General features: G+C 25.5%; 2 protein-coding genes across 2 annotated transcripts; one reads left to right on the top strand and one right to left on the bottom strand.

The window, feature by feature from the left end:
• Positions 1-32,359: 32,359 nt before the first annotated feature.
• LOC145843107 (adipocyte plasma membrane-associated protein-like) lies at positions 32,360-40,304 on the bottom strand. Its single transcript, XM_082950569.1, has 6 exons — positions 40,000-40,304; positions 39,699-39,898; positions 34,947-35,171; positions 34,201-34,398; positions 33,402-33,480; positions 32,360-32,537 (listed from the first exon to the last, which is right to left on the bottom strand). Exons 1-6 carry the CDS (start codon positions 40,302-40,304, stop codon positions 32,360-32,362), a joined length of 1,185 nt encoding a protein of 394 aa, XP_082806695.1.
• A 9,686-nt stretch (positions 40,305-49,990) lies between these two features.
• Positions 49,991-52,019, top strand: LOC145843105 (uncharacterized). Its single transcript, XM_082950568.1, has 4 exons — positions 49,991-50,144; positions 50,556-50,795; positions 50,995-51,234; positions 51,811-52,019. Exons 1-4 carry the CDS (start codon positions 49,991-49,993, stop codon positions 52,017-52,019), a joined length of 843 nt encoding a protein of 280 aa, XP_082806694.1.
• The last annotated feature ends 20,070 nt before the right edge of the window (positions 52,020-72,089 follow it).

The raw sequence follows: 72,089 nt of genomic DNA, 5'->3' as shown, positions 1-72,089 counted from the left end.
GTATCCAACAGATCTGAAACTTTTTAATATATAGTTAATACAAAAAGAAACTAAAACTTTTGGTAAACTGTTTGTATTATAAATTAATATGTGTAGTTTCTCCAACAATAATTTTCTGGTGTTTTCTTTTTTTGGTGGTAGATTATTTTTTTTTGGAAATTACTTAAAGTTCTTTAATTGAATTACCACAAATTTATAATACGTAGACATTTTTAGACCTATTTTGTATAAAACCTTTTATTCATCAAATAAAAATATCAGAAAAACATTATATTTTAGTTAGTTAAAAGTTAGCAACGTTTGACTTGTTACTAGAAGATATCTACAAAAGTTTCATATATTTAAAAAAAAATTAGTTCATAAAAAAATAGACACTATAGAATTTATTAATTCTTGTTTTTTTAGTTGCGTTTTTTCAATAGCATAAAGAAACTATAGGTACTAAAAAACTACAAGGTTTTAAAGAATTATTTTTTTAAAACGAACTTTTCTTTATTTTGTCAATAGATTACTTTGTACTCACTAAATAAATATGTTTTAGCTTTTGAACTTTTTACGTAAGTAAAACATATCACTTATAATACTAAGTCTGAATATTTACAGCACTTTAATGTTTATCATATTGTAATAATTCAACCTAAAGTTATCATTTATCATTTTTATTTTCAAACTTTGTGACAGTAAAAGTTTAAACGATATTGTTAATAATTAATCATGTTTGTTTGTTTCAAATAAACTTAATAAAAATGATTTATTAACAGTGTTGAGTTTTACGAATAATTTTTATTTTTGCTTTTGAAAACACACAAGCAGCATTTATATTATTCGAAAAATAAATAGATTACTTTAAAAATAACTTTTTATACCATTTGTATAAATGTCTTATACTTTTTTTTAATTTTATTTTTACTTTTAAACACTATTTACCTTGCTTTCAACGAACACATTTTAGGATATCATGTTTAAAAATCTGAAAACAAAATCAATAAATTAACAGTCTTTTACTAATGAAAAAACAGTCGCAATATTTGTAAATTTGGTCTATAATGTCAAAAAACACATAGCATTATGCCATAACAGACTTAACATAAATCAGATAAAACTAGTTTGTAGCTTTACTGTTGTGTTAATAAATAGAATTTCTTCAAAAGAAACAAAATCAGATAAGGTACAGATATCAATCCTGTTGACAAGGAGGTATAATAACAACATATGATATTCGCTGTATACTTTATTTTGATAACACTAACATTTTCTGGTTCATTTATGTATCAATTGTTTACGTTTCTGTCCACCTGTCTTACTTGAGAAGCATAGTTATTAAACCAAAGTTCAGCAAAAACTATTTTCAATGTTTAAGCTTAATAAATGTGTATAAAGGTAATGTAAAACTGAAACATTTTATTTCTTAAAAAATACTAAAGCAAGTAGTGTATGAGCCATATCATACAAACTTTTATTGAGCGCATTTTAGAAACATGTATTTTTTTATAAATCAAAACTATAAAAACAGATAAAATCAAAAACTGTATTTTTGTTTTCATAATTAACTAATTAATGTTAAGTATTATTTTCAGTTTATATATGAAAAGCCTCTAAAGAAGAAGAAATTATATAACTTTAGTAAATGTCTATCAAAAATATATTCAAGTATTTTAAAAATCTAAATTATAGAATCAAATGATTCATTTTAAGCTAACAAAATCATAGTTAAAAAAAATATTATTTTACAATTTTTATTTATTTTTTGGTAAAAAAATAACTTTTACTACTAACTTTTTTTTTGTTTGTAAAAGGTGTAATTGTGTTAGGAAAATGTTATTATTGATTCTTTTTTAATCGCTAAGTTGTATCAAAAACAAAATTAAAACTAACTAAAATACGTTGAATAGTCAACAGTATGTTTTAAAGATTAAATTAATTACAAAGTCTAAGCATTAAAAATACTTTTCAATTATCACATGAGTTATTGATGTTGTTTTAGGCATTAAACTTAAGATTTTGTTTTTATTGACAATTTATACTTCAAACAAGCCTTATATAAATTACATAAGGTTTATATTTACTAAACCGCTTAGCTTTTAATGATAATACTAAACCATAACCGTAAAAGACTATTTTTAAAATTACTCAAAAATTTTAATAAATATTAGAATAAAAAATTTAAATCTAATACAGCTGTGTTCGATATTTATAGATCTTACTTTGTTGCAAAATTCGTAGGAGCAATTATCGTTAGACCAAAAGTTCAAATAGTATCATGAACTTAAAAATAGAAATAATAAATATCATCTATAATAAAGCATACAAAACGTTATAATTCACACTGCTCCAATTAGTCTTACTCTTTTTAAACTGGATCTATTTAATTTTTATTTAATTTACACTATATGTTATTTTGTTTTGTCTTAAATTTAAACACATAATAATTAAAGAGTTAAATTTTTATTAAAAATAGATTTCCAACATTCTATTATTTATGAAGTATCTAATTTTCTAAATAACTAAAATGTCAACATACGGGTTATTTCAAAAAATTTAAATCTTGTTTTCTCATAAACATAAAAACTAGCTTTCCGTCAATCACAACGACGATCGCCTTCTTCGTGCAGTCTCGCAAGAACCGGTGAGATTTCGTCAAGTCCTTCACAATTGCCTTTTCCACGGCGTGTCCCACGTACGCCGTGAAACCGTGCGGCCGTATCTGGTCCATCGAGTCCTTGAAAAAATATTTATGGTCAACATGCCTTTTAATTCATGTTACTTAATTTAAAACAATGTTTACTCGTTGAATACCGTCTTGGTTAAACACTTTAAACTGTTAGATATAATATTGTTGAAAACATGTTTGTTATAATTAATAAAGGTTATAAACAGTTTTAATTAACATATAGTGGAAAAGTCTATCAAAGTGAGGAACATTTGTTTTAACAACGATTAATAGTCAATGTATCTAAATAGCTTTTTGACACATTTTTCAAAAGCATTCTAATGTAAGGTCTTACTTTAAGAGCTTAAGTAATTAAAAGTAAAATTTTTACTTTATTTAAAGAAACATCTGGTTTCGAGGTTAACCTAACAAACGTAAAAGTTTTAAGAATTTAAACTAATACACTTGTCAATATACTTACATAGAATAACCTTTGAAAGCTTAAAAGTAAACAGTATGTGGAAAACAAGCTTGTAAGTTACTAACAGAAAACTCCTGAAAGTTTTGAGGTTGACCCAATGGTATGTGTGTTTCGAAAAACGTTTGATCTGCCGACGTCATTGACCTTTGAAAGTTTTTTTAGTTAGTTTAGTTTCATTTAAATTTAATGATCAGACTTAGTATATCTGAGCACTTTTTTTTTTTAAGGAATTTTTTTTTTGTTCAAATAAAGTTTATGCTAGTTAACCTTTCCAAGCGCACTTGCACAGGTAAATATAACTATTATTCAAAATTATAAACTTTTAGAGTTATGTTATGAAAAAAATTTGTAAAAGTTTTTTTCATAGTGTTTCTTGTTCAATAACTTTTTAGCTCGCTTTAATAGTGTTTAGTAAAAATCATTTGTTTAGTTGTAGAAAAGTTTTGATACGTTTATTTTAAAGGATAGTATAAGTAAATCGTAAAGCTGTTACCTTTTATATTAAACTTTGTTAGATTATGTACATAAGTTTTTTTTGATTAGTTTATTTACTAAATAAAAAACTTGAAAAAAGCACTTAATTTTAAATCTAATTTTAAACCGTTTTATTTTTTAACAATCTATACAAAATTAGTTTAAAGCTTTACTTAAATAAAAATTACCACAGAACATTAATAAACACGAACTACTTTCTAATTTTCTTAATAATGTACAATTTACATTACTGAAATACCTCCATTTAAACCAGTGGGAATACTGCATGACACCGATTTGATGCTTGGCGAAGTCGAGTTGCAAAGTGCTCTTCTTCACGAACTCCTTCTGCAAGTTGAACTCCGACTCCGTGAGCGACCCGGATCCGTCCAACAGGAACATCAAGTCCAAGTTGTACCCGCTGCACCCTTTATTTAAGTTTATTACATTAAGAGTTTTATTGGTTAATTGAAACTAGGTCAATCTATGAAAATAGCTTAACACAAAACAACAGAGTTAATAGTTCATCTCAATATTAAAAAAACTGTAAGTTTGTTTTGATTATACATTTTTTAATGAAACTGAGCTAGTTAGACCTACTACGGTACACATTTACAAAGTATAAACAAAAGGATTTTTACAGTCTTTATTTTGAAAATTTGTATTTATGTAAATTATGTATGTTTACTTTTTCTGCGATCTACTTTTGTGAGAATAATTATCAATTTGACAAGTAATTAAGTTAAAAAAACTAAATGTAAAAAATTCAAATAAAATACAAATAATTTAGTAATAGTAACATTATAAAAAACTAAACTTGCACTTTTGCTAAACATAGGGAGATTTTATACAATTAACAAAAACTTTAGATTTTTTTTTAAATTACTGTAAAAAAAAAGTACAACTAAAATAAAAACAAAACATTGGTAACATTGAGTTAATCTTATACATTTGAAATAAAATTTCAACAAACTCCTTTAGACTATAAAAGTACGAATATATACCACAGAATATTTGCTCTTTTTTCTAACCGAAACTCACCGTTTTCAGTTTTTGCTGTTTGTTTCGAGTTGCAAAGCTCCCCGGAGCAGCATGAAATTTCGCACTTTGCGGACGAGCTGCTTTCAAACAAATAATTTCCGATGCTCAAAGTTGGTAAGAACTTATTACATGACAGATCATTACAAACGTCCGCACTTATGCAACCGCCGTAAGCTAATCTTCCTATTGTTTATGGTTTTGTTTTTTAATATAGTTAAACTACTAAAATAAATAGACTAAATTTAATAATAATTGTAAAATAATACTAACGATAATTAATTCCCGTCCCATTGAGGTTGGACTGTTAAAATTTTTTATTTATTATAATATCTTCTTTAGTTTTTTATCTTCAAACAGTTTTTATCATGTGTTGGTATACTATAAAAGGGTATGTTTTATAAACTTGTTCAAGTTTTTTTTATACAAGTTTTTGAATTAACACAACAGTAACATGTCTGTATAAAAATGCTGATCATTTAAATAACTCAAACTAATGTTTTAAACAATCTTCTTTTATCATAATTCTTTTTTTAATAAAATGTTAATAATTATTTCTATTCCGTAGGTAAAAAACATTTTTTGTTAAACAAAAGCAATTTTCAGAGCGAAGTATGAAAAACAATCAAAAACGACTCAAAAAAGAAGTCAAGAGACTTAAACACATCTTTAAGCAAAAGTTTTATATTAGTTACCCGATTGGAAGTATGATTTGAACCCCCTTCCACCAATCGACCTGTCAGAATACAACCTGACGTTCATCGTGTTGGTGGTGGATCTGAAGGTCATCGTTTTGTTCACAAGCTTCATCTGCCTCACCGTTTCCATCAGCCTCCTTTCTTTGCCGTCCGTGACCTGAGGAATATTGTGCACGAAGCACTCATACTTGAAACTAAGATTAAGTTTTTGTGTAAAATGTAGAAGTAAATATAACAACAATGTTTTTTTTTAATTGTACAGCCTTTGAAATTGTTAAATTTTGATTCATTTGTTTATTTGTAAAGATATAAATTATAAAAAAAAATTAACAAAATGAAATTTAAAAAACAAAACAAGTATTTAAAAAAATATTCGGGGTCAACATTTTTACTTCAGTTAAGCTCCATTTTGTTAAAACATATAATCTAAAATGTTATTGAAATTTGCAGGGACGTGTTTTGATTGGTTTCATGTTTCCTGTGCAACTCTGAAAATCAGGAAAAAACGTAATAAAATGTGGTTGAATATTGTTTTATTCTAAAATAGTTTACCATAAACTCATAATTTTGTATTAACTTTTTGTTATAAAGTTGTTTCGTTTCTATAACATTTTTAAGTAATAATGTTAAGCTCGGCAAAAATAATGCAGTTTTATAACTTTTTTCTGTAGAAAAAAAGTGAAAATCATATAAAAGTTTTAAAAACGGTTAAATGACAAATCAAATTAGGACAACTTTGACAATTCAACACTCGGTTTTTTTTTTAATCAGACAGTATACAGGTTTAATGTGCTATACTTACATAATTAAAAAAAATTCTTCAAAAAATAAACATACTATTATATTTAAATGTCTAAAGCAATATTGTTTTAAAAATGCTTACTGAAAACAGCCTGCTTGAATGTATTTGAGAAAACCTTTTTTTATTAGCTAATAAATATACTTGAGTATTGAAAGTAAGCACATAAGTAAAATCATGTTTGTTGAACAGAAAAGTATCGCATTCCTTATAAATAAAGAATCAATCTATTTCTAATTTATGCTGCATTATGATGATTTTTTTCCCTAGTTATTATCTTTATGCAAACTATTATCAATTTATTAAATTAGCTGATGATAAACGTTGAACGAGCTGCGAAACCTTTAACGTTTTTTTTATGTATTTCAATCACATCTTGTATAATGCTTATATAAAGAAGATGTGTATTTCATATGTTATAGCTTATACAATAAAATATTTCCTTTAAAGTAAATTATTAATTAACACAAAGCAATGAGACTTTAGAATTCTTGACTTTTACAAGATAAAAGTATGTTGTCTAAAATAACCTACTTTGTTTATAATATGCTACGAAAATCAAAATAATTTAAACGAAAGAAAATAAGCAGTAACGTAAAATGTTTTTCTGTGTTTAAATACAATTATTACCTGTTTTGAGCGAAATTAGGAAAAGCAGTTAAATAAAATACAACACTTAAAATTTAATTAAAATAAAAACGTTTAATGTCCGAATCAACTTGTAGCTTAAAAAATAGCAAGTAGATTTAAAATAAATGTTTTTAAAAGAAACAAAACAATAACTGATAGGTAAAACAAGTTTTTTTTTTCTTGGTCTGTTCAAAATTCAAGCCGAAGATTATTTTTTAAACTAAATTATAATTTCACTAAAAGAATTTAAGTTCAACATTGTGTTGCTAAAATGTATTATGTTTCAATAAAAACAAGCGCAAAAGTTGATATGTTTCTAATTGTTAAAAGCTTTTGGTAAAATAAACAAACACGGTTTTGTAACAGGTGTAAACTACAATTAACTTCAAAATTACACTTAAAAAAACTTTATAAACCTAATGTAGTTGTAGGTTAGCCATCATGACGAATCTGTTTTTTACTTTAGTTTTTATTTGAAATTATTCTGTATAAAGCACTTTTTTCTGCAACTTAAATTCACAAATCTTATTTGTTAATTCAAAGCGAACAGCACTGATGCTTATTTTATTGTGATTTATATTGTTAGAAATTTTACAATTATACACGAAGCTTGAGAAAAAATTGGTTTTAATGCAGCCGTTACTAAAAACAATAGTATCTTACAAAAACATTTCACAAAAAAAATAACTCTTTTATGTCATTTAGACCTGTAGAATCGTTAATATACATTATACGAAAAGTTTTTATGTCTGAAGCCCATTAAACTACCACCGCTACTGAGAACTTGGCTGTTTGAAATATTTTAAAAGTGTTTGTGTTCCAATGTTTATTTTATCGGAAGTCTGATTGTAACGGTTGTTTAAACATTTATGTTTGTTTAAACTTAAGTTTATCTTTTAATTTAAATTTAAACAAACATTTGAGCTCGAGCTGCAAATAGTCCAATTAATTAAAACTGTAAGCACCACAAACAAACGGCCGATTATTTTAATAATATATAGGTTACACGTACACTCAGTAAACTGGTGCAAACCTGCGGCAATTAAACATTGTTTGCGATCAATTTATTTTTTTATAACGCTGGTTCAATCTTTTACATAATCCAAGTTTAAAAGTGTTTAATACTTTTCAGTATTAAAGCTTATAGTTTAGTTATAACTTAAATTTTAACACAGTTTTACAAGGCAAAATTTGTAATAGTACATAATTTTTTTATTGAATTTAATGAAGTACACTACTCTTTCCTTTAATTCGCACACCGAACAACATCTAAAAGTACTACCTCATAGGAAAGTGAAAAGTAAAATAATTATAACCAACTTATTTTGAAAAATGGTTAAATTAAATATCTTAAATGCAAATAACTTTATGAAATTATATAACACCCATTAAAACAAAAAAAAAAACTTTTTAAATAACATTCTTTGTATTGAAGTTGTTAAATACGTTTAGTTACTAACCTAAATATACATATTTTAAATTATAAAGCAATTTTTTATACAATTTGTACATTTTAAACTAAAGTTAGTTAGTTAATACTTTCATTTAAAAGATAGTTTTTAAACGTTGACAAATTTTATATTCATACTTAAACTATAAACGAAGCTTATGTAAATTACGCAGTATGCTTTTTTAATGTTTAAGTATTTTTTATAAGCTTTTTATTTATTTTTTGTTTAAATGTGACCATGAGATTTTTAGATGTAAAATTTTTTTTTTCCTTTTTTTAAAGTTGACTGTATTTTTCTAGGTACCTATGTATGATTTATATATTTTTTCAGTTTTTTAAATATAAAAGTTTTGAATCAAATTTGCTTTCTATAAATTTTATAAACCGGGTAAAAACTGCAAACTAAAAGGGAAATGCGAACTTTACAGAGGCGAACTCAAAAAATTCCACAGTACAAACATCGAGGTCCTTTTAATTTCTAAAGAGACAAAACTTTTATGTTTTCTTTTATTTCTTTTGTAAACAAAACGATTTGTTGTTTTTTTTTCTTATTAAAATTGTTTTTAAGCTAATTTTTATTCCCATATTCAAAACTGATTAAAACTAAAAGTTTTTAAGGTAGAATTCGTCTGCTAACTTAAAAATTTCATCACGTCGTGTAATGCTTAGTGACAGATTGCGATATTGTTCAAACAATGCAAACAATATTTGTTTGTTAACAAACGTTCAAACTGGGATCCAACACAGCATTTAATAATTAGGTCAATTGCAGCTTGGTTAGCTTAATGTATATTTAAATTGGTCTGTTTTTATAATAAATTTTTTTTTTTGTTTTCTGCATTTTTTCAACGCATATGATTGGACAAATTAAGTAAATAATATTTCTTACATGCGTGTTGTAGAATAAAAAAATGTTGCTAGCTGAGAGTATATAAGAGCAGATGATAGTATATAAATTACAAAACCTTTGTTGCAAATAAAAGAAACGATCTTAGTTAGAATTCAAATCAGTAAAATTAAAATTATCTTTAAGTTTACGTAAATGGTTTTTTAATGTAAATAATGCAACAAGCAGTTATAGTAAATTATGAACAAATATTAGTAATTCAAAGTAATGTATATGCACAACCTTCAAAAGAATTACAAATCTTTTGCATCAAGGTTTAGCAAACAACAATGGTCATTTTAGTATAATGATATAAATGCAAACATTTATTCAGTGCAAGCTATAAAAGAATGAATTCTTATGCTTTTTCACTAAATGGTAGAAACCTTTAGCCAAAAGCTTTAGTTTATTAAAAAGTTTAATTTAATAAAACTAATGTTTCGTAAAATAACTTATTACATGTCTTAATTTAAAAACTTTTATTTTTAAATTCCCTAAGCAGCTTCATAAAGATAGTTTAATAAAGAAATAATAGCAATTTGTTTTGCATGACATATAAGTTATTACAAAGTATGTTTAAAGTTCATAAAATTAGCATACATATCATGTTACAAGAGACTTATGTAAAATTTAAATAAGTATTTTCAACTTAAGTAAACTGCAAAGTACTAAAGCTATATTTTCAGCTTTCAATTTTTTATGACTAAAATTAATTAAGTTTCGTTTGTCTGTAGTAACGGCTAAAACTTTAAATACTTTAATTAAAATTAGTATTTTGAAAGCTAAATTTAGTTACAGTTTTATCAGTTTCAATTAACAAAAAGGTTTACAAAAACAGCTTTAGCACTCTAGTAAGCATTAAAAAAAATTACGCAATGGCTGGAAACAATGTAAGAAAACGTAACAACGCAAAAAAATCAAAACAAGAAGAAAAACAAGTCAAGAAAATTGTTGATGAGACAAAAGATGTTAAAAGCTCCAAAGACTCTAAAGGCAAAAGCAATAGCGTCTATTTTTACGTCATTTGCGCAATAACCGTGTTCGTGCTTAGCTCCTTCAGCAGCAACATAACCAAAAGTTTCAAAAACTTCCAAATGGGTTTTTTTGAGGGCGGCCACAAAGTCGATGAAGTACACACTGGCAACGAGTTACTTGACGACCAATTTATTTTAGAAAAAAGGTACTTATATTTTGTTTTGCGTTTTATAATTATTTTTTATGTTTTAAAGTATTAACGGTTTATAAAAATAGTACATCAAAAAGATATCATTTAATTTTCATGCTTTTGTACTATAAGTACAACCTACTCACTCACTAATTCAAAAAAACAGCTTGGATTTCGCCGGAGCAGACGGGGTTGTGGAAGATGACAACTTCAACATTTACACGGGACTCAGATCAGGAGAGATCGTGAAGATCCACCCGAGCGTGGATGGAGAGGTCGGCGAAGGAAAGCAGGAGATTTTCTTCCAACCAAAGTTTCAGAATCTGGCAAAAACCGACTCCAACGCTAAGTACGGCAGACCTCTAGGTTGGTGTTTTTTAAACTTTAACTTGCTTTAAATATACGTTTTTATTCATATATTACAAAGATCGGCAAACAGCGGTCCACGGGCTAATTAAATCTTAATCTGCGGTCTGCGAGGTACGTTTCAGCGAAAATATATTTAGTTTTTGTTACAAAAGGATTTAAAAATTGGCTCCTTAAAAATATTACTTGCCCCTTTCAAGTGCTCTAACACTGCTTTTTATGTTTCAATATAGTTAAGTTTGTTTATAACCCTAAAGCAAGCAGACGCAAGTAAATTTTATATTTTAGCTAATATATATTACAATTTATATTGCAATTACTAGCATACTGATTTTAATTACTACTTAAAACAAGGCTTTAGAAATAATGAAAAAAAATTCTGACTATTTGTTTTACTGTATTGAAACTAAAAACATCAATTTGTGATTTTATCAGGCTATAAGTTTAAAACTTATTTTTTTTAGTATTATACTTATAAAAATTTCGACTTTAAACTAGTTTTATAGTTAATTGATATAAAATTTTTTAGTTAAAATTAAATTGAAGCCGATTATAGTTAACTTGTTTAAATTATAGATATTTTTTGCTCAAAACTTTACAACTTTATAACTTTGTTAATAGACGTTTAGCTTAAAAAATATTCTAAGTATGTATACTAGAATTTAAAACTTTTTATAAAATTTAAGAGATAAAAGTAGGATAAGTCAAAACAACAGAAGTCTAAACAAAACCTTTCTTATGATAATCAGAGTTGTTGAATCATTAAACATTTTTTTATATATTTTTTAGTCATAATTGCATAAGCACACTTTGTTTAAGTTTATGAACGAAGTAAGATTAACTATACAGTAAACGAAGGTAAGTTAATCTTATATTTAAATAAATTGTTTAGTATTAAAATAATTTATCTTTGAAAAATTTTTGTGTATCACACTAGTTTTAAGTTTTTTATTTATATTCTCACTTTTAGTAACTTATATCAATACTTTTCATTCGTTTTAAAAACATAAAAACTAAAAAACTAATCAACCCTGACATCTGTACCTTTTAAAAGTATATTGACTCAAATTTATACTTCAAAAGTATGTTTACAAAATATTAGATTTCTTATATGTTTATTAATGTGTACTGAATAAAAAAAGTGTTTCATTATATTAGCAACAGTTTACGAGGCACTTGCTGTATTAAAACAAACGCACGTTAATCTGATTTAAAACAGGTAAAACTATTATAAAAGTAAAACTTTATGAGGAATTGGTTAAGTGTTTTTATTTGGAATAAATCCAATATTTAAACGGTAATAAATAACATTATAAAAGTAGTGGCTTTGAAAAAATCAAAAAAATTGAGAATTTAATTGTATTTTAAAAGTTAAAAGTTTTCTACTACTTACTTGTACAATAAATTTATTAAAAAGAGCCATTATGACACTGTTAGTTTTAGTTTTTAGAATAAAGTTTAACTTTTATAGTAGCAACCATCTGGCTTTATAGAGGTTTACCTAAACAAAAAGTAATGGGTTAAATCTAAATAAACAACATCAACTAATTGTTTAATCTTATTTAAAGCTGCTGCTAAATAAAATGTTTAGAAAAGTATTGTTGAATTTAAACGTACTAGTGAACATATTTGTTTGTCTATGTCTGCGTGCGAGCTAATACTTAATTTACATACGATTTTGTTTATCATCATGTTTTCTTTTGTTTGCAAATACGTATTTACTACTGCATAGAGTAAATAAACTGCAAATATAGCAAATAAACTGTTAACTCAAATATATTGTTTGCCATTTGCACGTAGTTTTGTAATAAAAGTGCTTTTTCATCGAAATCTTGTTTAAAATTTAACAATTTAAGTAAAAAGTTTGATAAAACAGTTATTTAAACTTGTTTTGTACTAGTCAAGCTTTTGTAGAGTCGTTAAAAAATAAGTTAAAATAAGACAATAATGAATATAATAAATAGATAAAAGTACAATAATTTCAACAATTAAAATAAAATAATACAAAATGATAATATACTAAAAATATATAACAGAATACATTTCATTTTCTTTAAATTTATTTAAGTACTTTCAAAGTAGGACTCATCAGAAATAGTTTCCTACTGAATTGGAATGAATACAAAATGAAATAAAATTATACTGAAGTTTAAAGTTTTAAGATATAAAATTACGTAATAATCAAATGTTAAAATTAAATAAGTGCTAATGCTGAACAAATTTGGTATACTAATAAAACCCGGTAGAATTAAAACAATCTAAATAAAGAAGCGATAAAAATTTTAAATTAAAACTATGCTTAAAAATAATGTTTAACAAGAAACTAATTACTTTAAAATTACTAATATAAGGATTTAAAAAGTCTAGTTTGGTAAACGAACTTTTTCTGCTTACATAAACTAATAATGATAATAAAAATACATAGTAAAAACATATACTAATTCAAATTATTATTTCAAATGTATAACTTCTTTACATATGACTTAAAACAAATCAACAAAAAAAAATGAGGGTAGTAGTTAACGTTAAAAGAAAATCTTGAGAGTTTAGTGTTTAAAGTTACCTGCATACCTTTTGAAACAATCTATAAAAATTAAAATATTCAACAACAGGAATGAGAATAGTGAACAACGTTCTGTACGTAGCCGATGCAATTTACGGAGTGTACAAAATAGACCTTGACACGAAAAAAGCAACTCCGCTGGTGAAAATTGACCAGGCAATTCCCAAGATGTCCCTTCCAAACGACCTCGATGTCACTTCTGAGGGCGAAATATTTTTCACCGATTCCAGCTCGAAACACCACTTGAACGACTTGCAATTATCTGAAGATAAAAGTTTGTTTTGAATTTATTTTCAATATTTATCTTAAATGAGTGTTATCTTGATTTAGAATTTACAGGTTAACAAGTAGATAGAGGTTTTATTTATTAAAAATAATATAATTTTAAGTTGTTATAGTTAAGTAAGTAAGAGTTTAAAATCTTAAATATACTAACTGTTGTTATATAAAACAAATGTACATTAATTCTAATGGTTATGAAAGAAAACTTCGGTTTTATATCACATAATGATATAGTCAACGACAAGTTTAAAGTTGAGTGTTTTTTTAAGCAGAAACATTTTCATAGATTTTTAATTTTTTGATCCCTCGAAAATCCGATAGACTCAAATAAAATAAAACTGGCGAATTTTTCTTTTAACATTAAACTGCGAATTTTTAGGAAATAATAAATAGATGTAGCTTCATAAATTTAACTTAAAAGTATAAAAATAAACATTGAAATACAAAACAAATACATACACTACATTTTCTAGTTTTCGATGATTTTACGTTTCAAAACTTTAAACATCTAAAAAATCTTTAAGTTTAAAGCTTTACTAATCACTTCCGATCTCAATTATTTAGGTTCTTGCGTTGGAAGGTTGTTCAAATACAGCGAGAAGACGAACAAGTTAGAAGTTGTCAAAGACAAGTTGTGTTTTGCAAACGGAGTGCAGCTCAACTATTATGAAAATCTGGTGGTGGTAGCTGAAATGATGGCTAAAAGGGTTTTTTTTATCGACACCAAAACTTTCAGAGTTGTCAGGTCACTCAAAGTGAACGGTGGGTTGTGATAGCTTTTTTTTTTTTATGTATAAAGCTTCAAACTTTAAGTATTTTAAAAACTAAGTTTATTTATGAAGCTTTATCTTAATTTATAAAAGTTAAATTTTTAAAGCTAAATAAAAGTTAGTCGTACATGACAGGCATATATGTGCTTATGTATGTAAAATTATTATAAATATTCTCTTAATACTTAATAGGTTCGTTAAACTTAAAGTTTACAAATCAAGACGTGAATTTAGATACAGTAACCTAAACAAATTATACTTACTTAGTTTCTGTATTTCTTTGCGCATAGACACAGAAAAAAAACTAACAAAAAGTTAATAAAATAATTTATCAAAAAATCTTTACTTTTATAATGTCTTTTTCTCTCTTTAATCTTTTGAAACGATATTATATAAATATATTATTATAGGCTGTTTTAGTTCAAAAACAATAAGAGAAATCTAAATTAATTTTTACATCTAAAAACCTAAGATATTTAAGTTATTTCTTTAAAAAATTAAATAGAATTTAGTGTTGTTATATAATTCAGTTACTACTTAAAGTTTTAAATAACTTTAAAGATTTTATAAAATATATTTTAAAGCTTGTAAATTGTAAAGTAAATTAGCACAGGAAGTCTTGACTTAAAAAACAAAGTAACAAAAACTATTTTAGAGTGTATAGTTATATTTTATTACCAATATATTATTCTTAAAAGTTAATTTTTGTTAAGTAGTTTATCAAAATTACTTTTATTTTATTTTTTAAATTTGTAGGTTATCCCGATAATGTAAGAATGAACAGTGATGGAAATTATTACATTGCAGTCAACTCAAACCTTATAAACGACAAAGAGTAAGAAATACTTTACTTATATGATGCTTTACATTTGTGTTTAAATAGGTGGTTTATAATTAAATATAGGTTTATATGATGTCAAAGACATACAAATATAAGGTAGTCTGATGTCCAGTTTTTATTTATGTTTGTATAAGAAAGAGTCTGTAGTTTTTACTTAACCAGCGATCAATTATTTAACTGATTTTCTTTTTCTCTTAAATTTTTTAGTAAGTCTAAACAAAAACTGACGAAAATATTTTGAATCTAAGTAAAAACATAATTAAAATATCAAAAGCTTCAACTACTGTTAGTGTTTTCATTTAATAGTATGTAATTAAATTTTGAGTTATCTTTTTTGGAGAAAAGAAATTGATAAGATTACATTGTTTAAGTATCTTTTGAGCTTCTTTTTTTTAGAAAGATTCTTAATTAGACTCAATTTGCATGGTTATACCAAAGATATTAAGGTTTATACGATAACAAAACCTATTTCTTATGTTCATTAAGACAAAACTTTTTTCGTGAATTAAAGAATACTCAAATGCATCATGAGTTTTATTACATTAAGGTGTAAGCTAATAAAACCTGTATTAATACTGAATAGTTTTTAAACAATTTTATACTTATTAAAACTTTGGTTAAAACTATTTCTAATGATAAATTTGCTTATGTTTAGTGCAATTACTATTTTTAAGTTTTTTCAAGACTAAAATATTTATTTATTATCGAGTAAAAACTTTTAACTAACGTTATAAAAAATGTTTTAACTTTATTATTGGTGAACCTAAGATCGACACTTAAAATACTTTATTGGTTATTTGTTTAATAATGTATCAACTAATAAAAACATATTAGTAAGTCAATCTACTTTTTAATACATACTAGCTTTTTATAAACTGTTAGTTATTTTGCTAAGTTTAAAGCTCTATTTAAATTGTAAACAGCGACTCATCAGAAACATCCGTCCTCGAAGTGTCTAAGAACGGAAAGACGGTGAGAAACATCAACATTTCCCAAACAAACCAGTCTCTAATATCCCACTGCAGCGATTTATCCGACGGCAGAGTTGCCGTTGCCTCGTTTTTCGGCGAAAAATTGTCATTTGGTGATTTGAACGAATAGAATCGTTAAAAGTCGTTCTGATTTAAATTATTTTTTTCTGAGTACATGATTCAATATAGAAAAATAGTTTACACACATATGGTTTTATTTTTACAAAACCTTTAAAATTACTTTTTAGTACTATTATTTATTATAGTTTTAATTATGCATAATATACATGATTCGTTTTGAGAATTTCTTCTTTTTTTATTGCTGTTTTAACAATAAAACTTAAATATTATATCTATTTTGTTATGCTATTTTGTTCCTATTTATTACATATACAAACAATTAAAAAGTAAAAAGATTTAAGTAACAGATAACTTTAGCTTAACAACAATTATTAAAAACCTACTTGAACTTGATATTTAATGAAAAAAAAAAGTTTTAGGCATTTTAAATATAGGATAAGAATTTTGCAACTTCGTATTTTTATTACGTTCTATATTTTTTTATAGGTTTTTGTTGGATAAAAAATTAAAATAAAAGTTTTTTGAGTTTAGAAATATTATCTTAACATTTAGCGTGTCTCGTATATAAGTGCCAGCTAAGTACAACATACTTTAATAGCAACTATATTAATTATACTTTGCTAAATTTTAACAAACACTAAACAAGGTAACCTAAATTGATGTTTGTTTATTTGCCATAGAAACTTTGTTTTTAAGCTTTTTAAGCGGTTTTTTTTTTTGAATAGCTACTTTTAGAAGGGAGATATTATACACAAAACCAGCAATGGCAAAGTGTGACATTTTTGTTAGATGGTGCTGAAAATTTACAAGTTTTTAAAAATACCTTAATTTGATATTTTAAAAAACTATTTAGTTAGATGAAAATAATAAAATTATTATAAATCGTTTGTAAACAGAAGTTTAATGAAAATTAACAGTCTAATAATATTACAATAAATATTTTTATTTTTTTCTACGGAATGAGCATCTGATCTATTTCTCCATCCCACGCGACACTTAAGAAGTATCAAAAAACAGTAAAAAAATAGTAAAATACAAATCACAGTCAAAGCGTTATAAAAAGTTCAAAACTTTGTTTGCTTAGTAAATATTGTCGCAAAAGCTTTTTTCTAAGTAAAGCAAATGAAGCTAGGCAAATAATGGCTTATCTTTACACACTAGTTTCATTTAGTATAAAACTGTAATTTTTTTTTTCATATACAACTAAAGCTTTATTTAGACTAAAAATCTATCTTACTCATCAATTTTCTTTTTTTTTTTACTATTTTATCATATTAAATGGTTATGAAAAGCATTCTCTCAGTAAAGCTTGATATAAGTAGTTATATTACTTTAAAACCATACATTTAGTTGTTTAACTAAGTGAAGGAAAAAACGTTCTTTTAGTCATCTGTATATACTGTTTATTAAACTGAAAAAAATGCTCAAAAAGCTTGGTCTATGGACCTGGTGTAAAAGAAACCTTTCGATCTTCGATTTGTACACCACATGTTATAATAACTATTAGAAGCTGATACAAGTTAATGTTTTTAAATTGACCTTCGACAAACAAAACAAACAAAAAAAAAATTTTACGTACTTCATTGTATTACAAAAAACTTACAATTTTCTTAAATACATACATTTTGTTTTATTTCCTGAAGCAGTGTTTAATTATAATTTTATTACAAATTTATAGATATAAAAATAAAGTTAAAGATTTTTTTAACTTTTGACGGAAAATTCAAATTATTAAGTCTTCTACTAAAGTTTCTTTACATCTAAAACTATTTTTTTAATATTCAAAATAAACTAGGTTTCATTTGCGTGTTGCTTATAAAAACTTTACTAAAGTCAGTTTTTTTTGTAGAATTACCTGAAAATCAAAATATTAACTTTAGAACTTATTTTGTTTGATTCTTTAAAAAACTCTGAGTTTGGGCAGTAGTAAGTAATCAAACTAAAACAACTGTAACACCGTAAAAATCAATTAAAAAAATACGGAAGAAAACGAAATAACACAAACTAAAACTAACATAAAAACTAACATAATCATAACAGTTATCATTACTAACTTAATTAAAAAGAACAAACTGTTAAGTAACAAAACTGTTAAGAGCCGTTATCAAATTAAAATACTTTTTCTCAATTAATATCTAAAGAACATTTTTACTTTCATTAAAAAGACTTGTCACTTTGTCGTTTAGCGATGTACAATTTAACACTTTAATCATTTAAGTATCAACTTCGAGTTTAGTGAATTTTTTAATGGTAAAACTCAGTTACATAAACATAAACAGTATACCATCGCGTACCTGAATTAACGCTTAATTACATTTATTCAAACATTTAAACAGTTTGGCGATAAAAAGTGATAAACATACTTTCAACATAACTTTCAAAAGCTTGCTAAAACGGATTCTGAGGCTTGAAAAATAGTTTTTTAATTATGACTTTAAATGTTGTAAAATATAGATGAGCAGTTTCTAAAGTCGGCAGGCAAGAATTGATAGAAAAAGTTTTTGCAAGCCGAAACCTAATTTTCAATACAAAAACTTTCTAGATCAAAATTGTAGTAAAATAACCATGTAACAAACAATAAAAAAATAAGGTAAATTGATACCAAACTTACAAATATTTGTTAATAAAAGCTCTCTATAATTTTTCTTGCACAAGTATCTCTCAAGCTAAGTAATACGTCGAGCCAATACTTCTGCTTTGCGGATTAGATCTAGCTACGCCAAGCCTCAATCTAAATTTAAAATTATAAGGACTATATATGACTGACTAAAAAGTTTTTTGGAACTAAAATTTAAAAAAAAATTTGTACTTATTTCAAAATCACCTTGAGAATTTGATCTGGAAGATCCAGCCTTTTTTCTGCTAATACCCGGATTCGGTCGGATCTTAATAACAGTTTCGGAAAGTAACAGAAGCTTTTTTTTTTGGTTTATTGGAACTTTCTTTTAAGCATTAGTATTTCCATCTGATAACAACAACATTTTTAGCAAACTACTTAACAAACTTTAAAACTTTTATGAAAAATATGAACTTTAAATAAGACTAACTAAAAAAATAAAATTATAAGCATTTTGAATTTACTTCAAGTGAAAATTTTTACAGGGGTACATAAGTGACAACGCGTGAAGATTCATAAGCCTTGTGGATCAATATAAACTGCCTTGTATGCATTTATCTCTCATACTTCGACTTTTCATTTGTTTTTGAAGTTTTGATAGTCTTCCACTGGTCGCATTTATTAAAAGTAGTTTTGCTAATCAATAAAAAAAAATGTTCAGCCAAAAATGTAGTAAATTATATATAGCAATGAAAAACTAGCTCAAATTAACTATAAAATTAACAATAGTTTTTTATTGTCATGATTTATCAATTAAAGCAGCCAATTACAGTAGTCTAAACTCTAAACTAAGATATTTGTTTTTAAAACAAAAGATTCTTTAAGTTTGATCATATGTCTTGACGAATACACACTTTCATATTCATCTTGAATTGAATTGTCGTCATGCTTTGTGTTTACTTTTTTAGTTAGCGCAACGTGATTTTTTTTTAATAAAACTTTTTAAGATATTTTTTAAATGTTTTTCAATTTTAAAATAACATGGCTATTTTTAGTAACTATAAACATTCTACTTTTGTATTTAAAAAATCAGTTATTTTTGTCATGTTTTTTATTAAGTAGACAAAAATTATATATTTTCCTCAAATTTACTTGATTTTTAAAATGTAGCATATTTAAATTGTGAGAACTTTAAGAATTTGTAACTAGTAGTCTACACGATCCACAAAACTAGGATCCGTCCCTATCCGGATTCGGCTAAAGTTTTAAAAACTTTTAAATCTTTCACTTTTACTTTTTAGTTACGATTTTTTTATACCTTTGTAGTCGATGGGCAAGACTAACAAGAAAAGATTTTTGCCGGCCGGAAAGATTAATAAATAATTCTTTGCAGACCTCTTAATTTGAAAAAATTTAGTTTTTTTCTTAATTCTTTATCGCAAAATTGTATAGAAATAGTTATTTTGAAATGCGTCTATCAAAGGTTGCCTGAATAACATGTATAACTATTTGTAAATACTTAACAATCTTTTCTTTGCTTATACTTTAAACTTTTAAGCTTGGTTTTTTGTGTAGAAATGTTTTTATAAAAATCATTTGACTATGTTAATGTATACGAAAATATTAAATTTAAAGGACATTTAAAAACAACATATATAAAAAAATTGTTGTATGTATGTAATGTTAGTTATTTTGCACAGGTTGTTAATGAGATGACATGTACGTCGCACGCCCGAGATTTCTTCTTGGTGTGCCATACTTTGCCCATACATAACCATGGAAGTTGAACATGTTATAGCTAATAATTATACTTTCGTTAAATAAAAAATTTTTAACTTATTATTCATTAAGGAAATACAAAAAAGTATTCATTTTTTATCTAAAATTACATTCATAATTTCATTTAAATATATATTTAACGTATTGTTTAAACCTTATTGTCACTAAATATTTAACTAACATATAATATTTCTAACAGCTTTTATTTTATTTTTATATGTGATAACACATCACCTTAATGAAGATTTTATACTTTTTCAATATTATTACTGAGGTCGAAAAACTCTAATAATGTTTATTTTGGATATTCACAGTATTAAACATTGTTTATAGAACGAAAAAAAAAGCGCTCAAAAATTTGGTTCAAGGACCTTGTTTACGAAAAAACCTTTCGGTTATCGAGTCACACACCAGAATACAGTTTAATGTCATGTCCAGGACAAAAGAACTGATTTAATAAACTCATGCATATATATAAACAGTTTTTAGTAATAATCTGAAAACAAACTAAACAATTGTCATTAAGTTTTCAATACTGTTATAAATTTCTATTAACTGTAGATTGTTCTTTGAGCTAATTTTATCTTAAGATTTTGTTCATGATTTTTTGTTTCTGTTGAACTCTTTTAGCTTGACTTATATGAAAAAGAAACTTATATTAATCTATATAAGTTTACTTCTCAATAATACACTTAAAAAGCATTGAATAGAATTTTCATCGTTTTTATTGTTTTATTATCCACTGATTAAAATACCAACGTTTTTTTTTTGCTGCATTAATAAGTTTAAAACCCTATATATAAGCCATTTTTTCTGTGCTATTTAATTAAATAATGGTATTTTACAATTAAATTATTGTTTGATACTTGTCACTCTATCTATAGTGACAAATTAATCACCTAGTATTTTTTCTCATGCAAATTATATTTTGATTATTTTGTTAAACAAAAGGAATTTCAAGTGTTATACCTTATGCATATTATCATTTGATTATTGTATAGCAATTTTACTTTTAAGAATAACAATACTCATTTTAGTATCTATACAGGGTTGCCACACACTCAGGATACTCAGGACATACAGGATAATTTAAGATACTTAGAATTTTTCTAAATCTCAGGATAACTTAAGCATGGGATTGAGATAAGAAAAATTCAGAAAAACTAAGGACATTAACTTTTAAACCTATGCTGACTATGGATAGTTTAATTGTTCAAAAATATAGGTTCAATCGTTTGCTAACAAAAAATCCTAGTGAAGTAACTTCACTGGAATATAAATAAAAACAAATTGTACAGTAATCTTCTTTTATTGTACCAACATATGTTTTTTTCTTTCCATTAACAACCCAGTTGAAGTGTGTTGATTCGTTAACACACAGAAACATATGTTGGTACAATAAAGGAAGATTACTGTACAATTTGTTTTTATTTAAGGATAGTTTCGAAATTTTTAATAAAAAACTAAGAATAGTTTTGAGATTCAAAAAGCATTAGAACAGAATCTTTCCAATTTTGAATATAAATTTATTAAATTTACTTTCAATTTTTTGTAATTTTATAACCAATTTCGTAGACAAACTTTTTTATAAACTAAAAAAAAGTAAAATTGAGATTTGAAAAAACTCAGAATGACTCAGGACAGTTGTTGGTCACTAAAACAACTTTTTGACTAAAAGTGTTGCAACCCTGTATATAGTAGTTTACTGAACTTTAAGTTATTTATGCAGAACGGTCATACCAAGAATATTATCTCATAACTTTCCAATCTAGGATGACTTATTAAATACATTCGGTTGTTGTTAAGCAGTTTTACTTTTGTGTAGAAAAAGCTATATAGTAATTGGTTAGTTTTGTTTTCTTTGGAGTGAAAATTTCAATTAAACTTAGTATAATATCTCATTCAAAAAATTTAGTTTGGTTTCTTTTAGCAGATGTCCTCTCAAATTGAACAAAGTATAAAAACTCCAACATATTATTGTTTAGCTATTGATCACAAGTGTTAAAACATGCCAATTGTATGGTTTATTATCTATTTTAGTTAATTATTTAACTAAGAAAATTTTTGGTTTTTATTTTATTTGTTCTGAATATGCTTTACTAATTTTATGTATAAAAACTTAAAAACTTATTTATTTCAATGCTTACAATTTTTTTGTTTAGGCTCATCATATATAAAAAAAAATTTAAGAATTAATTTAATAAACCTGTATTTTATAATTTTAAACTATCTAAAAACAGCTAATGCATTTTTTAATTCAATATTCAACTAGTTTTGTTGAAGTTTTCTAAATGTTGTGCTTGTATTATTTTTTTAAACAATTAAATGTAATTTAGCATGTTATACTTGACTGAATGCAATGCTTTTGTTTGTAATCAATATTTTTAAACAAAATCAGTTTTGTAATTTAGGTATTACATAAGTTGTTTTTGTCCATATTTGTTCAACTTTATCTAGGTTGTCTGGCTTGTACCATCTATTAAGGTTAATCCAGTTAACAGAACACTAAGTTTTGTTTAGTTTAGTTACTTAAAGTTTTGATACTGTGACCTTTAGTATCAAGTTTAAACTGACTCGTACAATTTGTAAAGCTTAAATCAATTACAGAAAGTTTTAGATTTTATGTGAGTATAAGTGGAACTGTTTTTTTTTTACTTACCTTCACTCACAACAAACTGAAACAGCTTTCGACTAAATACATTTTAAACTTCAATATATTATTTTTACTCATAATAAACTGTAAGGTGTTATTTTTAAGTTATACAGTTTTATGTTTTATGTTATACAGTTTTAGATTTTTTTTAGGTTTGATAAGTTAAATGTAAGATTGTAAGTCATTTATTATTAGTAATTACGGACTTGGGAAGCAATATGAATAAGAATATGCGTTAAAACGACAACGAGCTTTATCCACAATTGAGTCATATGTAAAGTTCAAAACAATTAATAGAAATAATGGTTTTTTACGAGCTGTGCCTATTAATTACCAGACAACGACACTGATGTTCAAACTATAGGTAAGATTTTTCATATTATTTTAATTTTAACAACTTGTAAATATTTTGACGATGATTGAGTTGTTTGAAGGTAGTCTTCCTTTATTTTTGTATTAGAAGTTGTACAGTTTTGAAATATTTGAGTTACATACAATGAAATTGGTTTAGGAAAACCCAAAAAAGAAACTGTCTCAATTTTTGTTTTAAACAAAAACAGTAGAATCAGATATCTTTTGTTTTTTTTCAAATATTTTAAAACTGTTTCTAAAGCTTTTAATTTTTCTATGGTAAACTAATTTTTTTTTTTAGGTAGTCATTTAAATTTACTAAAAATAAATTTAGTTGTTTGTTTGTAATAAAAACTAACGTTATTAAGTTACGTTGTACATAGTTAATAAATATTGAAAGTAAAAGTAATTTAAAGTAGGTAGTTAATAGCACATTGACCTTCACATATTGATTATGAATATTCTATAAAAACAAGGCTGTGACTTTTAAAGTTATTAAAAAGAAATAACTTTCTTAAAATTTCGTTTTGATACTAAACACCTACTTTAGTAGTATTATCTAAATTTAACGTTATAATTTCAACGTTTAACACATACTATTAAAATTTTTGCCTGTTAGCAAATTATTAAACAACAATTAGTTTACAATTAAAATAAATTTAATTATTCATTAATCTAAAAAGATTGAAATTAACAATTTTAACACTGTATTTTTGTGGGAGCAGGTCACTTTAGCACGGAGGGTCACTTTAGCACAAGGGGTCACTTTGGCACAGCGTCATTTTAGCACGAGGGGTCACTTTGGCACAGCGTCATTTTAGCACGAGGGGTCACTTTTGTACTGCATCATTTTAGCACGGTGCGTTACTTTAACACTAATTCTTTCTCTTCTATTTTTGCTTGAATCGTCTTTAGATCTTTGTTTTGACTGAGCATTATTTTGCACAAACCAAACCTTTTTAAACCTTAATTTGAAAATTTTCGACAATACATTTTTAATAATAAATACTTAAAACTATTTGGTATATAAAACACGTGTTTTTAAAACTAATTTGAAATTTAAAACTAACAAACATGCATTAGATTCGTAAAAAAAAATTTGCAACTTTATTTTGGAAGTATCTTAACAATCTTTTTAATGTAGTACAAAGTAAAATTTAATCTAAAACAAGTTATGTTGTATAACAGTAAATCAAATATTTTAAAAAATAAAGTTGTTTTATCCAATAGTTGTTTTTAAAAATGTAGTATTAAATTCTCAAGCTTTTTTGTCAGTATAGATAAGTTTGTAAAGTTTAATTTGATTATAAAGGGTTAATACTTTAAAGCTTTTCTTGGTTTTGCTAAACTTTCTTGCCTAAAAATTGAAAACTTGAACTTTAACATGTTAAGATTATTATATTACTATATGGTATAAAGAATTAAAATATTTTATATATTTATTACAAAATCAGTAAATATTATTACACTAAAAGTCTTTAAAAGCAGAAATTAGTTTTTTCAAACAATCTTGCTGCTTTGTATTTTGAGTTTTTTTTACAAAGTTTTGAAAAGTCTCAGCTTTCTTTTGATCTAGAAAATATTATATTATCTTATTGGTTAGTAATTACCTTAACTATCTTATCGTATTATTTATTATCTATTTAGTTAAAAATGTATATGACTATTAAGTAACAAACTTAAAAACTTTTAAGTTTTATACAGCTAGTTATCTACAAGATATATCTATAAAATATTAGATATTGTTACATTTACTAAGTACTAAAAATAATAAAAAAATAAAAAGAAAATTTTTCAATACGAGCTTAAAACTCCTACAAATTTACAGTATTAACTTTTATTTTTCGTCGGTTAACTAAAATATTTCATATTGAAAATCTTTAGTTCTTGCAAAAATAAGGCTCCGTGCTAAAGTGACACCGTGCAAAAATTACGCACCGTACTAAAGTCGAGCCATTGAATAGTGAACCCCCGTGCAAATGTTACGCCGTGCAAAAGTTACCAACCGTGGACAATTAACGCACCGTGCAAAATGTGACGCCGTGCTAAAGTTATACACCGTGTTAAACTGACGACCCGTGCTTAAGTGTCGCTGTGCCATTCTGACACACACCCATTTTTGGTTCTTTTTAACGTGCAGGCTTGTTTTAAATTGTTTAGGTAATAAAATATTCCTTACCAGGTACTCTATAGTTTAAGCTCTGTTAACCATTGTTTAATAAATAAATAATTAAATAAATGAGCCATATTTCATAGTAAAAGTTGCTCGCGTGTGGCACTGCTTAAAAAAAATCTACAGGCCGCACTTAGTTGAAATAACTGTAGTATAATACAATTTTACATAAAAAATATGACATATAAGCAAAAAGTGTTATTAAATGTTAAGTTAAAGGCCTAGTTGTGAGTCCTCTCCAAATAATTTATATTTTATTGTTTTAAAAAATGTTTCGTAAGCTAAAAAGTACATTGTGGTTTGAACCCCTGCTTAAAAGTTTAAAGTAAGTAACCAAAAAAAATTTAACAAAGTTTTTACTAAAATGGCGTAGAAATGTTTTATATGTAGTCTAAACTGATACAAGAAGGATATATTAAAAAAATATAAACAAGAACTTCCTATAACTATCTGATTTGTTAATCAATTTTCAAAGAAAATAGTGCATCCTTTATTCGTAAAAGCCTGATAAAAACAGTATTACACAACACTGTTCAAAATAATTTGTGGTAAACTATGACAAATATAACTTTAATGACAATTTGTACTTTTGAAATATTATGTATACCACAATCCCAATGTATATTTTTTTTAACCACACTGAGTTTACTCAAAGAAGTTTACTAAAATACTGAACAAACAGATTGTTTAATCAATCATTAAGTTGGATGGTGTCATTTATTTAACTGGGTTTACGTGACTTTTAAATGTTTACGTATCTTAACAGTGAAACTGTTTTTGTATAAATTGTAGTGATCTAACAAATTCGGGTATTTTTTCAAGTTATAATTTGGTAAATTAAAGTAAATTAAAAGGCTAATTGAAAGTTTTTACCAAAAATATCTTTAAATTTACTGTTTTAAAAAACTAGGTTTTAAGCTAAATCGCGACCGGACTCCTGCTTAAACCTTAAAAGTAGTTAGTCATTCTATTCTAAAAAAATATGTTTTTAAAGCAATTTTTTCGAGAAAGATTATAAGTATTAAATGTAGCCTAGAAATATAAAAGAACGGTTCATTTAAAAAATCCAATTTAGTTTCCCTTTAGCTAACAGATTTATTGATTAGTTTGCAAATTGAGCTATGTATACCTTTTCGTAAAAGCCTGATAAAACCGCGTTACGTATAACTATGACAAATATAATTTTCAATGACAATTTGTATACCACAATCCCAATGTATTTTTTTGCAACCACACTGTGTTTAATCATAGAAGTTTACTAAAATACTGAACAAACAGATTGTTTAATCTATCATAAGTTGGATGCTATTATTCATTTAACTGGGTTTACGTGACTTTTAAATGTTTACGTATCTTAACAGTAAAACTGTTTTTGTATAATTGTAGTTATCTAACAAATTCAGATGTTTCTAAAGTTATGATCTGGCAGGATCCAAATGTTTTTCTAAAATAAAGGTCTGTTCGGATCTACATCCTTTTCTCAAGTTAAGTAAATTTTGAATATTCAAAAATTTAAAGATGTACAAGACTTTCTAGTTTATTTTAAATTATATAAAACTATAAGAAACTTTTAAAGTCGACGAGACATATCTAACAAAAAAAACTTTTTGCGAACTAAACAATAAAAGCTTTATTATAAAACTGTATTGAAATTATCTGATTTAAGTTTTAACACGAAAAATAAAGTTTATACAATGTTTAAAAAGCACTTTTATTTTAAGTAAGCTCAACGTTAGTTCCTTTTCAAGATTTTTTTCAATATAAAAACTATACATTAGCCAAAGGTTTCTACTGGGCCAGCCAATGGGCCGTACATTAAATTTTTTTAAATTATGATTATTTACTTTTATACAAATTAAGTGAAGTTAGACAAACGTATTATAGTAAATTAAATTTCAGTTTTACCAACTTTGTTATAAAATAAGGATGACAGTTTACGATCTAAAGGTAAAACACGACTTAACTTACTTCGTTGTTGAAAAAATATTTGTTAAATTTGTTTTTTAGCTGTAAGTGAACTAGCTTGATTGTCAAAAGTGTTTATTTTAGCTATAAGCAAATTTAAGATGTTTTTTCAACCAAAAAATACTATTAGTTCATATAATTTTCTTTTAACTTTTGACAGATAAATATTCCAACTTGAGTCTAAAATAGAATTGTTAAAAAATATCGCAACTAATATCGCTATTATTAGTTAAATAATTCTACAAATTTTTACTAAGTTGTTTAAAGGTTGATTTTTACTATGTTTTAAACTTTTCAGCTTTTGTTTTAACAGAAAAAGTTAATTTGATAGCATATTTCAAAATATTTGTTACAATAAAGCTCATTTAAACTTTTTTTACAACTTTTTTTTAAGCTAACGCTTGCAGCTAATCAAAATAGTTGTAAGAATCAATATAAAACCACTATTTTAAACTAAAAATATGATAAAATAAGTAAAAACATGTAACTATAAGTACTCTTAATTTTTAAATTAAGGAGCCTAAATGTGAGTTTTTACCAAAAAAATTTTTAACTTACTGTTTTAAAAACTAGGTTTTAAGCTAAAAAGTACATCGCCCCTGCTTTAAAGTTTAAAAGTAAGTGGTGATTTATTCAAAAAACGCTTTAAAAGCTTTTTTTTTCTAGAATTGTTACAAGTTTTATATGTAATCTATAAACATAAAAGAACGATACATTTAAAAAAATTCAATTTAATTTTCCTTAGCTATCAGATTTGTTGATTAGATTTTAAGGCAAATAATATATACTTTTTTGTAAAAGCCTTCCAAAAACCGTATTACACAACACTGATGAAACCAATTTGTGGTATAACCATGACAAATATAACTTTCAATGACAATTTGTGCTTTTAAAATTTTATGTTTACCACAACCTCAATGTATGTTTTTTTTCACAATAGCCTTATAAAAACCGTATTACACAACACTGATGAAACTAATTTGTGGTATAACTATGACAAATATAACTTTTAATGTCAACTTGTACTTCTATAAATACCACAATCCCAATGTATATTTTTTCTAACCACCCTGAGTTTACTCATAGAAGTCTACTGAAATACTTAACAAACAAATTGTTTAGACAACTGTTAAGTCATACGTTTTTTTCATATAAATAGTTTATGTAACTTAAATATTTTTAGTGTACTAACAATAAAACTCTTTTCGTATTATCTTTGAGAGAAGTTTAATGGTATATGTATATATATTTTTAATGAATACAACAAAAGTACCTATTTTGTTAAATTATTTTTTAACTACAAGTTAAAAAACTTGAGTTTTTTTATTCTTTTACCAAAAGTGTTTATTTCGTCAAAAAAACTAAATTTAATAATGTTATCGCATTCTAAAATGATCTATGATTTTGGTTCATATAACTATTTTTTGGTTAAAAAATGTTTAAGCTTAGCTTTGTAGTATAATTAAAAACTATTTTTTTACTAAAATCGCTTTCGCTATCCTAATATTTTACACTAATTTTTCATTCGTTTTTCATAGTTTTAAGATATAAATTATTAATGTATTAAGTATATTTTTAAGTAAAGACATTTACTTTTATAGTAATTGTTAAAACAAATGTTCACTACGTTATAGTTTAGTCTTTTTCTTATATTATTCATTAATTTTATATTCAAAATCGTTTTGTTCTTCTAGACCAATACTTCTCACTTAAATAATTACTTTCGGTCGTGTTAAAACTGCTATTTATTAAAAGAAAGAGATTACTGTGCATTATAATAGCTTAAGCATTAAAAACTGCTATGATAGTATGTGAAGTATTTTTTTTATAAAAAAAAAACTGTTTAAGTTATGGTAAATAACAACTAAACACAAGTTTTAAAATTTCGAGAAATTATTTTAACTTTTTTTTTACATGTTAAACAAAAGTTAGAAGGGTTTATAATTGACTATATTCGTCATTAGAACTTTTTTTTTTAATATAATTTTATTGTTTGAGAAAAATAACTTGAACATCATGATTGTTTACAGTATTCTATCTTATAAGTTGTATTTTATTTAAGTTTACAAAAAATAAATAGATTTTTCTAAGAAATTTTGAAGTATTACTAAAATAACTTACACAAGTTTTATAAAAAAAACTTTCTTTCATGAACCGGTAGATATACGATCAGCTTTTTATTTAAACTACGCTTCACTTTGATCGATAATTGTTTAGTATGTTTTAAAATTTGAATAGATTTATTTTATTAACAATTTGTATTTTACATATGAAAAATTTTTTAGACTTACGATGTATAAATGTTATTCCTTAAAATCTTGGAAGTTAATTTTTGGTATTACATCTAGATAAAGATTATGGTATAAGTACAAAAAAAAAAAAAAATATATGAAAAGAAGCCATTTTAAATTAACTTTGAAAGTCACAGCCTTGTATTGTTACATTAATCATTAATTTGAATATTTTAGTGACCTAAAATTTTCAATACATATTGCAACATTTTGTTTACTTTGCACATTTCGCATAATTAAATGACGACTGTTTGCTTTTGCTGGTAAAGTCTTTTAACCATTTCGTTTACCTTTCATTACACAACCGTATAATTACTAACAACTTTGAAAAACATAGCAGGTTTTAACTTATTGGTTTTTTTCACAATTTCTATAATAGTTTTATATACAAAAAATTATTTTAAAAGTTTCAGTGTATACCTTTATGTATTTTATTGCTTGTTAAGATGAGAACTTTAGTAAAAAATATATGTTTGATATTTGTTTTTTGTCAAACAAATGAGCTTTAGCATTATTAAACATTTCTTTTGTTTAGCTTAATATACAGCTAAAATTCCAGGTAATTTTTTAATACTTAAATATGTTTGACTCCCTCAAAATTTTTATCTAAATTTATAAAACATTTAAATTTGTTCATAGAAAGTTTAAGTGTTTTTAAAATTATTGCTTAAAGTTTGTAACAAACGATTTTTATTTTATTTTTTCCAAAGCTTTAAATATCTTTTAGATAACATTGGTGTATAAAGGTACACCTTTATTTACCCATATTTATTTGCTTTACTTACAAAAAAGCTTTTGTATCAATGTTTACTAAGTAAACAAAACTTTGTTTATTTTCAATTGACTTTGCTTTGTATTTTTTAATAAAATTAGTTTTTATTTATCTCGCAATAATTTATTTCATAGTTTAATCTTCATAATCTTTATCTTATAAACAAAACCTATTTTACTAATAGTATTCATCTAAGCTTTCAATAAAGTACATGAAAACATAAAGTGAAAATTCAAATTAACTTTTTAATTATAGACTGTCGTAATAATTTAAAAACTGGTTACAATAAAACTTGATAAATTTAAGGATTTACTAACTAAAATTATGGTTTTGTAATTTAACATAAATTTAGGTTTAAGGGCTTATAGCAAAAAAAATCACGCAGTAATAAGTTATGTGTTAAATTAATAAACATTACAACATAAATTAGAATTTTTAACACACTGAACTATACAAAGTAATAACTAATTTAACAAATAAACTAGGCTGTGATATCAAAAGTTAATGCTAATTTACTTACTTTTTTACATTTGTTTCGATTGGATGTAACAAACTTCAAAGAAAATTTATTTAATTTAAAAATACCTTCAAGACTTTCAACGGTTAATTTATACTATCAAAACTTTAAAATGTTTTCAGATTTTTAATTAAGTAACAAAAAAAAATGAAAATTAAAGTTTTACTTATTCTAACAATATTAATACCTATTCTAAAAATAACGGCGGTTCATCATGACTATGTCTGCCTTACGAAAACGGAGCTAGTTTGTAGAATGTCGCATGAACGATTGTTAATGGTTGTACGGTGCATTATAATGTTTTTTGTATAATAATGAAATCATCTTGGCTGACTATAGCCGAAATACTGCTACATTTTACAATTCTTTAATTTTTAAAAGCGAATTGAAGTGTATTTAATACAAAACTTCCGAAGCCCATCTTAGAATAGGTTGACTACAAACTTTATTTGCATTTAAGAAAGATCAAAGAACAATACATTTTAAAAAATGCCTAAATAAGAAATCTAAAACGATCAAGTTTTTTAACTAATGTTTAAAGCTAACAGTGTAGGATGTAAATTTGTCCCTAAATCTATTGAGCAACGTGTTACGCTTCATTATTGCAACTCATTTGTGGTCTAACTATGACAAACATAAATTTTAATGGAAAGTCGTATAATTAAACCCCTATATATACCACAAACCCAATGCATTGTGCCTGTATTTTAGTTTTTAACCACTTACAGAGGTTTGTTGAAATACAATGCAAACAACTTGTTTAAACAATCGTTAATTCAAACGTTGTCATGTCATTATCCTTATTTTATGAAAACTGGATAATTTTAGTTTGAAAATAGGAATAAAGTAGCATAATAAAACGATAAAAACTTTAAGTTTATTTTTCAAAATAAAGCACTCAAACGATACTAATTTACAGTCTACTTTGTAGAAAATGAACTTAAAAATCCGCAAAAAGAATTATGTATAAACTGCACTGCACACTATAACTATAAAAATAATAGCACTAAAACGTATTTTTACAGGTTTTTTAAAGTAAAACCAAACATGCATATAGTATAAAGTAAGTTACAAAAGTACAAAACTTATTTCATTTTGAAATATACAAGTAGACACATTAACAATATTACTTAAAACAAAACGACTTTTAACGGTTCTATTCGTTCAAATCACCGAATGACAATTTTTCGCCGAAAAACGAGGCAACGGCAACTCTGCCGTCGGATAAATCGCTGCAGTGGGATATCAGAGACTGGTTCGTTTGGGAAATGTTGATGTTTCTCACCGTCTTTCCGTTCTTAGACAACTCGAGGACCGATGTTTCTGATGAGCTGCTGTATAAAATGTGTTAGAATCAAAGCTTTAGCAAACTAAATAATAATTTAAGAATAAGTGGTCTTTGGTTAAAGTTAAGCTAAAATGTTGAATTTTTTTTTTGAAGTCTGTATATAACTAGGTAAACTTTTAATAAAGTGTTTTATGTTTATTGAGGTTGCCTAACTTAAGGGTTGAAATAGTTTGTATAAAAAGAAAAATTTTGTCCGAGTAACAAAATGGTAGTTTAGAACTGAAATAGATTAAAATTTGTTGCGATAGTCATAAGTAGTTTTATCTATCGAAATAGCTTTTACGGAGTTTTACAGATTTTATGTTGTTTTGTCTTTAAATTTGAAAAGTGTTTTGTTTTTATGAACATTAAAAAAATTAAATCGTTATACTCTTTAAATCTTTGATATTTTTAGTATAAATATGCAAGTTTAGTCGAGTAAAATGGTTTTTAAAAGATGAGAAGCTTGGAAATTGACCTTTTTTCTTTTTTTTTTTCATACTAAACTTACTTTTTTTTGAAGTGCGATAAAATCAACACAAAAATAAAACTCAACCTTATACCATTAAACCAAACTTAAATAGTCATGATATTATAGGTTAAAAAAATTCTTATATCTACACGCAGATTCGAAAAACTTTCATAGGTTTTTGTGTAGACTTACTTGACGATTTAAGAGAAAACCAAAACCACTTAAAAGGATTTTCACAAATTTAGTACGAAGTAGGACTTTTTATTAATAATAAAAAGTTATGGAACATTAGACTATGTCATACTTGTATCCCTTCGACAGGTATTATATTTATAAATGTAGATAAAATATTAATTTTAGTGCGAATTTAAAACATATACAAAGTTGATAAATACTTACTCTTTGTTGTTGATAAGGTTTGAGTTGACTGCAATGTAATAATTTCCATCACTGTTCATTCTTATATTATCAGGATAACCTTAAATTAAAACAATAAGATAGAAGTAGAATTAAAACTTTCAAACCTTACAATCTTGTTCATATGAATCGTGTTTATCAACATTATTTTTTTGTTAATAAAAACTAAAATTCATGCTTTGAAATAGTTTTAACTAGATTTTTTTTCAAGAATAAACTTCATGTATTAACTTCCTTAATAATATAACAACTCAATAAACTACAACTTTTATATTGTTAAAACGTAGAAAAAAAAAATGTTGTGAAAAGTTTTACAAAAATAGCCTCTGTTTAAAAGTGCGAAAAAAATTAAACTAAACATCCAATTAATGACTAAAAAACTTTTTTTTTTTAATCAATTATAAAAACAGCGATAGTAGTTTCAAGAACTCGGTTTATTTTTAATCAAAAAAATTCACAGTTATTTCTTACTTTTACCTTCTCAAATTCCTAAAAATTACATATTATATAAACTAAACCAGCAGTAATTTTTTCATTAACTGTACTTAAACATATGTCATGTACTATAAGTTTAAACTCTTACGAATATATTATGTGCCGACAAAATATTTATATTTACTTTGTTAACACAAGCATGTGTGTTATTTTCTTATTCAGCTAATTTAGACTTAACGTAAAAAATTTATGTTTATCAAACTAAATTTAAGCTTAATAATTTAACTTTGTTTTTAAATACTTAAAGTTTAAAACTTTTTACAAAAAAAAAGCTATCACTACCCACCGTTCACTTTGAGTGACCTGACAACTCTGAAAGTTTTGGTGTCGATAAAAAGAACTCTTTTAGCCATCATTTCAGCCACTACCACCAGATTTTCATAATAGTTAAGCTGCACTCCGTTTGCAAAACACAACTTGTCTTTGACAACTTCTAACTTGTTTGTCTTCTCACTGTATTTAAACAACCTTCCAACGCAAGAACCTGAATTAAAAGAAAAAAATTAACACTTCTGAATTTAAACTTTTCAGGTTACAGTTTTAAAAAGTAAATCCTGTAAAACTAGAAAGTGTAGTAGTTCTACTTGTTTAAAATACAAGTGTTTTAATTCATTATAAAAAAATTCAATAAGTTACAATATATGTACTGTTTTGAAACTTAAGCAATGTTTTAAAGTTAATGGAACTGTGTTTTTTATAAAATTTTCAAGTTTAAACAAGTTAACAAAATAAGTAACTCAAAACTGTTTTAGTAAAATTTTTAAGTAATTTCAAACTTGTTTCTTAAGAAAATTTAAACGTGATACTGTATCGTATTTCCATAATTAATCCGAAGTTTTTGGTGTAAAGTCATAGAATAAAACTAAAAGGTGTGTAAATTCAGTTTTCAAACTAGTACTTTCTCGTTATAAAAGAATTACTTAAACATATAATTAATAAAACTTTAGATTATTTTAAAGTAACCCGTAGATACTAAATTAAGCTAATACAAAAAGCTAAAAGGTTGCTATTGAAATTGAATTCAACACAAACTTTTATCTTCGGATAGCTGCAAGTCGTTCAAGTGATGTTTCGAGCTGGAATCGGTGAAAAATATTTCGCCCTCAGAAGTGACATCGAGGTCGTTTGGAAGGGACATCTTGGGAGTTGCCTGGTCAACTTTCACCAGCGGAGTTGCTTTTTTCGTGTCCAGGTCTATTTTGTACACTCCGTAAATTGCATCGGCTACGTACAGAACGTTGTTCACTATTCTCATTCCTGTTGATGAATACTTTAGTTTAGTAAATTATTACAAATATTGATTAGGTAAGATTGAACACTAATTCTTTAATTTTTTACATTTAACGTTATTAAACATCCGCATTCCTGATGCTAACATTTTTACTTTGGTCAAATAATTATAAATTGAAAAGTTATACACTAGTTACTAGTAAAATGAAGTAATGCATGATTTAGATATGATGTTTTAGTTGTTGAAACTGCTGTTTTCTGTTTTTAACTTTTGTTTTATTTAAGAAAGTATCTACAAAAGTCTTACTTGAACTACATACATTTAAATAATTCCTTTGCCTGTTTGTTGGTACGTTATTTACTTGGACTATAAATATTAAGCAGAATAAAATTAAAACCTTTTTTTTAGAACTACTTGCAAAACCAAAAATATCTGTTTAAGTTTATGGTTAATTTTATGCTACTTCAGTCTGTTTACTCTTTGCAGTCGTAAATACGTATTTGCAAACAAAAGCAAACAATACATTATACAAAATTGTATGCAAGTTAAGTATGGCTACGCACGTAGACAGAATTGAACAAACATATTCACTAAATACCTTTAAATTTATTTCAGTTAAATATTTTTGTTTTTAGTAAAATTTTACAAATTAAATAGAAATTATACTTTGTTACTTAATATACTGAAATATTTTCTGGAAAATAAAGTTAAAAAATTTACAAAGGTTCTTATTTGTAATACTAATGTTTAAATTGCTAATAATAGCTTTAATTAACTACTTTTTAAACAACAAACTTCGAACTTTTAAAGTAAAATTAGTTTTTAAAAAAGGATTGGTGTTTTAAAAGTACTGTTTTATTTTTAATATTTAATTTACTAGTTTATCAGTATTTCTATCCGCTTTAAAATCAGTAAATAAAACTAAAAATTAAAATAAATTTCCCTTCACAACTGTACTTTTTATTCGTAATTTTAAGCTAATTGGTTAAGTAATATTTTAAAAATACAGCATTTTAGTAAAAATGGTTTTTATTTGGATAATTGTGAACAGCATAATAAAAACAATAAACAGTAAATTTCTATTTCAAAGGTTAAGTTTGAAAAATTAAAAAATGTTTAAACTAATTTTAAACACAAAATAAAACAAGTTACCCGAGTTTTCGTATATTCATAAAACATTTTAATATAAACAACGGCTTAATCGAATAAAACCTTTAAGCACATTTCTTTTTTTTTTGTAAATATAAATCTTACAGTACTAAATAATTTATTAATTAAATTAATTAAAATATTCTTATGACATTAGAACAAACTTATTAAAAGTTGATATTGTGTAATGTTTTTATTTGAACTTTTATTGTTTATGTTTATTTTTATTTTATTTGTTTCAATATTTAGTAAAATTTATATTCATAGACAGTAAAGTTAGCTTTATAAAGTTGTTTTACCCACTTAAAAGAAATAAAGCTATGTAATGTTTTTCAAAAAATATTTATTAATTATATAGTAACTCTTAAACTATTTTCTGAGCAATTACATTTAAAAACTAAAACATATTACAAAAATAATTAAAAAAAAAAGTTTTTATAAGCCAGGGTCGGCAAACTGCAACCTGTGAGCCGAATGTGGCCTTCGAAGCAAAAAACTGTAACCCATGAAGTAGTTTCACTTGAAAGTTACTTTAAATAAAAAAAATACGATTTTAAAATAGAATTTTTCATCTAATTAACAGTGATCTTTGAGTTTTAAGTAATTTTATTTTTTTAGTTATTTATTTAAGTAAATGCGGCTTACGTGGAGACTTTTTTTTTCTGTAATTTTTATACAATTACTTATATAAGATATGCTTGGCTAACCCTATAGTGTAGCAGTGTAGAAAGATAATTAGAGTTGTCCAAAGTTTAAAAATTTCCAAACATCTGTTGTTCTAATACTAAAAAACTTGAATTCATGTATAAATTTTAATTTTTAATAACAATACACTAATCTAATAGTATAGAAATATTTCACTTCTGATAATAGTACTAAATAAAGTTTTTAGTTTCGCAATGGTAAAACAAATAGCTTAAAAAATAATTTTTAATGGCTTTTAAAGTTACAGCCTTATCTTATCTGTGGTATTAGTTTAGTATACAATAAAACAAACAATACTTACAGTTCAGAAAACTGGCTATATTTCGGAAAACCTCATCACTAAAGTACAAAGCTAACAAGAGATGAATTTTTTTAAACTTATATGATAACAAAGTAGTTCATAAAGTGATCAAAAAAGTAGTAAAGGACAAAACAGTAAGCAAAAAAAAAGCGATTTAACTTACCTACAAATAATTGAAATATATTAGAACTATAACTTAATATAAAGATAGTAACTCGACTTATATAGTATAAGATGTTACGAAAAAAAGCGTATAATTTATTAGATACTATTCTCATTTATTAATCTTTTGATCACTTTATAATTACTTCATTAATACATAAGTTTAAAAATTCTTATCATATATTAAATTTGTACTTTACTGATGGTAATTGCGCAAAATATACTTAGTTTGCTGAATTGTGTTTATTGTTTATTTTTTATATAACTTATGATCAATAAAATTTTAATATAAATGTAGTCATTTAGTTCAGTATGTAATTAATTGTGATGTATATTGCAGTATTTATCAGTTTAACATGTAAAATTTATTGACGTTTGGTCGCAAAAAGCTAACAAACACACTAAATTTTATTTTATTTAAAGTTTTTGTATATTTTCTCTAGAAGCTATTTTTTTAAATTAAACTCTAAATAGCCAGTTTTTAATCTTATTTGCTACTTTTTTTTCTAACTAAATTATTAAATTTAGATCTATTTTAGTTATATAAAGGTTCTTAATATGCATTTATAAATACAATTTGATTAGAAAAAAACATATTTTTATGAAGAAAAGCTTTCTTAAATCTTTATAAAAAAAGTTAAACAAAATTTGAATGTTTCTGTATGATTCGTAAAAACTTAATCATATGAAATTTTTTTTTGTAGTACTAAATAAGTTGTTTCGAAAATACAAATATTTATAAAAGACTATCTATAATAACTTCTCAACAAAATTTTAAACTTATATTTAAAACTTAGGTATTTCAATCATAGCTTACACGTAAAAGTTTTAATTAAGTGTTTTTATCTGGAGCACAATTCTTAAAAGTGTTTCCAGATTCTTTTCAAGTTATATGACAGTTTTACGTATAATTACTTAACGTTATTTTCTAATCCGTTAAACACTGATTAGAAAAAACTACAAACATTACAAGTTTTACAAAAAACATTTCTTTTATGTGTTACTAGCTGAAAAGATTTTACATGGTAGTTAGCGGTTTTTCGACCCACTTGTCTAAGTAGATCTTTTTTTAAAGCTAAACTCTATGCGTCTAAGTTTAATAAACTCAAGAGTTTTGATCTCTAAATTCCTTATTTCAATCAAATCAAAATGTTTACTGCATATTAAACGACAAATTAAAACTAGTTTTAATCTAACAAAGACTACCCACAAAATCTAAATATAAAATATATGTTTAGTTATAAAAGTTTTGATTCAAGTTTTATACGTTTTTAATTTAGTCTAATTCTTGATTGTTTGATATAAGCAATATAAACGGCACGTGGGGTGGAACGCTGGAGCTGTTGCTCTACCCAAAAAAAAAAGAGAACGCGTAAAGATTCAGGTTTAGTAGTTAAGCTTTCAAAGACGCTGTTTTAAATTGGGCGCTGCCGTAGTTCAAACAACCAAAAATATATCAAAATAAATTAATTTTAAAATTAAGAGTTGAGGTTTAAAACAATGTAAAATTTGTTATGTTAGCTTTAAAAAAAGAAAGTTATGTAGTCGTGAAGTTGCACAAAGCAGCTAAATTATAGCTGATCGTCGTTTTTTTCTACTATATTTGTTTATTTTTCAAACCATTGTTTTTATACTGAAACGTTCGTAATGTTGGAGCTGCAAGCTCAATCTGTGTCAGCTGCATCTTAAAAATATTCAAGTGTTCAATACAGAAAGAGTTTGTATAGCATAATGTTGGATCTGCACGAATTTCAGCACTATGTGAATTAAAACATTAGCATTTTTAAAGTTATACATCAAAAATTTACTGAATACAAGCAAACTATCAAAAATGAAAATGTTTAAGCGAGCACACTCGCAGGCCGCGCGATTGGGTGAAGCCAGCAAGCGAAGCAACGGGAGCTGGCCAAGTAGCAGCAACACGAAATTTGAAGCATGCCAGCAAGAAGGTAAAGATAGAAAGCTTACATAAGCTGACATAAGCTAGCAGGCTGGCGAGTAGCGAAGCAACCAAATCAGCAGGCTACGCTAGCGGGTGAAGCTACAATCGAGGCAACAAGCGCAGTTTACAAAAAACGAACAAAGAAGTTAACAAGACGAAGCCCTCACAGCTCAAGACTAAAACCTCAACATAGGGGAATTTTTGGATTAGTAATTTTTTTGCACCTCGTAACAAAACTACCACTGCTTTTAAGTAACACTTAAAGAAAGTTAAATTTTATAAAAAAACACCAACCTAGAGGTCTGCCGTGCATAGCGTTGGGGTCGGTTTTTGCCAGCTTCTGAAACTTTGGTTGGAAGAAAATCTCCTGCTTTCCTTCGCCGACCTCTCCATCCACGCTCGGGTGGATCTTCATGATCTCTCCTGATCTGAGTCCCGTGTAAATGTTGAAGTCGTCATCTTCCACAACCCCGTCAGCTCCGCCAAAGTCCAAGCTGTTTTTATTAGTGAGTAGTTTGTAACTTAAAATAAATGACGTTTAGATTCTAAACTATTTTTATTTTTAAATCAGTTTAAATATACCTAAACTAAATACCTTTTTTCTAAAATAAATTCGTCACTAAGATACTCGTTGCTATAGTATACTTCTTCGATCTCATTGGGACCCTCGAAAATTCTGTTTTGGAAGTTTTTGAAACTTTTCGTTATGGTGCCTCTAAAAGAACTAAGCACGAACACGGAAATGGCGCAAATGATGTATAGATAGAATCTGTTGCTACTGGTTTTGGAGTCTTTGGAGTTTTGAACTTCTTTCTTTTCTTCAGTTTTTTTGTTGATTTCTTTTTCTTCTTGTTTCGCTTTGCTTGCGTTGTTGCGTTTTCTCACGTTGTTTCCGGCCATTGCGTACTTTTATGTTTACGAAAAGCTTAATAGACTGTTACAGCTGTTTTTGTAAACCTTTTTGTTAATGAAACTTGGTTTTTTAAACGTCTTACTCAATTTAGCGTTGTAATAAAGGTACTGGTCTAAAGTATTAGAAAAAATAAAACTTTGATAAATAACAAAACAAAAAGGATACATACTTTATAATAAACTGAATTTATTAGATCTGTAGCAATTTAGCTTAAGATTTTTTTTCTTGAACTTAAAACATTAAATTTCGCATTTATACAATACCTCTAATTAACTTTTATAGTTTTTAAAAATTTTCAATCTTGCATAAAAATTTTTATTACACGATGTGTATGCTAAGTTTATAAAACTTTAAATATATTTTTCTTTATTACTTAGTTTTTACACTAAAAACAAGTTGCCTGAAATTAGTTAGTTAATTTTTTTTAAAGTATTGTATGGTAGTGTATAAAGTTTTCTGTTGCATTAGTTTCTTTAATTACTTTTAGTTTGTTATTTATTTAAAGTTTAATATATACAATAACAATCGATAAAACTTTCTAGCAGATTATGAAAACGTATATAGCCCACTTGCTTTTATAGCCTACATTAAACAAATGTTTGCTTTAAATCATTTTACTTTTACTGACCATTTTTGTTTGCCAAACCTTGACCGAGAAAAAATACAATAATTTTTGAAGGTTGCGCATTTATATAACTTTGAATTACTAATATTTGCACTATAACAAAATTAAAACATAACACTTATGTAAAGTAAAGCACTGATTTAATTTTTACTGAAATCTTTGCAAACTAAGATTCTTTTTTTTTGCAACAATTTCTTTTTTTTTTTATCGATTCTTAAATAAATTTAGCCAGCAACATTTAATTGATTAATAATATTAATAATATGATTTTCATTTGACACTCTTATTTACTTAACTGTCTAATCGTATGCGTTTAAAAGGTGTGAAAACAAAAATAATCTTTTAAACCTCAAATAAAAATTCAACGCTTAACTAAACATACACTAAACTCATCAAGCAGCATATATGGTAAACCAAAATTTTAATACTGTGACCTCAGCCTTGTTGTTTGTTGACAAACAATTGTTGCTTGCATTGTTTGCATATTAACGCAATCTGTTACATAAATTGTTGCAGCACGTGATGCAACATATTGATTTGCAGACGGTTTTTAACTTATTTTTTTAGTTTTATTTTGTATCGAATATCTAAACAGTGTGTGGCTTATTCAAAAAAAAACTCTTTACTGATTTGCTTACCATTGCAATATTTTCCAAATCATTGCGAAGCTAACATTAAAAAAAAAACAAAGAAACTAACCAAAGAAATACGTAAGAAACTTAAAACAAAGTTCTAATCAAAATTAGTAATTGACTTGTCTTAACAATAGAAAAACAAATTGCATGATATGTGAAATAAAAGCTTATTTAAAAAGTTCCAATTAAAATAATTTAGCTCAATCTTAATCAAAAACAAATTGTGTTTTTGAAAACAAACTAACAACCGACGTGAACCATTATTTTATAATTTGATGAAAAAATAAACAATTATAAAATTGCGGTTTTTTTAATGTTCTAAAAATGATAACATTATGTGTTTTCATCAAAAGTTTATAAAATTAAAATTGAAATCCTACGAGTTGTAAAGATAGTCAAAAGTACTTTTTTAAACACTTTTGATTGGCTAATTTTTATTAAAAAGCTCCATTTTTCAAATTGTGCAGCTTATGTAGTTGTGAAATTTTTGAAAAGTTTATACATTTTTTCGACAAAAAATTATAAAACTACGTCATTTTGACGTTGCTCTTTAAAAATTATGACTTAAAATTTATTTTATATCAAAAATCATCTACATTGATATGAATTCTGGTAAAATATTTTAAAAGAAAACCATATTAAGTCCTTTTTTTATTTTGCTTTTTTTAAGGGAGTTGCACAGGAAACAGAAAAACATGCCACTGGATAAGAACCAAAACCGTAAAGTTTTTAAATTCGTAAAAATAGTTGTTAATGAAATTAATAAGTTATAAGCACGTGCAGTTTTAAATTAACAGCAGTTTGTATAAAGTTGATTAATGTTTAAAAATATTATGATAATAATACATTACTGAATAAATTTTAAGTTTGTTACTAGCACCAAGTAACAGCTAATCTATCTTTTATTTAAAAAGAAAATATAATAAACTCTAATAATATACAAAAGACCTTGAATGTAGAAATATGATTTAGACTTTGACTTTTGTATTTAAACATGCTGTAAGTACTACAAGTAAAGTTCATATAGCATAAAGTTTTTGAATAAGAAAATTTTTTATATAACATTTTGTGGTATTTTGAGTTATAACTGAACTAACGATTTAAAATTGAAAAAAAAAATAAACCTGGGAACATTTGAATTTGCAATTAACTTTGGATTGAATTAAGTTTTTTATACCCTTTCAACTTTTATTTTTATTTCTAGTATAAATAGTTTATAATTTCGTCACGAAGCATTTAGTAAGTAAAATAATTCTTGTTAGGTACTCTACGGCTTTAACAATTTCTAGCGGTTTTAAAACGGATGTAGGCAGTTTTTGTAAAAAAAAAGAGCCATAATATTAAAAAGAAGGTATTTAAAAACGAGCGGTATTCTGTTGTAGTATAGCTAAATTGTCAACTGATATATGTTGTAAATAAACAAAAGTTTGCTCCACATAAATTTATTTTATACAAGTTAAAAAGCGTAACAAAACTTTATAACTAAGCTATCTGAAGTAAATAGTAAACTGTAGTTTGAAAATTTTTCACAATTTTAGTTTGTTTAATAGTAGTACATTTTCTTTTAGAACCTTAATTGCAATTTTGTTAAAAGTTTCTTTATACAAACAGGCTTCGAAAAGCTTTAAGAGTATTATGGCAGCATAAAGAACATATAATTCAAAACTTCTAACTGTTTTCAAGTTTTAAATTAAAACTAGTGCAGAACAATAAAGTGAACATCTTTTTCATTGTACGATTTTTTTTACACTTTTTTAATGGATTTTATTGTTTATAATCTTAAATATTTCAAATTTAAAAAGACACCAACAAAACAACTACAAAAAACAAAACTTCTGATTGAAAAGTTATTATTGAGTACTCGATCTACTTAATTTTTCTTCATTATTCACAAGATCCAGGAAACCAGCTTCAGCATCCTTATTCCGCGCACCGCATTTGTTTAAAATAGTTGTAGTAATCAACAGAAAAATACTATCATAAAGGTAAAATGAGGTGAATTAAAAAACCACTAGTAATATTCGTAAGTAATAATTGAAGTGCCTAATTTCTAGATTTTACAACATAACTATTTTGTATAAGTTTTTTTCTAGCATGTTTTCAGCTAAATCTACGTAACGGGCCGGTAGAAAATAAACCTACTAAAACCCTATTTTTCATAGCATAATTATAAGTCTAATATTTAATCTCGAAAATTTCTAAAACGATAATTTTATAAATATGTAAAAATCAGTTTTGCATTTATAGAATTTTTTTGGTAAAAGTTTAAATGTTTAAATTAAATAACTAGATTGAATTATTTTTGAAAAAGCTTATAAAACAGCGTGTTACACAACATTATAGAAAGTATTTGTGGTCCGACAATGACAATTTGTAATTTAAAACTTTTACGAATACCACAGCTAAATGTGTTGTTTATACTTCGAGGCTTTACGTCTGCGGTTAACATAATAAAGTTTGGATTAATAAATATAACGAACTGTTTTGTTTACAAATGAAAACAAAATAACTAACAAATATTATATTTTTACAAATAAAAAAGACCTTGAAGTTTGAAATATGTTTTAAACCTTGATATTTATTTATACATGATGTATTAATTGTTATACAACATAAAGTAAAGTTTATAGTCATTTAAAGTGCAGATCTCTCTGCAAAGTAAAACTTGCAATAAACTTCCTAGAATTGTTAAAAACTTCAACTTATAACGCTCATGAACTGTTTTCTATTTTGATAATGTACCCGATTTGAGCTTGGTTGTTTGCTAAAAAGTAAGAATTTTTGAACATTACTGTAACTGTTTGTATAAATATTGTTTTTAATCTTTCAAGCTTACGAAACAGTTTTTAGTTAAACAAAAAATAGCAGGAGTTAATACACCTTAAACGCCAAAAATTTAATACAATACTAAATATTTTACGCTTGGTATTTTAAACGCCACAAAGAATTTATAGCTGTTTAAAATATGTAAAATGTTTGCGCTTCATAGATAAATACGCAAAGATTACAATAAAAGTTTTAAAACTTGCAAGTTTTTCATATAAACATAAACGGTATGTAATGTTGCTACACAATTTTATAGCATTACAAATGAGTGTTTTTATTTTTAAACAAAACTAGTGATTATATTTATATAATACGTTGTGTATCAAGTACTATCTATCAATAGCTATTAACCTTTTAAAATTGCTAGTAGGTATAGCTTATGCTGATACTTAAGTAGAAGTTACTGTAAAGTTAATTTTAATGTAAAAAATTAAAATATATCAGCAATATATTTACTAGTTTTGTAATAGACACCTTAAGGCTCAAATAAACGGTACTACTTAGAAATCTATTTATAAAAAAACAAAAGTGGAATAACCAAGTAGGTTCGAAACTTGATAAAAAGTTTTTGACAACCTATTGTACTAAATACTAATATGATGCAATTTTTTACATAAAGTCTAAGAATTGGTTCAAAGCTTTAGTAAAGAGTATGAAATTGTTATGACATAGACACTGTATATATTCAATAAAGTATTGTATAAACATTTTTTAGTTAAAGGTAGTATTTTGCGTGATATGACCCTTAGTTTAATTTCAATTTGCAAGACTAACGAAAAAATCTAGAGGGAAGAGATAACTAAATAAACAGTGTAGAAAGGAATTTATTTGTAAAGTAACTCATAAATGTTTGGTAGAATTAAAGCTGTATGTTTTAGATAACTAATTTGTTTTAACTTATAAAAACCTAAAAATTTAGTTGTTTGATCAATACAAATAAAAATATTAGTGTTATTTTAAATAAACTATTAATAATAATAAAACACTTGCATTAGATTAAATTTATAGTCGAAGACTAATTTTTCTAACTGGTTTATAGTTACTACCGTAACATGTAAAAAACTTGTACTAGTTTGTTTGTCATAAAAATAAAATGATTTAAATAAGTAATTTTCGTTAAAGTAAATAAAATAAATAAATTTAGATATATTTAATGCTTGTTTAAAAAAACGTATAGTATTTTGAAGCTGATATTCATAGCTTTTCTTAAAGTTTTTTACATGTTTTTCATTTTCAAACTTGAACAATTTAACGTTGAAACTTACGGGTTCGTATAATTCTTTTAAATTACATAGTTTAACAAATACAATTTTTAAAAGTATTACTTTTCAAAAAGTGTAAGTGAGTAGTTTCTTACAAACTTTTTCAAATCACTTTTTATGCTTGGTTAAAACAGATTTTTATTTTATTTATCAAGTTTATTAACATACTTCAATTTATATATTATACAACTTTTTTTTTTTTAATTTTCTTTAAACAGCTTTAGTTTAAAGTTTTTAAGGAAAGTATTATAACGAAAACAAAAACTTTACAGTTATTAAAGGAAGTTCTTGAACTACCGATAGAATTTTTAGTTAAGGTTGAAGTAAAATATCTTACTTCGAATCCTAAAAATAATTATTAAACCTACAATTGATTTTAAAATGTTTTTTAGTAGATCTTAACACAAGTTATACAAATAGTACGATCGATTTATTTATAGCCACAATAAACTTTTGGATAATTTATAACCCTCAAAACGTTTGAAACAGAAATAGCTTACTTTGTTAAGAATATTCATAATTAGAATTAAGAATAGCATTTTATGAATACTAAAGATAAGAATTAAAGTAAATAAAACTCAAGTAATTCTTGTTTAGCTTTTGGTAAAACTTGCAAATCGATTGTCTACTACTATATCAAAAATTATACTTTTTAAAGTTTCTATAGCTTAAGGTTATTTATTTTTTAAGTTGGTTGTAACTTATAAATATGTAAAATTTTAATACTCAAAATATTTTTTACTGTAAATTATGCTTTATTGAAATATTTACATAATTAAATATGCATTCGTTATAACAAGTTAATTCTGTTTGTTTAATTTTTTGGTTTTTATTACTTAACTTAAATAAGTAACATTTATTGAAAATTATTTGAAAGACTTAAATTAAGTAAAATTTATAGTAGAATGATAGTGTTATTTATTGGTTTGTAATTTTTACTGTATGCTATTTAAAATTAAAACTAATACTAATTCATTTCTCATAAAGTTTAAATAAACTTAGTTAATTTTAGAACAAAATACCTTGATATAAGTACTTTTACATCACAGTAATCCAAAAAAAAAGTTATTAATATAAAATAAGTAAAGCACTTTACAAATTATTTACTTGGCTTTTCTTAAAGATTTTGAAATATTTTCTTTTTTTAGGTTTAACTAAATACTACAGAAAAATTTATTTGTTTTTTATGGGTTTAGTAATTACTTAAAATAACAAATCTTAACAGATTATATCTAGCATACAATATTTTCTAGCAACTATGAAATAGTTTAGAATAGTTTTAATTTAGATTGAAATTTTAATTTAAAAAAACGAAAGTGAGTATTTCAATACAAAAATTTTTCAAAAACGTTTTTTTTTTTATTAAGTATAAAATTTAATTGTTTATACAATCTTAAGTTTATTAAGATAGTGCACCATAGTTAAAGTAAACTGTAAACTTTTACAAACAAAGTTTTGTTTAAAAAGTATAGGAAAAGTAATATTTTTTATGTCAATTGGTTCACAAAACTACTAAAGGAATTATCTAAACTTTTGATAACAATTTTATTGGTTAAAGTTAAGTTAAAGTGCCTGACTCGTAGTTCTAAGAAGTGTTTATTAAACTTACAGTTGTTTAAACATAACTTTCTAGATCGTTTTAAGGTCAATGGTCTTCACGGTAATGATTTATGTGCACCCTAATATAAAAACTCTTCTAAAGTGCAGTAACTATTAAAAAAAGTTCCTGGTAATTCCAGTGGAAATTTCAAAACATCTTTTTTGTGCCTCAGAACTTTTACTTTATGCTCTTTGTCATATGACCCAGAATATCAACCCAAAAAAATGTCTGTGCACACTGTGAAACCGGTGTTCTAGGTTGTATAAACATTACAACCGAGTTTGTTTTAGCCTATGTAAATTTTAAGTTTTTTTTTTAGTTTTAAAACACTTGAAAAACGTAGCTTATTTTTTTCGTGTTTTTTCAAATTACACTGTTAGTTGTAGAAAAAAAAACTTTGATTTTTTCAACAAGCATAACAAAATATAAATGTACAGGATACAAAAAGTTTTTTTATGTATACTTTGATTTTTTTAAGATTTCGTTTAAATTTTACAAAACTTTTAAACTTAAATAAATTAAACCTAAATTAAGATTTTTTATTTTAAAAGGTATTATTTTTATTTTGATAACTTACTTTTACGAACTTCTTTTTTGCTGAATACTTTAATTAGTATGTTTCGTGCATTTTTTACATAATAGTTATTAGTAGCTGTAAACATTAAAGTCAAAAAGTATAAAAATTTATTGTGTACTTAAATACTTTTTAAAAAGTGTTTAAAACGAACAATAATGAACTTAAAACTACTTACTTAAAGACTTAACAATTTGTTTTTTGTTCGATTATTCGATGCACAGGAAAGCAATATTTTAAAACTAGTTTCGATATTGGGCTTTTAAATGTCTGAGAAGCAGTTTTTAATTATTTTTTACAAAGTAAAATATTGTGTTGCAAGTGCTTGGTTGTTTTAATGAATAAGAAACTGTCAAACACACGTAAGTATTACTTAGTGTTGAGTAAATTTGTGTTCACAAGTTTTATGATATTTTACGTTAATATGAAACGTTAAGTTTTTAATTTGAAGTTAATCCTTTAGTTCAAATCACAATGTGTCTAATTAAAAATTTTAGTCCTTAACAAGATTTCTTAGTAAAAAAAAATATACATGCTTTTTTTCATATAATAATTGTAGAATTAAATGAAAATTATATGTTTAGTTATTGTGTAAATTAGAGTTTAAATTGTTGAAAGTATTAAAATTTTATGAAGCGTATTCAAAACAACTTAAAAAATAAAACATTTTGTTCTTTTCGTTAGTACTTTTTTAATAAGCTAAAGATTCAAGAAATAGTACAATTGCTGTGAAATTATGTTTTAAAAACAGGTCTTCTTTAGATTCTGAAAAAAAATTGAAATATATTTTAAATAAAAACATAACAATATTAAAACGAACTTTGAAAAATTTTTGAAATCAATTCTCATTTACTATAGAAAATCTTTAACATTTACAAAATTGTAGTTGCAAATAAATAGTACAAGCGTTGTTCATCTTACTACGACTTAACAACGATACTTCGGTTACTGAAGTAAGAAAACTGCATTATTTTTTTTTATTATAAGGTAGTGTGCAGGTTAAGTAGGCACATTAAACGCATTTTAAAAATTCAAAATAAACTGGCAGACTACTATCTTTTAACTTCATGTATATTTGCTTTTAAAGTTGTTTCGAACGGTCAGTAGAATTTATTATAAATGTTTTTTTGCATAAGTTTAATTAGTCTTAATATTAGTAACAATACGTTACTAACAAATAATTTTATTGAAACTTATTCTTACTTTAACAATACAGACTAGTAGTCCTGAAATTGATAAAATTAAGTTCATTTATATAAAAGTATTAAATAATGGAAAAACAAAAAAATTATTTACTAGTGCTTATTTAACGCTAACAGTAGAAATAAATTGTAGTGTTTTTATATTTTACTCATAAAAAAGTCATAACATACGTGTTAATTTTTACATGACTAAGTATAAGCACTAGTGTATATTTCGTTTTTTAATTTATTAATTTCAGTCTACACTGCAAATATTGTTTTTAAACATTATTTTTTTTAGTTTGAAAAGTATATTTAAGTTTAAATGGATTAAAATGTTTTTTGATATATGTAAAAAACATATATTTCAATTCGGAAAGTTCTAAATGTTTTTAATGTATCATCTGAAAAGACTTGAGGATTTTTTTGTAGTAAAAGAAAACATTTAAGAGTCAGTATTTTACGTTGACATATTTGTCTTAGACAAACTACACCCTTGTTGTGCCAAATGTCGTACAAAATTTTATTTAAATGTTCTTATGTTTTTTAAATAATCATTTGCTAAAAAATTGAAATAAGTTTTATACTTTTATGGAATGTCAAAGAGAAAAGTTTAAACAAAAACTAGAACATAGCACATCGTTATATAAAGTTTAAAATTAACTCATTATTCTTCAACTATCATCACAACTTTAGAAAAAAAAGAAATAAACACAGCAATCTAGTAAAAGCCAAGTTTGAAAAGTTGTAAACTTGTGCAGGCGGCATAGTAAATATAAAAACATTTCTAAATAAGTTTTAGAAGTATTTATCTAGCTTGTACTATTTATTTAGTTTATAAAATTTTCTAAAACTATAAAATACGTTTATAGTTTAAAAAAAAAACACACTTATTAGCAATTATTATCACCCAGCTAGTACTTTGTTATTACAAAAGTTTTTGAGGAGTTATAACAAAAAAGTGCGTAAAATGTCTGACACAAGATCTATTCAAGTATACTTTTCACTTTTCGGTAAATCTATGCCTCTAGAAACCCTGTCTAGCAGCAAGATAAAACAGTGCTGTGTTGAAGCAATTTTAGGAAGAATGGAGAATATTAGTCCTTTAGCTTGGAAAAAATTTGGTTAGGGAAAATGCACTTTTTATTTCGTACAGTTTTTATAACGACAAGTTTATCTAAGACGAGTAATTTGGCATAATTTTTGTTGGTTTTGATAATCAACAATTATTGTTTAAAATTATATTTAATGAAGACTTTGTACAAAGATGTGATTTTCATACAACTAAAGATGTTGAAAATTACTGTATCCTTTTAAAATAAAATCTTGTATATATATGTTTTGAAGTTGAAATGAGCTTTAGCATAGTTTTAAATTGTATGTAAGAAAAACTACTATTTCTTTTACGCATGAATTTTTTAAAACCTTAAGTTTTAGTATAATGTGTCTTGCTTTACAGACAACAAACAAATCTAAAGTAAAATTAAGCTTTATTAACCTTTTTGATGTACATATTAAAATAGTTGTGTTTTCAGAGCAAGAATTTGGAAAGATAGTTGCTATTTTGTCAGACAAACAGCTTGATTTAGAAAAGAGTTTGATCGACTACAATATACAGAATGGGACCGTGATCCAATTTTGGCAAAAACGTGGTACTAAACACAACCATGTCTTTGCCGAGGAAGACCCAGAATTTGGAGACAGGTTTTTTGCTTTTCAAATTAACAATTGGACCACAGTTGGTGACATCAAAAAACTTGTCCAAGACAAATCAGGTTGGTAGATTTTGTTTTACATTCAAAAGGCATACCTTTTTCGTATAAATCTTATTTGTAGTTTAAGTTTATTTACGCTTAAAAAATGATTTATGCTGTTTAAACATCTCAAAAAGAAAAACTTTGAAATGTATAAAAATAACACTTTAAAAAATAACAAACACATTTTTACAATTTGTAAACAAAAACGCTTTTTAAGGCGTCCAAAAGGAGAATATCAAACTGAAGCTGGACGAAGAAGTTTTGGGAGATGACAGCAAGAAGCTGTCGATTTTGAAGCCAGACTACAACGGATCGACCGTCCAGTTCAGCTTGAAGCAGATGGAAGTCGTGATGAAAATATTGGCGCGAGAAATTCAGGGTGACAAGGTTTTCGAGCTGGAAGTTGGGAGAGAAGCTATGGTAGGTGTCGTCCAAGAGATGGTTGCGGATAAAATAGGTTTGTCAGTACAGGAATGTTTCAACAGTTTGTAGTTGAGTAATGAACATTTTGTTTTATAACTGTTTCGATGTAAATATCTACCATTAATCATTTAAGGCTAATGCTTAAACATTTATAAAATAAAAATAACTTGTTGACAAGCACAGCAGTAATAAATTCATCAAAAAATGCTAGAAAAGACCAAGTTTATTTAATAAGAGATTTTTAATGTATAAAAGTTTGTAGCAATACACCATAATTTATTTTTATAAGTTTTAATCATAACTGTTTATGGTTTTTATTAAAAGCAACATGTGTTATCATTATTTTCTCCAGTGTTTAATTTATACTATTTTTAAATAAAAGTTATACATTGAAAAACTTACAGTCTCAAATCAACAATGTTCTTTAATAGCCATCGTTTTTAAACATAGATGAACACTTTGTACACAATATTTTTTTATTAAATTTAACGCTACATGTGCGGTTTGCCATATCAATAAAAACCGTCATCTAGCCGATAGCTTTGCCGTTTTAAAAAATCGTTTCACCCAAGTTTTTTTAAAAGACCCACCATCACGCTCCAATTAACAGGTGTGCGACCGGGTCACCTCGCCTTGCAGTTCAACGGAGCTCTTCTGTCCGATCCGAACGTGCTTCTGTCTGAAGCCGGTGTGACCGACGGCAGCACTGTGATGTTTCAAAAACGACTCGGAGGTCAACCTGATTTTGGTCGCAATCGACCAGAAACTAACGAACCTGAAACAGGTTCTAACAATTACGGTTTTGAAAAGCGTTTTTAACTTCAGTTTATGTCCGCTTTAATTCTCACTTTTTTAAGTATGCGCTTGTGAACCGACAAGCTCTATGTTCAAAATTCTATTTCTTTAGTAGTTTCTTCTATTTTGTGTTCCACGTGAATACTCAAGCGGAAGATTTGCATAAACTGTAGTGTCTTTTTAGAATGATGTTTTTTTTACAGTTTGCCTAATAAAACGTTTTAAATGCTATAGATGTTTGATCGTTAAACTAACGAGTCTTTATTAACTTTCATAAAAAATGTTTATTAAGCTTTACGGAAATATTTTACACCACGAAAAAAAAATTTAAACAAATTAAAAATCTATATATGAACTTAGTAATCTTTTTTTCACTCTACTAAACTTTTTACTAAAATGTTTAGTTGAAAAAAAAAAAGAAAGGTGTTCAAATCAGTAAAATAAAATTCATACTTTAGCTGTTTGAATAGCGAATTTTAAATAAGAAAAGTAAACTAACAAAACAAATTTTAACAGATGAAATATATAAAACCTGTAAGCTTTTTTATCAAATGTTAACTAGTAAGATGTTAAACAAGCTTTTATTTTTATCTGTAACGTCTAATGCATACATTAAGTACAAGGCTGTATTCACTGTATAAGCTTTTTATTCATGTATAACATATTTCTATATCTGTTTAAGAAAAACTCGTGAATTTGTTTCTCTTTTTGAATATAAACCACAAATTTAAATGATTTGTTCGCCAATATATTAGACTGCGCTACAAAGCTATGGTTTACGTGATTAATATACTTTAAAATGTTTGTTGACATATGTTTGGTACACTATGATTTCAATAACTGATACAAATTAGCACAATATAAAACAAAAATTAGTCTTTGATGGCAGTTTGTTTAGGTGGAACTCTTCGTATAATATCAAAAAATACTTTATTAATCTTTAAAAAATAAATAAAACGTTGAAATTTTAGAAAAAAAAAGTTTGTAATTTAAAAAAATTTTAATGCTAAATTTAAAAATATATATGTTAACATATTGCAAGTAAGCTAACTAAGTTTAAAAAACTTTACAGATAAATTGATGTTATCAAAAAAAAAAGTAGTACTTCAATTTTAATTAATTTTTAATAAAAAATTATATTGTTAATTAGAGAAAGTATTAAGTATTATATTAAATTGTAAATCAAAGTTGAATAAAAAATTTAAACAGTTTATTAAGCAAAACTTACAAACTATTACAACTATACTGATATGTCTAGTAAAATAAATTATAAAATTAAAATAATTTAAATTATTGCTAAGATTCTAATTTTTACCGGTCAAATAAACACATCTTATGAAAAAAACACTTTAACATTGTTTGTGTAAAGTATCAAAAAAATAGCTTAGCTATCTTTATATAAAAATATTGTTAAACATTTAGTAGTTGAAAGCTAAATTGAGAAAATAACAAATGAACTTCAAAAAAAAATTTCAAAAAAAGAAACAAAATTTCTCACACGAAAAAGTTTGACCGTTGTGCAGAAATTTTTTTTTCCTGATTTTACCAACTAATTGGCAACCAAGTATACTTATGAAAACTAAATTTACTTGACAATTAAAACTTAAAATTAAAGTGTTTATGAAATCTCTGTTTTCTATTTATTGTAATTAAAAAATTAACTTAAAAAAATATACTGTTATTAAATTCTAACTTTTTAAGCTGCTAAAACTTTGTATCAGGAACAACATTTTAGTATTAATAATATAAAAATTAACTACAAAATAATAGTTCTCTAACTTTCAAATTAAAACTTATACTTAATTTAAAAAACACAAATACTCTATCTTACTCTAAATAAAACAAAAATATTAAGGCCATAGGGGGGGTCCACTTTGTTTTTTACAACTTGATCTTATTTTGTAGAATTTAATCTGAGCTATCAGACACTTTTAACCGCTTAAAAAAACTCAAAGTAACTTTTGAGATATAAGCGATCAAAGAAAGGGCGTTCAATAGGTTCCTTATGGAAGGCGAAAACTAAAAATGCGAAAAAAGACTATTTCACTAAAAATCTATCTCCTCCTTCATTTTTTGAGTAATCTTTCTCAAATTTTTACAGAATGTGTATCATTAAACTTTAAAGAGATCTATTGTAGGAATTTTTTTAATTTTGAGTAAAAAAAAAATTATTGTCAAAAAACTACCTTTTTTTTTAGATTTTTGTGGATAAAATTTTTATTTTTCAAAATTTCAAAAATTCCAACATTCAGATTCTTCAAAATATTAAAAGGAACATTTCCTGAAAATTTGAAGTCTCTAGGTCAAAAAATGAAGGAGGAGATAGGTTTTTAGTGAATTTTAAAATTTCCGAGAAAATTGACCCTGAAAAATTTGTGGTTTATACGTTTATATTTGAAAATTTTTACAAAAAGTTTAATATCTCAAAAGTTAAATGATATTTTTAAATTCTATAAAAACTGGCTTATAGTTTGTACTTTAAGCTTTCATATAAAAGCCAAAATTAATTTTAGTAAAAAAAAATGTTGGACCCCCCCCCCCCCCTATGGCCTTAATAATAAACTTAAAGTTGTTTTTGATTCGTACTCTATTAAATAGAACATTTAAAAATATTAAGTCAAAAATTTTATATTCAAAAAATACAGTTTAAAACACTATAAAACTAAAATAAACACTACCATAACATAAAAAAAAACCTAAGCAATTATCAAATCAACTTTGTTTAAAAAAGCAGCGTCAAAACAAAAGTCAAAGTAAAATACAACGTTTTGTTTTTGAACAAATTGCAAGAAGCGTTGCAGAGATCATGTTTGCAGCAAACGAGCACTTCTCCGTTCGCGTTTTCTTTAGGCTCTTGGCACGCGTGCTCGTTCCAACAGTGCTTGACCACAGCCCCGTTCTGATTGGTGGATAACTTACCGCAAGCCGTACTGATTGGGCAGCTCATCTGTCGCGGATGGGTGCACCTCCTGTCTTCTTCGTCGACTCCATGGAGCAGCTGCTGGCCGTTAACTTTGAGCAGCGGGAAGTTGCAGCTGTAGCATTTCAGGCTCAGCGCGCTTTGAAAAGCGCTGAGAATTACAAGGGACATTATAATGAGCTTCATTTTGTTATCTGATGATAGAGTAAGGTTCTTGTAAATAACTATCTTGTAAATGTATTAATTTATACTTAGTCATACTAGATTTTAATTTTTTAACTAACTTAATTTTCATGTTTTAAAGCCAATGAATTTAAGACATTTTATGGAATAGTTAATTCTAAGTCTACATTACTTAAGTTTTTATACCTTATTGTATTTTTGATGAACGACTAAATAACTGTTGTGTTTCTCTTAACAAGTATTTACCATTTTGCTCAATTAAATAAAGTAAGATAAAAACAAATAAGGTAAATAAGATCTATCAATGTTTCGAAATCTGAACTTAAAGTATTGATCATCTATTGATCTTAATAAGTGTTATACATGGCTTAATTTACAAAAGTATTTTGTACAGGTACTTTTAAACACCAAACAATTTTTAAAAACTGCATAAATTTTCAATTTCAAAAGAACTAGAAAGCACTTGTAGAACAAAGTAAAATAGAAACTTTTTTATTGTTTTTGTGTTTTATAAACATGTCAGTGGAAATTTGACTAAACCAGTGTTTGATTAGTTTGCAAGATGGGGGCTAAAAAACGAACATAAGATAATAAACTTAAGTATCAAAAACAAACAGAGCAGGAATTATATAAAAAGATAAGTAGAAAATAAGGAGTATGTTGATTGGAATTTTAGTTTATGAAGCTAAATACTTTAAAAGACAGTTTACATAGAATAAAGGTCTCAGTTGAAAATATAAAGTATAATAATTGGATAAACAATTTGCAACACTGAGGTTGAAAAAAAGAAGAAATTAAATAATAACTTGTTTGGAAAGTTAAAACTAGACTAAAAATGAAAATCTTGTAACATTGGGTGAGCAATCAATGAGGCACACAGTAAACCCTATTGAAAGAAGTCAGAAAGCTAGGAACATAGAGCTAAGTGGGGTGAACAAAAATACTTTAGTTCTTAGTTGCAAGATTTTAACCAGTTTGGAGCCACACATATCAAAACAAAATTAGCATTCTGGCATCTATGATTCTGTTGTTGTATAACAAATTATACAAAAATTAGGGGTAAAAGGGGAAAAACACTTTTTTTACAAGTTAATCTTAATTTTTAGATTTTTAACTAAGCTATTAGTTGCTTTTTACAGTTTTCTTACTTTTAATTATTTTTTTAAATAGCAGGTTGAAATAATATAGTACAATAGATTCCTTTTGAGATTAGAAAACTAATACTTGAATATATAAATGTCACTAAAAATCTATCTTTTTCTACATATTTTGAGTAAAACATCTCAAATTAAAAAAAAATGGGAATAATAAGAACAATCTGTTGTAAAAAGAAACTATCTAAAGATTATAATATTGTAATTTGTTTTTTATCAAACAATTCAAAGTTCTCGACTTAGTTAGCTTTTAAAAGATTTTTATTTATTATTCATTTTACAGTTTATCATCAACAAACAATGTTTCACTCCTATACTTGCATATAGGAGATCCTCAGTTGTTGTAAACAGGTCTGAAAAAAATTTTTTGAACAAAATAAATGGAAGTAAAACAAAAATAAAATCTAATGGTTTTACAACAAAAATAAATCTTAAATATACTAAATTTCAGTAAAAATTTAATGCTTATGTTACGCTTTTAAGAATTTTGATGGTAATATAGACTAGAAAAAAAATTTAATGTTATAAACAGCAAAATAGTAAAACATGACTCACATTGAAGTTAGTTGCCAAAAACAGAAATAGAATAATAAACACAAAATTTGCAATTGATAATGTTATAAACAGATTGTTGAAATTTAAAGAACAAAATTTCTAACTTAGATTTATCAATCTATATTATTGTTTAAATTAATGCACAATTTGAATTAATATATTTTAGCTACAAATTGAGAAAACTTTTTGTTAAATTGCCTTATTGGATAAAGATGATGTAATCAAAAGTTTTAATTTGGTATTGTATTTTAGTGTAAAATAAAAATTTTTCTAGGGAAATAAAAACTATTTACAATTACAGATAATTTACTTTACTAATTAACGGGTGCTAGTTTAAGTTTCAAAGCAGAGCTTTTGAAAATGTGGACAGTTTGCAAATAGTTCGTACCTCTTATTTAAGTTGACTTTTTTCTTAGCATTGGCTATCTCTCTATTTTTTCTAAAGCACCGGTTTTGCAGATGTTATGTATACTTTTAATTTTACTGATGTGGTGGAGGACGCTCCATTTTATGTTGTTAGTGATTTTGTTATGTTTCAAATGCCAAATGTATTTTGCTAGTTTGGTTCCATTATCTTTATAATTTTTGTAACTGTTATTGTGGCTGTACCATCTATTTTTAAAAGTGTTTCTGGTCGAGCCAATATAATATTTTATCTACTTTTGAGATGTTATCGTAGCTTTTTAAATTACATTTTTTATTAAACAATTGTTATCCAGGGGGTACGAGTTTTTTGATCAGCAGTTGCAGGGTTGGGTATTAGTGGTGAACTTTGTTCTTTGGTTTTGTTGGTTTTATTTAAAGATTTTATGTTATGTTTTTGTATTATTACCTTAATATTGCTCATATACAGCTGTAAGACAGTTTACAGTTATTTTTGTTTAATATTTTATTTAATGTTTTGTTTTGCTTGCAGTGTTTATTAGTTATCTTGAAAAATTATGTGACAATATTTTTTTTAAGCTCCTAAACTAAAGCTATAATTATAAAATACAAGCCTGTTTTTGAAATACATAAAAATTTTATTTAAAAGTTCATATATTTTAAACTTTGTAAAAAATATTAATACAAAAGTAAGGCAAATTTTATTGTCAATTTTTTTAGGAATTTTAAATTTACTAAAAATCTATCTTTTCATTCAACTTTTGATCCAAAGACCTTAAACATTTAAGAAATATTTATTATATAGTTTAAAATACTATGAATGTTGAATTTTTAAATACTGATAAATGAAAATAACAAAAAAAAAGTGGTTTTTATTAACAATCATGATATTTTTTGAAATTTAATATAGTTTCTGCATTTAATCAATTTATATATTAGTAATGGATATAATATGAAAATTTGAAGAAGATATATTTTTAAATGAGGGAGAAGATATATTTTTAGTGAAATAATAATTTTTTGCTTTCCATTAGAAACCTATTGTCTGGACGAGACGTTAAAAGGTATCCAAGTGGTGTGCGACTCTAAGGGTTTTCTTGTGTACCAGGTCCTACAACCAAATATTTTAAGCAAATTTTTTCTGTCTTTTCTGTCTTTAATAAACAATATTGAGCTCACCAACTTTGGTGCTTATATCTCAAATCTTATTTTGAACTTTGTTAAGCTCTTAAAAATGTCTGATAGCCCAGATAAATCTTTTAAAAATAACATCAAATTTTGAAAAAAAAAGGGATATTAGTACTCTAAAAATAGATTGTTGTAAATTATTTTATATAGGTAATACAATTACTTTTCTCTTACCTTTTTAAAATATTCCAAATTAAGTTCAAAGCTCACTTAAAATGTTGGGTTGACTTAATCCTAAAGCTTACCACCTTGGCTCTAATTGTCAATCTATTTTTGTTTGTAAAATCTTTCAATAAAACAATGTTGCAAAACTGTAAAAAAATTTGTAATCAAGTACAAAATGTACGCACAATTTTGGTTGTTTTCTTTTGATATTCATTATTTATTACCAGGTCTAAATAAACACACTTTATTTTTTTTTTACTGTGATAAAGACAGCTGTAAAGTTTAGTGTCTTTATCACAGTAAAAAAACATCACGTCATTTCAACTTGTAATAACACTTTGGAGTTGAAAATAGATTGATAAATTGAATTGTTTTTTTTTAACTAGTAGAATTTGGCTTTGATGGTACAGTTTAAAAGATAAGTTTTTATTACTGAACATAGTATGTTTTTTTTACCACCAATACTAACAGGTAAGTACTTTAAAAGTTTTTAGAAAACTTAAAGTTAGCTGTTTAAATGTCATTAGAAGTTAAAATGGTATCATGTTCACTAGTAAGAAAAGTACTAAGCTTTACAGGTATAATAAAGTATAATTATTTTGCCCTTGTTTATGTTGGTAGACTTAATGATACATATAAACAATGAATATCAATACAACAAATAATAAATATCTAAACAAAATGAGTGTGGACTTTATGGAGTTAACAACCAAAATTTCTTTGAATAATTGTCGACCATGGGTTTTGATCTTGTAAAATTTAACTCAGAAAGCTTTCAAAACCTTCAGTGGGACCCCTACCCATCCCATCAGGCCACATTTATTACTCTTGCAGAAATTTTGAACTATAACTTTAATGTTTAAAAAATAAAAATTAGTAAAATTAAATTTACAAAAATTCATACATACACAAACTGTAAAACAGTATCATTTGCAATATTAGTATACACATGTTTGTAAGTGTCCTGATTTTTTTAGCTTATTTACTGCTGAATATTCCACCAATGCGTCGCTGATTTGTTTAAAATTTGTAGCGCTAAAGTGCATAAAAAAATTTGAAACTTTTTAAATTATTACAAAACCAGGGACGAAATGATGAGATAACATTAAAAAAGCAAACATTTTGTTAATAAAAAATCTAAAACAACTCTAATGTTTTAAACTTAGATGTATTAAGTTAACTTTAAAAATAAGTAATTTAAGTTATAAAACAGTTAGTTTTTAATAATTTAATTAGTGTTTTTATAAACCACTAAGTATTAATAATTTTTTTAATAGTTACCTATAAAAAACCAAATTTGCGTAAATTTTAAAATAAACAATTAAAAGAAACGTACTTTTGGGTAAAAAAATATAAAATAATCAATAGTGATTAAAATTTTATGTTGAAACTAAGAAAAAAATAAGAAAACCTAAAAACATTATAACTTAATCAGTTTTAATAAAAATAATGGTATTTAGTACATTTTGTATATAAAATAAACAAAAAAACGTCGTTTAAACGTCATATATAGATCAATTTTTTTATGTAAATATCAAAATATTATTAAAAGATGGTTTGATGAGAAGTTTATAGAAAAATTAAGTATAAATAAAATTTCACGTTTTAAGAGACGAGAATACACTTTAAAAACATTTTGAATTCTACTTATAATCCTTTGATACATAAATGACAGAATATTAAATATATGGTCAAAACAGGTTTACCAAAGGAATTAAATCAAGGTTCGAACAATCAAAAACTTTATTTTAAATTCTCATTGGTTGATAACCCGTTTAGTAATGAATTTTATTAATTCTTTGTACTTTAAAACAATATTTTTCATTTGTATTTAGGCTGTTTCATTGAAAAAACTCAGCAAAAACAAAATTTTAAATAAAAAATAACACAAAACGCTTACAAAACATCTTGATTCGAGATTTTTATCTCATATAAACAAAAAATAGTAAGAAAATATTCAAGCAAGTTTTTAATATAAACTCAAAATATTTCTTTTTGGCAAAAATAAACATAAAAGTATAGTTGAAAAAGTTTTAAAATTGTTGAAAAACAAAACTCTAAAAATAATTAAGAGTTAGTTTAATAAATGAGTAAATTTTATGAGATCCATATAGTTTAGAAATAAAATGAGTCTAAGGGGTTGGCGTAGGATTCAAAAAAGTTTATTAATTGTAGGTTAAAATATTAGGCTTATACTTAGGCATAACAGTTTAAATTAAAGTAACTATTACTTTAATTTAGTTTAAGTAAGTCAATTATCTAGTTTGTTTTATGTATTAACTTGTTGTGTGTATTACGTATAATTTTTGTTTTGTTGTTTTGTATTTTTTTAAAAGGCAAGTATTATACTTGATTAAATATGATGATTAAATTAATTTAAATATTAATTTAGTTGTTTTGTTATGTTACCAAAATAGGTACATAATTAATTATGTTATCATATTTTTATTGAATTAGTATTTATGAATAAATTTTAATGCAAAAACTTTTGAAAAATTGTTAAAATTTTCACATTGATAAACGCAAAATGTGCTGCTATATCACAAGCAACATGGACGAGTGGTTAAGGCCGTGTACTTTTGCTCAGAAACACCTGTGTTAGGGTTCAAAGCCCACCACTTCCATATCGTTATTTATTTATATAATTATGTATTATCACATATATTTAAAAAAAATAAATAAAAACCCAATTATTATTTATCTATTACATTCAAAAAGTATCTTTATGAAGTACGCATCCGTGTAAGATAAGGATAAGTTTTTGGGCATAGGGGGGTTAATACCTTTTTTTCAGAATGTGATCTTATTTTATATGATTTTTACCTGCTACAAGATGCTATTTACAGATTTTAAAAACTCAAAACAATTTTTGAGATATAGCCGGTCAAAGTCAGAGGTAACAATAGGTTCTTTATGGGAGGCACAACTAAAACAGCAAATAACTAGAAATCACTAAGAATATATCTTCTCCTAGGTTTTTTGAGATAACTACCTCAAATTTTTTGGAAATGTTCCTTGCAATGTTTAGAAAAGTCTTTTGCAAAAAAAAAATATATATAAAAAAACAAAAAAATTGTTTTATTTTTTGTATATTTTTTTTTAATAATTTTAATAATTCCTTGCACCACTATTTTTAAATATTGCAATGAACATTTCCTAAAAATTTGTGGTAGTAATTTCAAAAATACTAGGAGATATATCTTTAGTGAATTCTAGTTATTTGCTGTTTTAGTTGTGCCTCCCATTGAGGAACCTATTGTTGCCTCCGAATTTGACCGGCTATATCTCAAAAGTTATTTTGAATTTTTAAAGTCTGTAAAAAGCAACTTGTAGCTTATTAAAAACTATACAAAACTAGATCACATTGCGAAAAAAGTGTTTTAACCCCCCTATGCCCCTAAATTTATTTTTACTGGGGGGTTACACTTTTTTTAATGAATAAGTGACCTTTAACTAACCTTTAATTAATATTTATTTCTAAAATAAGTGTTTTAACCCCCCTATGCCCCTAAGTTCTTTCTTACCTTACACGGACGCGTACTTCTTAAAGATACCCTTTAAATATAAAACATATATGTTTTAAAAATTTAGTGAGTATCTTACATGGATGTAACCCCCTGGCCTCAACTGTAATTTCCTTTTGCTTATTTGTTAAAAGAATCATAGTTATATAAATAAACAAAAACATGGAAGTAATTGGCTTTTAACCCTAAAAAAAAAGTTCTTGTGGCAAATTAGATATCTGTTGTTCAAACAATGTTTTAGATCCAAAACAAAGTTATAAAAACAATCAGAGGCCTAAGTTACCCTGTGAACTTTATTTTATACATTTAACCTGAACTTAATTAAAACTAACTATAACTGTAAATATTATAAGCTAATACTTCAAGAAATAATATAAATTAAATCCTAATATATACTTGTTTGCCACTCTTTGAGTCATAAAATCTTCTGTGAGTAACCTTAACCTTCCCGGAGTTTTTTTCAAATCCTTAAATACTTTTAATAAACTATTTAAAAAAATTTCCTGAGGTTTTCTAAAAAATCTTAAAACTTCTTTGAGTTTCCCAGAGTTTAAAAAAATTAAAAATTTTGTGAGTTTCCCTGAGATTTTCTATTTTTTGAAATTTCTCTGAGCTCATTAGTGTGGCAATCCTATATAGATTTTATTACATAAAAGCCAATGTGAATTTGATAATTATCTAGTATGATGTTGCACCAATATCTAACTGAAATTACATTATATTTGATGTATTCTTAACTATAATTTTTGAATAAAAATTTATATTTATAAGTACATAAATTGAGTTATATATCATAAATTGATAAAACTTAAATATTTAATCGCTTTTATTAATCAATATAAAGCAATTAAATCATTTCAATTTATTATATTGATTACGATATTGTAAAACATAATCAATCAAATACTTTAGTTTGGTCATAAATAAATTTCATTCTCACTATGTATTTAAATCTTGTTTAAAACAAAGTATATTTCAGGCTAAACATAGTTAGAATAAAACATTGATTTTTAGCCTAAAATAATGGTTAGAAAGACATTAAATTCAATATAATTTCAGCTTGACATTGGTGCAACTTCATCCTAGGTAATTACTGTGAATTTTTAAACCAAAATAATGAACCCCACCACTCATAACCTTATATTAGCAGTAAAAATAAATAATCCTAAGTTAAATTATTGTTTAATAATTTTTTCTCATCCTACAGATGTATTACAGTTAAATTGTATACAAATTTCTGAAATTAGTAAGGTTTAATATTTGAGAAGAGACTTTTTAATTTTAAACTAAGTCTTTTGCTAACTTGTAACAACTTGTGGCTCCAAAATATGATAAGTAGCATCAAAATTTACGGTTGGATAGTTTTATCCCTATGAAAATATATCAGCCAATCAGCGACACATGTGTAGAATATTCAGCCCGCTTATTTATCTCTTGTGTATCTCTGGAGTTTTCAACTGATGTTTTAACAATTAATAACATCTTAAAATTCCCCTTCAATCAAAGATAAACATTATGCATAGTAAAACAATTAAACCAGGGCGAATACAAAAAACAAGCAACAAAACTCTTTAACATAAACTATATTTCTAAAAAAGTTATACAAAAGCAAAAGTAAATATAACTAAACTCGAGTAGGTAAATTAATTCTATTAAGTACGTGTTTTAGAAAATTATTTTTTTACTTTAATCAAATTGTAGCTTAATCTTTATTTGAATCAAGTCTTTACCTGACCATTCAATCCAGTGCAATCAGTTTGTTTTACATGTATTTTTCTGTCTTAAATCATAATATAATTTTTACAATAAAAACACGAGCGTCATTCCATTTACGGTACAACTTTTACGGTTTTTACTAAAGTTCTTTAGCTTTGACGCTCATCCACATCCTTATCTTTACTTCCACAATAATGTTTAATACATCATCTTTTAGCTTAGAGTATCTAGTTTGTGATCTATTATTTTATTTTTATGTTGGGTTGGTATAAATGGTGCTGTAGCCCATAGAAAAAGTGGTACATTATGGCTTTTTTTCAGTTTTTTTGGAAAATCTAACGATAAACAAATAGTTTTGACTTGATATTTTTTTTATGCATATAAAATAATATTCTGCTCATTCTCTATGTACGATTTTTTATAAAACAAATTATTTTTTAAGAAAATAGGTGATTTATTGTTTTCATTATATTATGGTTTATCTCAATAAATATTCAACTAAAAGTAAAATGAATAAAAGATTCACACAGTACTAATTATTCTGCATTGTTACCATGCACAGTTTTTATTTTAACGAATTACTTTTTGAAATATTAAGCATTGAAATTTTCCTTTTTTTTTTAATTTCAAGCTACTTAGTCTTTGAAGTAGCCGCGAAGTTATTCGAGCAGAACGTTTTCTGAACTTTTTTAAATCTTAGCCAAAAAAAGTCTTAGCAAATTAAGATATTGATTTATAATTAACATAAATAAAAAAATGCAGTCCACATGTTTCTACAGAAAACTTTTTACTCAAACTACTATATTTTAAAAATTCATACAACATTACAACAACTCAACAAAAATATATAAGTTTATAAATATCAAAGTGGACCCACCCTATGTCTCATCTTTTGTAAAAAAAGTAACCTTTACCCTTGTTAATCCATGAACTAGTGTTTTATTTTAAGTTGTCAACAGAGCTAACATGGTTGTTCTTGATGATTTTCCTAACTATTTCAGTTTCTATTGTACTGTGGTTGTAACTAATTGATTTATTGTAAAAAGTTATTTAGCTAATTCAAAAAAACTTTTTTCAACATCATACAGTTACAACGACACAATCAACTATATTTTATATATATTATTTATATTTTTTTTTATACAAAAAGTATTTCTTACACCAAAAAATATTTCCAAAATTAAATAAAACCGAAAATGTTCCTATGAATTCTGTTGAGTAATATGGGCACCCATTTGTGCCTATAACTATTTTTCTACAGGCTACAGGATCTTTCAATCGAACTTAAAACAAAAACAGATAATTGTTTTTGATTTTAACATTTTTAATTGATTGTTTTTAACATAAATACATTAAACTAAAATATGCTGTACAAGCTTTTAGTTAAAAAACTATGTTGTCAACTAATCATATTTAGGTCACATGTAAGCAGTTTGAAAAACAATGGTCAAAACACAAAGTTTCTACATCTGCAAATCAAAAACCAAAAATATATGTTTTTTTATCTACAACAAACAAAAGTTGTGATATAATGAGAATAACAACAAATAAAAAGAGCACAAATAATTGTTTTTTGAATGGTTAAATTTTGGTACTTAGCAGTGGCGTCGCGTGGTATTTTTTTTAGGTGGTGCAGAATTTAAAAAAATATCAATTATTTTAATAAAAATATGTTTTTACTGTCAAGTTTGAAAACAACTGAACTTTTGCTACACCTGAAGATAAGCTTTGCTTTTAAGGGCATAGGGGGGATGAAACAATTTGATCTTATTTTATGTAGTTTTTACTAAGCTACAAGATGCTTTTTACAGATTTTAAAAATTCAGTATATGTTTTAAGATATAGCCGGTCAAAGTCAAAGGCAACAAAAGGTTCATAATGGGAGGCACAAACTAAAACAGTGTTTAAAAAAATGTTTTACCCCCCCCCCCCCCCCCTTTATGCCCTTAACATCTACTTTAGAATTATTTTACTGAAATTACTTTATACAGTTTTAATTTAACTACAAGACATCTTTTATCAATATAAAAAATTCTTAAAATTTTTGAGATACGGTAATTCACAGTCAGAGGTACAATAAATCCTTATTTTTATAATATAAACTCAAACAACAAATAAATCAAATCACTAAAATCATATCTTTTTTTATAAGTTGGCCTCAAAATCTTTAGATGCTTCTTTTATAAAACAAAAAAAAATTGCTAAATTAGATATTTAAAACACCAAGAAAAAAAAAGTTATAATAAAAGTTTTTTTTTTGAATATATAAAAATATATATTGATACTTAAAAATTGAAAACTTCTCTTCAACAAAAGTATAAAGTTTTAAAAAAATTAGGATGAAAAAGTTTAATTAAAAATTGTTTTAAAAATGATGGAAAATATAGGTTTTCAGTAAAATTGTATTTTTTGCTGTTTTGGTTTGCTCCTTGTATAATAAACCATTGTACTCTCTGGCTTTGACTGGTTGTAACTAAAAGTTTAATTGGAAATTTCAAGTTTATTAAAAAGTAACTATTAGCTTTCTGAAAAAGTTAAAATAAGAACAACATGTAAAAAAGTGCCTATACACCCTCCCCCCTTACTCCTCACTAATTTGCACATTTTTTTTTACAAACATTAACATTTTTATTAACTTTTTTTTTAATTTTAATGTTTTTTTGTTGGAGGTTTAAAATTCAATAGTTTTTTAAGGGTATCTTTTCTTTATTTAATATTTATTTGTTTTTCATTTTGATGACAGTATTTTTCTGAGGAGCTCAACTTTTTTAAGTTTAGTTGTGAGGCTGTTGAACTTTTCAAGAATTTTAAAGATAATTTATAAATATGTAACCATTATAGAAGTAAAAGTTTGGTTAGTTAGTTTTCATGTGGCCATAGGGGTAAAACACTTATTTTTTAATTTTAAATAACCTTGTTATTTTCAGAGTAAAAATTAAAACTGCTTTAGTCAGCCTGAATATTTTTCTAATTTGGTCTGTTTTAATTTATCTTGGGTCATCTTGAGTTTTTAACATTTCTAAGTTATCCTTATTATGATGCAAGGCAACCATGTTTCAACAATTTTATCTAAAATTTTTGCTTTGTTTATGAAAAAATTAAACCAAAAGTTATATAAAGTAGAGGTAGACTAAATTTTCCTAAAATGTTAAACTACTCTAAGTAATCAAAGTTTCTAAATTAAGGCTATTTACTTTATTTAAGTATGTGATTGTTTCAATAATACTATTTTTTATTTAATATAAATCTAAAATATTTTTCTGTAAGAGTGAACTAGAAGTTTATAATAAACTTCTTAATTTTTTTTTTCAGAACTTGAATTTTATTATTTATTTTATTAACTTTATGATAACAATAATCAGTTATAGTTAAGTTTATGTATGCAGATTAAAATAAAAAATCAAATTTTTAAGACTTTGGTGATTTAGGGTTTTTATCTTTTTTTTCAAAATATGCAATTTATGACAAAACTTTTAATAGAAGTGATCTGTTAAATTTAAAAAATCATGTGGGTACATAAAATGTACATCTAAATGATGTTTAGCTTTGTATATCTAATAACCTTAAAAAGAAAGGCAAAACATGAGTCCGAAAACTTATAAAACAATCAAATAAAAGTTTTTCTTGTAAAACTTTAAGTTGTGCTGTTTCTTAAAAGTTTAAAAATATAAAAAAGCTAAATAGATAAAAAATAAGTGAGATAAGTTTATTTACATTTGCAGTAGTCTATATATATAAATTTTAACACCTGCATACGTTTTAAAAAGTTGCGACACACGTAGATGTAGAAATAAGAGGAACTTCGCATCGTTTTGTTTGACGATGTTAAAACCTTGTGTATTATAAAAATCAATTAAGTACATTTTTAATAATCTATTGATTTATCGGAGCTTTGAAACAAAGTCAGTTTATTTATCAATAATAGCAATATTTTTAATTTACTAACTAAAACTAATTTAAGCTAATTATGATGTTATAAAAGGCCTGGAGCTTGTTACGTTGCTAGTTTTATACAAAAAGATATTTGTTGAAATTAAAAAACTAAAAGTGTTAAAATACCTTCGTTAATTTGTTTTAGTAAAATGAGTTAATAGACGCCGTGCTAAAGTGTCACTCCGTGCTAAAGTGTCACTTTCTGCTATTGTGTCACTTCGTGCTAAAGTGTCACTTTCTGCTATTGTGTCACTCCGTGCTAAAGAGTCTCTGTTTGCTAAGTTCCCTTTGTGTTTAAGTGTCACTTAGTATTAATGTGTCTTTTCGCGCTAAAGTGTCACAGAAAGTGTCACTCTGTGTGAGTGTGTCACTCCGTGCCTAAGTGTCACTCTATGCTAAAGTGTCACTTTGTGTTAAAATGACACTCCGTGCTAAAATGTTACCTGAGTTAAAGTGACGCCGTGCTAATATATCACTCCGTGCTAAAGTGTCACTCTTTGCTAAAGTTTCACTTTGTGTTAAAATGACACTCCGTGCTAAAATGTTACCTGAGTTAAAGTGACGCCGTGCTAATATGTCACTCCGTGCTAAAGTGTCACTCTTTGCTAAAGTTTCACTTTGTGTTTATGTGTCATTCCGTACTAAAGTTACGCCCGTTCTTTTCTGACCCGTTCCCACAGCAGTACAGCACCATTCATACTGACATAATATAAAATAAATTATTTAAGAAACTATTTGCATCAAATGTTGATAAAAAATTGCATCAAATTATATATTAAATTAGTTTAATAATCTGTAGCGCCACCTAAGAAAATTAGTTTCAAACAAATCATTTGCGTTTGTTTTGTACTTCAAAGACTAAGTAGCTTACAGTTATTAAAAAAAAGGAAAATTTCAATGCTTAATATTTCAAAAAGTAATTCGTTAAAATAAAAACTGTGCATGGTAACAATGCAGAATAATTAGTACTGTGTGAATTTTTTATTCATTTTACTTTTAGTTGAATATTTATTGAGATAAACCATAATATAATGAAAACAATAAATCACCTATTTTCTTAAAAAATAATTTGTTTTATAAAAAATCGTACATAGAGAATGAGCAGAATATTATTTTATATGCATAAAAAAAATATCAAGTCAAAACTATTTGTTTATCGTTAGATTTTCCAAAAAAACTGAAAAAAAGCCATAATGTACCACTTTTTCTATGGGCTACTGCACCATTTATACCAACCCAATATAAAAATAAAATAATAGTTCACAAACTAGATACTCTAAGCTAAAAGATGATGTATAAAACATTATTGTGGAAGTAAAGATAAGGATGTGGATGAGCGTCAAAGCTAAAGAACTTTAGTAAAAACCGTAAAAGTTGTACCGTAAATGGAATGACGCTCGTAATAAAAACTTATAAAAACACATTAAAAACCTAATTTATAAATTATAAAACGCAAATACAGTGGTAATAATTTACATATTATGAAATGTTTGTTTAAAAACTGATTTGTAAGATATAAGAACAAGAAAATAGTAATTTAGATTAAATACAATTGGATGGGAATTGACTGGGATAAACATTTTTTTTAAGCTAAAATTACTATTATAATGACCATGCATTTTTTAAAATTTGTATTAAACTATATCTGTAACTTATAAGATTTAATTTTTTAAACAAAACAAATATTTTAGTGATTTTAAAAATGTTATATATATGTTATCTGTTTTTTATCCTGTAAATTTTAGACAATTAGTTAACATTTACTAACAATAGTTAAAAAAAACATTTTTACTTTATATTTGCTTTTTTTTTTACAGGACTCAAACAAAAAGTCTGTATTTAATAAAATAATACTATTTCTTATAACACTTCAATCTTTTAAACAGTTGTTAAGCTCTACTGACTAGCTTATTTATTAAACTGTTGTTTATTTAATAATACTTCAGTTTCAGTAAACCTTTTACAACCTTTTATAGACCATAACATGCTTTCGGCCTTCGGGTTAAAAAAAAATAAAAAACTTATTCTACTACAACTATTTTAAAACAAATATATTATAGATTAAGTACAGTTAATTTACAATTCTATATTAAAATTTAAAAAAAACTTTTTTTATTTGATAATAACGAATCTAGATCAGACTTGACCTTAAAACTGATAAAGTTTTATATTTAGAAATTTCTGTTATGATCAAAATTGACTTTTTATTAAACTAAACCAGAGGCGTTTCTAAAATTTTTTCAGTAGGGTTGTACATTTTTTTGTTCAATAATAGAGTATTTTGTGTAGCAGTTTTTTTACCACGTTTTAAGAAGTATATAATTATCTAAATTTCTCATGAACATAATCTTTTAACAGACTAGTAAAACAAAGTTCAAGACCTTAATAAATAATCCGGGTGGGTGTCACTTTTGCACGAGCGTCACGTTTGCACGAGGGTCACTTTTGCAAGAGGGGAGACTTTTGCACGAGGGTCACTTTTGCACGAGGGGACACTTTTGCACGGCGTCACTTTTGCACGAGGGGTCATTTTTGCACGAGGGGACACTTTTGCACGGCGTCACTTTTGCACGAGGGGTCACTTTTGCACGAGGGGACACTTTTGCACGGCGTCACTTTTGCACGAGCGTCACTTTAGCACAAGGTGACACTTTTGCATGGCGTCACTTTTGCACGGAGGGTCACTTTTGCACAAGGTGACTCTTTTGCACGGCGTCACTTTTGCACGAGGAGACACTTTTTAACTATGACGATTTTTTACGGCATCATTGTTGCACAACGATAATTTTGCACAACGTCATATTTTTACGATGAAATTTTTGCACAGCGACGTTTTTGCACGATGACTTTTTCGCACGGAACATCAATTTTGCATGAAGGCCGATTAAAAGTTTTTTAGGTAGTACCAAATCTGTAACATAAAAAGACACTAAAAACTGAAATTTTATAAAATAGTTATATTAAAAGCAAAAAATAAAAGATTTAAAATCTTGAACAGTAAAAGTTAATGTTAGAAACAAACTAACGAAAATATAAAATAAAATTATTTTCAAAAGACTCATACCAGGGACAAAATATTTAATTTATTTAGAAACTAAGATAAGAAAAAAATTTAATTGCTTATTTAGATAATAAAAAAAATAGTACGAACACCATATAATATTCCTTCGTATTTTATTAAACGTTCTACTTATTCTATAATTTTTTAAATTTATAATATAAAGTTATTTATTTCATCATTGCTTATAAAAAAATTTACACTTCTAGACTGTTTTCATCAATAAGTTCAAAAATTTTGTTTTTATTAATTTGTTAAATTCGTAAAAGCTTATATAAAAATAAGGTTTTATCATAATAAGATTTTATTGTAAAACTGTTTTCGTTATGCAATACTGAAAAAGCAAGTGCTACCTTAAGCTTAGATTTTTTCTAAATTCTCACGCTAAATTATAAACAAATAAAATAAACATCAAGTAAAATCTGAAATACCTTTACACTTCATAAACTGACTTAATTTTTTTTTTCAAATTTAACAACTGTTTAATACTGAATTAAACTTAAAATATTTGTTTAACAACTATATAATGCTAATTAACATCAAGAGAATAAAAGTAAAAAATAATACTTAAGATTCGTGTTTTAAAGCCTTAATAAATTAAGTTTATCTTTCTGTTTAAAATTAACAAAATTCTGATTATTTTTATTTAAAGTGTTCAAAATTGTTTTTATTTAAGATTAGAGAATATGTATTCTTTAATTTTATTTAAATTAAGATTATAAATATGAATTAATGTATTGTGGTACGTTATTATATTGTTCTACGTAAAACTCCAAATAAAAACTTTACTTTAAAATTTCATTATAAAAATACCACATTTCATTCATTGAAAACAACTTGCGTTGTTTAATAAAAATTCGTTTAACTTAAAATTAGAAGCGTGCAAAAGTGAAGCTCCGTTCAAAATTGACTGATTGTTTAAAATGTTTGCAGTTCATACGTATATCCGTGAAAACATAACACTGTGCAAAAACGACGCTTTGCAAAAATGTCGCCATGCAAATGTAACGTCGTGCAGAACTTTTGACGTGTAAATATGTTGCCGTGCAAAAATGACCCTGCGTGCAAAAGTGTCTTCTCGTGCAAAAGTGACGCCGTGCAAAAGTGTCACCGTGTGCAAAAGTGACCTTCCGTGCAAAAGAGTCGCCGTGCAAAAGTGTCCCCTCGTGCAAAAGTGACCCTCCGTGCAAAAGTGACGCCGTGCAAAAGTGTCCCTCCGTGCTAAAGTGACGCTCGTGCAAAAGAGTCGCCGTGCAAAAGTGTCCCCTCGTGCAAAAGTGACCCTTGGTGCAAAAAGAAAGCTCGTGCAAAAGT

The sequence above is a fragment of the Thalia democratica genome, chromosome 8, assembly GCF_965202585.1.
Source record: "Thalia democratica chromosome 8, ktThaDemo2.hap1.1, whole genome shotgun sequence".
NCBI lineage: Eukaryota > Metazoa > Chordata > Thaliacea > Salpida > Salpidae > Thalia > Thalia democratica.
This window is presented reverse-complemented; position numbering and strand designations above follow the sequence as displayed.

Excerpts from the sequence above, each read along its gene's own strand:
- LOC145843107 (XM_082950569.1), bottom strand. The coding sequence starts at position 40,304 with ATGGCCGGAAACAACGTGAGAAAACGCAACAACGCAAGCAAAGCGAAA. Across the intron at positions 39,899-39,999 it reads GAATTTATTTTAGAAAAAAG|CTTGGACTTTGGCGGAGCTG; the intron begins GTATTTAGTTTA and ends TAATAAAAACAG. Across the intron at positions 35,172-39,698 it reads TATGCACGGCAGACCTCTAG|GAATGAGAATAGTGAACAAC; the intron begins GTTGGTGTTTTT and ends ATTCATCAACAG.
- LOC145843105 (XM_082950568.1), top strand. The coding sequence starts at position 49,991 with ATGTCTGACACAAGATCTATTCAAGTATACTTTTCACTTTTCGGTAAA. Across the intron at positions 50,145-50,555 it reads TTTAGCTTGGAAAAAATTTG|AGCAAGAATTTGGAAAGATA; the intron begins GTTAGGGAAAAT and ends TTGTGTTTTCAG. Across the intron at positions 51,235-51,810 it reads GATGGTTGCGGATAAAATAG|GTGTGCGACCGGGTCACCTC; the intron begins GTTTGTCAGTAC and ends TCCAATTAACAG.